This window comes from Ciconia boyciana, chromosome 8 (genome assembly GCF_034638445.1).
Source record: "Ciconia boyciana chromosome 8, ASM3463844v1, whole genome shotgun sequence".
In the NCBI taxonomy this organism is placed as follows: domain Eukaryota; kingdom Metazoa; phylum Chordata; class Aves; order Ciconiiformes; family Ciconiidae; genus Ciconia; species Ciconia boyciana.
The window spans coordinates 38,242,313-38,314,401 of record NC_132941.1 but is presented as its reverse complement, the minus strand read 5'-3'; positions in this window follow the sequence as shown (position 1 = coordinate 38,314,401).

The window sequence follows — 72,089 nt, the reverse complement described above, 5'->3', positions numbered from 1 at the left end:
CGTCTGTTGTCTCCAGGAATGTTGTCTCATCTGTTGCCATATCAGAAATCAAAGCTCATGTTTAAAAAGAATAATAATCTTCACTTTCTGATTGGTATCTCTTTTCTTTTCTTTTTTTTTTTAGTATTCTTCCCTGGTCTTTAAAGTACCAAATTGAATAAATATGTGGTGTATATAAGAAAGCCTGGCAAGAGATTTGTCTCATTGCAAAATTAAGGCTAGAAGTCAGCTTATTTAAAGGGGTCTACTTATTTAAAAGGAAATAGGAGGCTTCATCTTTTCTCCTCCTGTTGAAGAATTCTCCTAAGTTCTTCACTCTCAGAAAACTATAAAGTTGTCCTTAGACATGTTTTGGAGAATTGCAGTACTCCTCAGTGCTATTCCTGTACAGTTCGAGTAATTTGGCTAGATTTCCCTGGCTGTTCTCCCAGGTGTCATGGGAAAATAAAATAGAAAATGAGAGATTGTGAGACTTCTCAGCTTGGTGCTCTGAGTGAGAGTACAGCACGTGGTGGGTGAAAATCAGCTGACTTGATCAGCAGTTGTGTTCACAAATCTAGCAGGATGGCTGTGTCTGCTGTTGTGATCTGTAATTTACTGCAAAGATACTATTTGGATGTCTTAGGTGTCCCTGCTGATGAGACCCTCTAGCTGTCACAAACAGAAGCTGGTTCCTGGCTCTTTGGATGGGGCACTGAATGCTGCTATCTGGAGAGGATTATGGTAATAATGCCAAGGAATAATAGCAAGGAACAAAAGGAGCAGTGGGCAACCTTGCCACCCCACTTGAAATTTCTCTGCCTGTTCCAAGTCAGCACATTTCAGTTCCCCGAGGGCAGTTGCACATACTTTTGTTAGGGAAGCGAGGTACGTCAAAAAGCACCTGGCACTGTAAGATTCTCCCAATGCTAAATCTCTCACCTACATGCCAATTTGCCACACGGCTCAAACGATAACTGGAAAAGGTGAGAGAGAAGCCACAGGCCTGCAGAGCAGCTGCTCTAACATGGACACATGGTAAAACAGTGAGGAAGCTGGCATAATCAAATGAATTACCACAGCCCCCTGCAAGGAATCTGAGATGATAGAAGGGATCCAGACTCAGGGACAGAGGCAGCTGTGAACAAATGCTTCCAATTTTCAGTGCGTCATTAAAGACACAAACTGAGTCCAACAGTAAAAGGATCAGTCTTAGAGGAAATTTCTTTATCACAACAAAAGGCAGCCTAAGTCCTCTAGGTTCCTGCTTACAGCCATGCTTTTCTGCCAGCCTGAGAGGTACATGGATCCACAAAAAACCCAGTGTCTTTTAATACGTAGTACATATCACATATGCACTATTGTCCACTGATATAAGAAATCACAAATTAAGAAACTGATATTCCAGTGTGGAATTTTGTACCCTACAGTAAACTGAAATAAGATCAGATCGAGTGGGAAACTGAAAAAAAAAAAAAAGAGGCACCCTTTCATGAGCCTTCAGGATCCCCTCTCCTAGAACATGATCTTGCTCTTTAATTGTTTCCTTACTATTTTTATTTCTTTGAGTTCTCCTGCTGCCTTCTCTACCTTTGCAAGGTCGTTTCTAACAAAGAGCAAGCACAGAGCCAATGGAACAGCTTGCGCAGTTATTGCTACTGAGGCACTTTAATTCTTGGACTTTCCCCCTTTCCTGGGGCAGCCATTTAAGAGACAGGTCTCCCACCAGGTGCACAAAGTGCTCTTCCAAAGAAATTGGAGCTAATTGCTATCATTCTGCTTCTGAGCCTCAGGGCCTGGGAACCAACAGTGGTCTGTAAGACTGATAACTTGAAAAACCACAGTACTGGAGGCAGTTTGTTCTGATATGTGCAGGAATTAGGAACAAGCTTAATAAAAGTAGAGATGTTTATGAGTCTAATTTCTTTAGTTTTAGTTTAAATATTGCTTAAGGTTATGCCACAAAGGTAGTTAAATAAGGAAGCAGATGTATGAAAATATTCCTACAGTTTGAAACCAGTCTATTGTGGTTTAAGATAGTGGATCTGCTTTTCATAAATGTGCTCCTGGGTCTTAATGAAATGTTTGCTGTACATGGAAGAGAAATTATGTTCTCATTGGTCTCAGTTTTCTAAGTATGGTCTCAGCTTGTTAACTTTTTGGATTTCGTTCACTGCCACAGATTTCTGTTACAGCTTTTTGTCAAAATAGGCTGATGCCTTTGTTAGACCACTGCCATACTGCTTTGGGAAAGAATGGTTGTAGCCTTAAAGAGCCTTAGCACCAAGAGGTCTTATTGTATTTGGAATCTTGGAAGTGTTCTGGATTTTTGTAGGATTGTTATTTGTTAGTTATTGTTAAACAGCCTGAGAGTATATCCATTAAGGATGAGGCTGCAATGGCCAGTCTGAAAGAAATAACAGATATATAACATTAAATTCTCTGTTCATACTTTGGAATAAAAGACAGAGTGAAAAGTTTTACTAAAACTTATGATTTAAGGTAAGAAGATTAGCTCAGACTCCTTCTGAAATTTGCCATGTTTTCGGTGTTACAGTAGGCTGGATGTAACGTACAGGTAAACATGATATATTTCAGTATAGTTTTAAAAAGCTAAACTTACACCCTCCCCCCCCACCCCCCCCTGCTTTTGGTACTCTAAATCTCTGGAGCATTATCTCGGAGAAGGGATCTGATCTTTGTTTAGAATTAAACACAACAGCTTGTACTGTAAAGCACAATGTTGGCTTTTAACTTGGATGTCCAATGAAATGTAATGCAACTACTCACAGAGAGGAGATGACCTACTCTGAGGTATTTATTGATTGGCATGAGCCAATTCTGCTTCCCTCCCATTTTGCTTGGAGGAGTTCTGTCTGTTGATGCATGCAGGAAAAAAAGAAAGACTACACTGTATAAGATTATTCACTAAGTTTCCAGTTCTATGGAGTCGGCAGTAGTATCGGACTAGCAAGTCACCTCCTTTCCAGGTCCTTTTCTAACATCACTTTCAGAGTTACCTTAGTTTGTTCACACAGTCCATGCAGAAAATAAAGACATAAAAACTAAACAGCCCTTGTCTCCTCCCCAGTAGTCTTGGGATTTTTTTGCCATGTCAAAAGTTTTCATAACACGGTCCTGATAGTCTCCTGAGTTCTGCAGAGAGATTTACATAAGATATAAAAAGGTATAACAGGGGAAAAAAAGTTATCATTCCTTTCCTTCTCCCTCCCCCCATTTTCTTTTGTTCTGCTAGCAGTTTCCCCCAAATCTCACCCTTTTAAAGAAGCTAATTACTGCTCTTCCCTGGCATGCATTAGCATTATGCTGTTGTCAGTCTGTCAGGTGCACTTAGTCAGGGTTTAATAGGCTTGCAGTGAGCTACAATTAAACTCTGGAATTAACATTTAAAGAGTGTTTACATGACTTCCTCTTCCCTTTCCTCCCCCGCAGCAGTTTGCTTAAAGACGCAAGCAGTTTTCTGGTTGGTTTTAATTGTTATATAAGGAAAATACTGAAGAAATCAATGAAGTTTATTTCCATTTAAAAATTGAGTTATATTTTTTGCAGCTCTTGGTAAACATTACAGTGCTATTTTTCAAAAGAAAAATCATAGCAATTTAAAACCATATGCTCAAATGCAACCCTTGTTGTAACCATAATAACAAATGTCACCAATTAAAAAGAGGATTTGTTGCTCTCTCTGAAGCAGTTTTGTCTTCCACTAAGTCCTGAGTGGAGTGTGAGACTCCCTGGCCTGTTGTTCTGGTCCGGAGGCAGAGGAGACTTGCATGTGTTGTAATAATCAAATGTAAGTATACAATTCACATAAAGATTGATGCTGCTATAGAAATCCACTGTAGAGCCCTACCCTATCTCCATAGGAACTTATACAATGTACCTTTGTCTAATATGCAAGATGCAGCTGTCGAAAAGCAGAAGTTTAACTGATGTATTACTAGTCTAGTTAGTAAACCATGAAGAGCCTCTTGGATCTGCCAAAAAGGTAGGAAACTAGGGGAAAGGTAATTCTGGCAGGGGAGATTGTGACCACCGACTCATGGACCATGTACGTCAATTATACCACCGACTCAAATGATGAGGTTGAAGAACAACAACTAAGCATGCGTACTAATTTACATGCTGGGTGAAGAGATTTTAGCTAATCATTTAATAGAAGAATACTGCATATGTCTTAGGAAGTTGAATATGTTAATGCTTTGCGTATAAATAACTGTTAGTTTGAAAGCTGTGGTGTGCTGTCTTGGGACAGGCACCCATATCTGTGTAAATATGCAGTAAAATACCTCTGCTCTGTGTGTATATTGGCATTTTGCACACTGGGTAAATGAACCACAATTTTTGGGACAACACATGTGCGTGAACTACTGCTTTCTCTGTAGCCCCCATGATCATCTTCACTTCGCTGTCTGGAGATCTCAGCGCTTTCCTTGGACACTCAGAAACTGGGAAAGTAAAAGACAGAGACATGGGCTCTCAAAAAGTTAAGACAGACCTTGATTTTTTTGTACGGATTTAGAAACTCTTTGTGCAGATGAGGATGTGCTTTCTTCCCAATCAGGGAGGGATCCTTTGTACTGGATCAGTGCAGGCAGGGTCCTCTTGGCATTCACTTAGACCAGTTCTGTTTACTCAGATGACTGACAGCTCTTTCAAAAGTCCTCCAGACTCAAGAAAGCCCTGCACACTCCTGCCTGTGTTGCAGAAGTCACCTGTGGGCTGAAAGAATTTTTGTAATTAAATGATAGATGCATATTTGGTGTTGTGAATGCTGCATAGAGCACCGACGGGAAGCCTCTTAGTAGTGGATAAAGAAGGCTGAGTTCTGAGGATTCAAAATCCTCAATGGGGAAGAATTAAAATTATGTTAGTGTCAGTGCCCTGCTAGCTATATTATTTTACTACAGCTGAGGATATGTCCTAGAGCGTGGGGGTTTTCTTCTCAGCTTAGGCATCAGATGTAAAAGAAGAATCTGTTGCCTTGCTTGTATAGGATGACTTTGCAATTTAGTTCTGAAGTATTTCTCAGATATCCCTGCTTTTCAAACAAAACACACAGGTTTGAGCTTCCACATTTGGCGAGTTTATTGCTACATTGTACGTTGTCATTTATTTGTTAATGATTATTATCTATATCATCTTTATGTAAGCCAGTTGTGACTCCCTAATTTTACTTGTGGAAAGTGAGGGCAGCAGTACCTCAGCTTGAGAATTTTCAGAGAAGTTTTGTATCACAAAAGCCATGCGGATTTACAGTCCTCAGGTGTCATAGGTCCAAACAGTGTCCCTTATTTCCATGTGCAGAGATTATATCTGCTCTGTCCTAAATTCCCATTTAATTAAGAAGCCATTCATCTCTTTATTTTATTACTCGCAAAGCTATAGGTTGGTAGTTGAGGGAAATGTGAAGGTTTTAAATTAAACAGCTGATATTGTTTGTCCTTCAATATAAAATTAAATTTTCTTTTAGGTAGGCATGCAGGAACTTTATGGAAAGAAACCTTGAACTCTCTACATAACTCACAGATCAATACTAATGCAGCCACATTACTGCTAATCGCTGCATAAATCTATCAGCCACAAGTGTTAAGACTAAACTAATGTTCACCTTCGGTTCCTCTTTCTCCATTTCTCCGTAACTTCAAACCTTGTCCCGTTTCTCTCTCAGCACAGCTGTTATCAGAATAGTTTGTAATGGTTTCTGATGATGAATTCTATTAAACTAGCTTTGAAAACCATTTTAAAGGTGCTGCAGAACCAGCGTTTGGACAGATATAGTGAAGCCCAAATTGAAACAGAGGCTTTTAAAATAATGTTCCTGGGGTGTTTTTTTTCTCACCATGGTATGGGGGCAAAACACAAAAGTTTGTAGGTGTCAAAGCCCTTCGTGATCCACCATTAGTGTTAATAACAATAGCTGATTGATAAAAGTTTTTGCTATATAGCTGGTGATTTGTCTCTGTTAGCTAGTTTTTGCCTAGGCTATGTAAATTATGCCATTTATATCAGTATTTGACATTACAAAAATCTTTCCATTCAGATTTTTAATGGCTTAATCTCTCAAATCAGTTCAATTTCCTACACTTATAGTGGAGTCTGAAGGAAACAATTTGTTTTGCAATATTAAAAGCTTGGAGCAGGAAATGCTCAGAATCAAATATTCTGCGTGAGACAGGTAAGGGTTATTTAGTCAATATCTCTCCACCCTGAAGACAGCGATCCTATAACACAGGAACATCTTCATTTCTAATCTACTGTGTTTGGGGAAAAAAAAAAAAAAAAGACATTATCTTTGTGTATAGGGCTCTTTGGGCCATTGACTAATGTGTTACTAGTGTGTAACAGTAGAGAAGAGTTCACTTTCCCATCCTTATCACAGTCCCATCCAAAGGCATTGCAGCTATATAATTGTCTTAGCAGCAACAGTAAAACACCAGCTGCAGAGTGCTGTGTATATGAGTCATGCTAAAGCCAGACATTGTACAATTTGGCCAGAAAAAATGACTGAGAAGAATGCTTTATTTTAGATGAAATACTCTTTCTGATGCCTTAACTTGAGGGCACGTATCAGGTTACAGGGCAAATATGCGTTAGGATGGGTGATGTTCCAAAAAGAAATGGAGAACTTTGAAGACACCGTGCTGTAGGCAAGATGAATTTAAAAAAAAATCTCAGGAGAAAATGATCCTATCATAATACTATGCCAATCTGTGAGTAATTCCACTTTGCTTTGACAGGGGAGATGCATCTTTTTTATTTGTTCTATCTCATAAAAGTTGTAAGGTTTATGGTATTAGAAATCTAATGATATCTCTTTATTCAAGAACAATATGCAATAGCAATGACAGCAGGCTTCCTACACTGTCCTATTTACGTTGCTAAGATTTGAGATGGAAACTAGCAATCTAGCAGGACTGAGCTTTGCAGTTTTCAGTATGGTACACTGCATATCTTTGGGAAGTCACATGTAAAGTATGTAAATTCCTGCCTATAGACAATTGCTTTCATTCTAAATTGGACCAAATTAGCTGCTAAAGTGTTTGCAGAGGACATCTCTCTGTGAGCAGAGTTGTTAACCTAGCTGTACCCAGGCTGGAGGATGAACAAGTGTAGATACGCACTTTTTATTTTAGGAGTCCTTTTGCAGAGTACTCTTATTAGGCCTGAACTCTGATTAAGACCAGTAGGGAAAACTTCAGTGGAGCTAATTCACAAAGATATTAGCTTCATCTCTGTACTGAAGATTCACGAGGCCCTGAACCATTCCTTGTGCTACCAGGAATTTAGTTTGGATTGGTGTTGTAATAATCAAATGTAGATATAGAAATTCACTTAAAAATTGATGCTGTTATAGAAATTCACATAAAGATTGATGCTGCTATAGAAATCCACTGTAGAGCCCTACCCTATCTCCATAGGAACTTATACAATGCACCTTTGTCTAATACACAGGACGCAGCTGTCGAAAAGCAGAAGTTTAACTGAAGTATTACTAGTCTAGTTAGTAAACCATGAAGAGCCTCTTGGATCTGCCAAAAAGGTAGGAAACTAGGGGAAAGGTAATTCTGGCAGGGGAGATTGTGACCACCGACTCATGGACCATGTACGTCAATTATACCACCAACTCAAATGATGAGGTTGAAGAACAACAACTAAGCATGCGTACTAATTTACATGCTGGGCGAAGAGACTTTAACCAATCATTTAATAGAAGAATACTGCATATGTATTAGGAAGTTGAATATGTTAATGCTTTGCATATAAATAACTGTTAGTTTGAAAGCTGTGGTGTGCTGTCTTGGGACAGGCACCCATATCTGTGTAAATATGCAATAAAATACCTCTGCTCTGTGTGTATATTGGCATTTTGCTCACCAGGTAAATGAACCCTGACTTTTGGGAGAACATTTTGGCGACCCAGATGGGACAGCGCTGACAGCCGTGCCCGGTTCATCTTGCCATACCCGACGTGGGGAAGAGAACTGAGTGGACTCCAGCACGCATGAACCTGTTGATCGGGGACTCCAATGGCTCCTCTCCTGCAGTCGGGCAGTAAGCGACACAACGGTGCAACGCTATTGGAAAATAGATATTTTCTGATCAAGGGAAAAAGGAAAAGTTCTTTTGGGAAGTAGCCTGCATCTGTGGAAATTTTGTCCCATCCGCGCTCTGCTTAAGGCGTATCAGAGAGAGATACGCAGCAGGAGCATACTGCTTCTACACTCTGTTTTGGTGGTGGGAGATGTCCCCCACTCTGTTCTGGGTCTGTGAATAGTGTAGGAAACGTTGGATTATCGGTACCAATATGGGCAGTGCTACTTTTCAGGAGACTCCCCTTTGTTATCCCTTAGGATGCGTCCTGAAAAATTGGAATAAGTTTGGAGAGGACTCTATGACAAAAGATAAATTAAAATGATATTGTAATCAATGGTGGCCACAATGTCAATTGGATGATGGTGAAAAATGGCCTGAAAATGGATCTATTTAGTACATTATAATTAATATATAATTATATTACAATTAATGTTATGCTGTCGAAGGACTGAAAAATGGGATGAAATCTATTTGGTCAAGAAAAAGAATAGCAATTCTTGTTGTACAAGCTGTAAAACAAAAAGGAATGGTACAAATGAAAATGATGAGGATGTTTGGTTGTTAGTTGCACCTCATAAAACTGAATCTGAAAGCTCTGATGAGGACAAAGTTGGTAGTCCAGTAGCCGGAAGAATAAGGGGTCAAAAATCAAGGATACAAACCCCTTTTAGACACGCTGTTGGCCCATAGGGAGGTCCCACATGCGTGCATGTTCCATTCACTACTTCAGATTTGTTAAATTGGAAACAATAGGAGGCTCGTAGTGGGACAACCCGGAGGGGATGTAAAGTACTATTAAAACAGAAATGATGATTCATAATCTTAATTGGGGTGACATTCAGGCTCTTTTGGAATATTTGTTTGCTTCAGAGGAAAGAACAGTTGTAGGCTAAAGGCTAAAAAGGAGTAACCCAGGAACATGGAGGAGTGCCTAACATAGATACCTATCTCCCAAGGGGGGATCCCAGGTGGGATCCAAACACTGGTGGAGGGTTACAGAGAATAAAAGAATATAAAAAATTATCCTATATGGAATCCAGCATGGAATCCAGAGACTGCAGAATTGAGCAAAACTGTATGACATACGACAGGAAGATAAAGAACCCCCATCTGTCTTTTATGAAAGATTATGCAAAGCAGCTCGGAAGTGGACTAATTTGGACCTCGAAGAAGAGACTAATTCTAGACTTCTTAATGGTCTTCTTCATTGGTCAGGCAGCACCTGACATTAGAAAGAAATTACAGAAAGTGGATGGTGCTGATGGTATGACAATATCCCAATTGTTATCAATTGCTTATAAAGTTTATAATAATCGGGATGAGATAGAGGAAAAGGAAAAACAAAAGAAATCAAAATTACAAGCTTCCTTGTTGGCCACCTTGTTAGGAGGACAAGGAAGAAGCAGAGGAAATTGTAGAGGAGGAAATTGTGGAAATACTGGGGAAAGTCATAGTAATACTTCTTTAGGAGCAAATCAGTGTGCATCATGTAGACAAGAAGGGCACTGGAAAAAAAATTGTCCACAGAAAAGAGGAACAGAGGCAGCTGCCGAGGTATTGGCAGAGATAGGATTAGATTGAAGGGGACCAGAGGAATTTATTAAAGTTTCCCCATCTGATCCTCTGCTTCCAGTAAAGCTGGGGAATGAAACAATAGATTTTTTTAATAGAAAGTGGAGCAACTCACTCGGTACTTACTGATTGTAAAGGACCTTTAAGTAAAATTAAGACTAGTGTAATTGGTGCCACCAGGAAAAAGACTCTAAGGTCATTCTTACAACCAATGGAGTGTACAACTGGAAATACTACAGTAACTCATTCATTTCTTTATATGCCAGAGTGCCCCTTGCCACTGCTGGGGCAAGATTTGCTATGTAAGTTAAATGCACAAATAACCTTTTCTGAAAATTTGGTACCGCTGCACATTCCCCCAGAAAATGTCTGGAAAGCACAAATGTGTCTGCTGACTCAAGGTGAAAAGGATGAAGATACAGACGTTCCTGAAGAAGTACTGAATGCAGTGATACCACTGGTATGGGCATCGGGGAAACCGGGATGAGCAAAAGGTGTTACCCCAGTAAAAACTGAGTTGAAATCTGGAGCTCAACCAGTACGAAAGAAACAATACCCTATCAGATTAGAGGTGCGGAAAGGACTGGAACCATTAATTAACTCCTTTTAGAACATGGGCTATTATGTGAGTGTCAATCAGAATTTAATGCTCCCATTTTACCAGTAAGAAAGCCTAATTCTCAAGAATATAGGTTGGTTCAGGATTTGCGGGAAATTAACGCTCCAACAGTTGATGTCCGCCCTGTGGTGCCAAATCCGTATACTTTACTAGCTTCCAACCCTGAAAATAACATGTATTTTACAGTTTTAGATTTAAAAGATGCTTTCTTTTGCATTCCGGTGGATGAACAGAGTCAGCTCATCTTTGCTTTCGAATGGGAAAGCCTAACCACAGGGCAAAAGACTCAACTATGTTGGACTGTACTACCACAAGACTTCAAGAATAGCCCAACATTATTTGGTAACGTAATGGCAAAAGAATTAGAATAATGGCAAGGTAATAATAGACATATAATTGTGTTGCAATATGTTGATGATTTATTAATTGGCTCAAGCAATTACAGTGAATGTTTTGAAGCTACAATTTGTTGAACTTTTTAGGACTTGCAGGATATTGCATCTCTGGAAAAAAGGCACAAATAGCAAAAGAGAGAGTTCGATACCTGGGATTTGAAATCACGCAGGGACAGAGGAAATTGAGTGGAGAGCAGAAGGAGGTGATTTGTAGAATTGCTGTACCTACATGGAAAAAAAACAATTGAGAGGATTCTTGGGTATGGCTGGATGGTGTCGGTCATGGATTCCTAATTTTGGACTGATCGCTAAACCACTATATTGCTGTCATCAAGGGTCCAGAGGGACTATTTGAATGAACTGCTGAGTGTCAAAAGGGTTTTCAGGAAATCAAGAAAAGACTTATGGAAGCTCCTGCATTAAGACTTCCAAATTTAGAAAAACCCTTTCAGCTATATGTGCATGAGAGGCAACAGGTGGCTTTAGGAGTCCTAACTCAGATCTTGGGAAGCTGTAAGAGACCTGTGGGGTATTTCTCTAAACAATTAGACAAAGTCAGTAAAATATGTCTGCAAGCTGTTGCTGCAGCAGTGATTTTAATCAAAGAGGCCACAAAACTGACCTCGGGACAACCCATTACCATGTTTGTACCCCATGCTGTGATCTCTCCCCTAGAAAACGAGGGACACCATTGGATTTCTCCTAGCAGACTAGCTAAATACCAGGCTGTTTTGCTGGAGCAGGATGATGTTACCCTTTCAATATCTGCCACTTCAAATCCTGCGACTTTGCTGGCGATCTCAGAACAAGATGAATTACAACGTGATTGTCTGAAAACAATTGAACAAGTTTATTCCAGCCAACCAGATTTACAGGATACTTCTCTTTCTGATTTTGATTTAGAATTATATACAGACAGAATATTTTCACGTCTGGAGGAAAGAGATGTGCTGGATAGGCAATAGTGACCAGAGACCATGTTTTGGAAGCCGAATCTTTGCCTTATAATACTTCAGCCCAGAAGGCAGAATTGATTGCTCTAACTCGAGCTCTAGAAATAAGTACAGCTGCAAAAGAAGCAGTCCTGAAAAGGTCGAATGTGGAAGGAGCTTTAATCCCAGGATGTCATCTAGATCTAACTCCGCCACAATACACTGAAAAGGAAGATCAATTAGCTGAACAATTGGATTGTATTAAAAATGAACAGGGATGGTGAATGACACCTTTGAAACAACTTCTGGACAATGGAATTTGTGATAAAGAAATTACACCAAGAAATGCATATGGGCTCTGATGCATTGATCCTCACTGCAAAAAAGTATGTTATAGGACCAAAAATGCAAGGTATTGCAAACATAGTGTTAAAAAAATGTTTGGTATGTTGTGCTAACAATCCAAAGGTGGAAAAGAAAACAATAGGAGGAAATGTAAAACAAGGAATAACGCCCAGGAAGTACTGGCAAATAGATTTTTCAGAGTTACCTAGATGTAACCAGTATTAATATTTGTTAGTCCTGGTAGATACTTTTTCTGGTTGGCCTGAAGCTTTCCCCTGTTGCACCAATAAGGCAAGAGAGGTAATTAAAGTAATGTTAAAGGAAATAATTCCTAGATTTGGTATTCCAGAAGGAATATCTTCTGACAAAGGACCTCATTTCATAGCAGAAATAGTACAAGGAGTATCAAAAATTTTGAAGATAAAATGGGATCTCCATACTCCATGGAGACCACAATCTAGTGGGAAGATAGAGTAAATGAACCAAACTCTTAAGGGGCAAATTTCAAAATTATGTCAGGAAGCTCACCTCAAATGGGTAGAAGCCCTACCCCTGGCCCTAATGAGAGTTAGGGTAATCCCAAGAATCAGAGAAAGAGTAAGCCCCTTTGAGATAATGTATGGAAAACCATATCCTACCAATGCACTCACAATAAGAGGATCAAATGTACATTAAAGGACAGCAAACAGTTAAAGAGTATTTAAATACTCTTTTGCAGACCTTCATTACATACGTACTTAAATCAGAGAACACTTTTGCCTTTGGATACCCCTGTCCATCCTTTTCAGCCGGGAGACCTTGTCTACATTCGAACTTGGAGAGATGAACCACGAAAGGAAAAGTGGAAACAGGATGGCTTAATAAGATTTTACGTGGTTTCACATTCTCCCTGACAGGATGGTTACAAAGTCTATTACAGAATTTAGTTATCTTTGTAATAATAATAATAATTGTTTGTGTCATGTTTGGATGCTTAAAAAGTCTAATCACTAAGCAAATATCTCAATCTCATATGTTAGCCATACAAAATGGAGGTGAGACTTGTCGACAAACTGGATTTCAATAAGTCTCAAAGGGGGGAATTGTTGTAATAATCAAATGTAGATATAGAAATTCACTTAAAGATTGATGCTGCTATAGAAATCCACTGTAGAGCCCTACCCTATCTCCATAGGAACTTATACAATGTACCTTTGTCTAATAAGTAGGATGTGGCTGTCGAAAAGCAGAAGTTTAACTGAGGTATTACTAGTCTGGTTAGTAAACCATGAAGAGCCTCTTGGATCTGCCAAAAAGGTAGGAAACTAGGGGAAAGGTAATTCCAGCAGGGGGAGATTGTGACCACTGACTCATGGACCACCTACCCCAATTATACCACCGACTCAAATGATGAGGTTGAAGAACAACAACTAAGCATGCGTACTAATTTACATGCTGGGTGAAGAGATTTTAGCTAATCATTTAATAGAAGAATACTGCATATGTCTTAGGAAGTTGAATATGTTAATGCTTTGCATATAAATAACTGTTAGTTTGAAAGCTGTGGTGTGCTGTCTTGGGACAGGCACCCATATCTGTGTAAATATGCAATAAAATACCTCTGCTCTGTGTGTATATTGGCATTTTGCACACTGGGTAAATGAACCCCGATTTTTGGGACAACATTGGGACTGAGGAATAATTTTCATGGTACTGAGTCTTTATAGATCCAAGGGCAAGAATTTCAAAGATGTTTGGTGAACAAGTTTGTTTTCATCTCGTGTGTCCAATAAAAGAGCGTTTTAAAGGAACAGTTTTCAGAAAGTGCTGCATGTTCTTTGCTCCTTGCAGAGACTCAAACTGGTTTCTCAAAATAGATGTGTCCGATACCTTTTTATACTAAATGAGGGAATCTGGGCTGAATTTAGAGTGGTAGTCTGAGAGTATCTTCAGTAGCTGATGTTTTACATCTATAGCTGTTGAAATCACACTGTGAAGGGTCTTTTGATGTTCATGATAATCTGTATTCATTTAAAAAAAAGTCTGTCTTTGCAGTTAACATTTCAAAATGAGAGATGGTCAGTAGTGTTGAAAACTAGTTTTGCTATGAGCATTTTTCTTCAAACACTAGACAGAAAAGGCATAAACCTGTGTGTTTAGCTAATATTCCTAGTATGTCATGGTTTTGTTACTCAAATGATCTAAAACATTAGATCAATGAGATACTGCAATATTTTAATAGGAGGAGCCTACAGCCCTTTTTGAGCATGTTTAGACACATTTGTAGCAGGAGGAAAGATATCTGGGATGACTGTAAATGCTAGTTGCCTGCAGCCGATCTCACTGCACTACTGAGCTACCAGTGTGAAAATGGGTAAGACATTAAAATGTTGGATGATTAACAGCAAGAAGGATTTGTGTTTGTATACTGGACTTAAATCATCTTACATCTTGGCACACTTTTACCAAGTGAAATATCAGTGTTTGTCACTACAGAGTTACATTAATGTAAAGAATAGCCTGCATATTAAGGAGAAGTCATTGACCACCCAGGTTTCTCTATGTTCATTGCATTATCTCTTCTGCAATGCAAATCTTAACCTACGCTAATGTGACAATGGAGAAATTGAGCCCAAGCAAAAGCAAAAATAAACAGGCAAAAGCAAATAATTATGGAGTAAACCCCTTTCTTATCAGTAGACCAGGACTGTGATCACTTAGGGAGCAGAAAAGAATTGGACTAATGAAGTCAGACATGGAATAATAGTGGTTTACCTTTCCTTTTTGATTTTGCAAGGAAGAAGTCGTGCATCCTCTTGTGGAGGATTTCCATCCACCCCCCCATCCCCCCCGTCCCCTTTAAGAATACTACACATTTTTAATTTTTTAAGGAACTTTATGAAAAAAATTTTAGAGAGGAGTTTGTTGCTGACTGAAACATGTTGAAACAGAACTATTGTGTATGTTGATAGGATATAAAAGAAGATTCTGTTTTTTCATCAGTATAATCTCTTTTCTCTATGTGCAGTTCTCTGATAATTTTTTTTAGTAGGGGAATGAATTAATTAAGTTTCAGAAATCAAAATCAGATTTATAGTATTCACACACTTTCACCTTTAATAAAAATTCTACATTGATGTACCAGCAATAACTCTTGGAGCTATGAGATATATAGGAGTTAATAAAAAGTCTATCAATTTTAATTCAAAATGACAGAATAGATCCTGATTTATTGTGATGTAAAAACATGATCTCCTCTGTGATGTGATATTCCCACCCTGAAGAATGTCCTAATTTAATTGCAATTCCCTTATATATCTAGTAATTAAATAACATCCCTTCAGTTACGAATAGAACATTTTATGTACCAGATTTTCATTGCTTTATGTCTCTTTCTCAGCAGTTACAAACAGTTATACTGCAATAGGATGAGGCCTGGTAGTTCACTAAAGCTGGACTATTGTAACAGGAAGCAAACATATTTTCAAGAATAGAGTGTGCTAAAATAGTATACAGTGTATACCATAAATCAAATGACTTGTATTAGGCAGAGAAAGATGCTTTTCTGTTATGTTTAAAGACCCTGGGAGGCCTTCATTTGAAAAATTGGCATTCTACCCCAAAGATGATGCAATTCTTGTTATTAGCATTGAAAAGAGACTATGATAACAAGCCTAAGAACTGGTGACGCTGTTGGTACACAAAAGTTTTTAAGATTTTTATAGGTTTTTATAATTTCCTCTGAGCCCTGTACCATTCAGCTCAGAGGAGTATAGCACCTCTATCTACAGGAGGAAGAACAAAAAAAATATTCCAGTACCTTTAATAAAAAATCTTTTAAATGTTTGTGAATTTCTTTCTGCAAAATATGTAGTACAAACTGAATGCTGGTCATCAACATGGAGCATTATAAAGATTTTGCTGGTGCTTCTCTGAGGGAACCTGAGTAACTCACCTTGGCCTTCATCACTCTTAAATAATGCAACCATGTTGAGCACATACCAATGAAGTCTCTATACTATATGTTTCTGTAGTCTATGCATCGAAGTTATTAAGTATAGGCCAATTAGTCTGTAGGACAAGTGTAATGTTGTTTCTGTATCCTTTTAAACCAGTTTTTCCACACTGTAAGAAATACAGTGTGGAAAAAAATATATTTTCCATTATTATTTCCTCCATGAAATACAGAAATTAATGTATTTATATGTAAAGATCCAGTAAAATACTATGGAATTAAACTGAGAGGACAAAAAAAAAAATTCTAGGGATTTAGGCTCCTCTCTGTGTAAGTCACATCTTATGTTTTGAGATGTACTGTAGAGAAAAGATGGGAAGAGGTCTGATAACTTCAATTTTTGATACTAATGAAAATTGTTGTGGGTCCCATGGCATTTAAAGGAAAAAAAAAAAACAGCCAGGGGTTGGAGCAGCAGCAATCAACGGGTATTTCAGCAGCTGTGTAGATGCAGAAGCCTTACTCTTAAAAGGAGAATAGGATTTTTATGCTTTGCCATAAATACTTCTTGGAGAAGGCTTTTCTCTATGGCCTGATGAAAGATGAAGATTTTTGTTATCATTAGGTGCAAGCATTGTGGTAGAAAAGATGCACCTTGGAAAGAGGAGAATCATTCTAAATACCTGTGAAGTCAGCTAGTGCAGTTGTCCTCTCAGTCTATTATTATACACCCTAATGGTCATTAAAAATAAGTATATCACTGTCAGCTCTGCATAAACAGACCTTGTGTAAGGTGAACTAGAGTGGCCTTGGTGATCATGATTTACCAGTTCAGCTGTTAATAATGTTTCAATACAAAGTCTACTTGATAGAACTGTAATGGCTTCAAAGTATATGCTTAGTAATGCTGTGGCAGTTTACTGCCAGCAAAATAGGCGGCCATGGGAACAGCAAGGTACACACCAAGGACAGCTCTGTTGGAGAGATAAAACTTAGAACAATAATTTGTTTTTCAGAAGTCTTACACCTGCTGTTGATACTGAAGAAAATCAGAATACAATTTGGCTTTCTGCTCCAATATTGAGCTGGTATTTGCAGAGAGAAAAATATACATATATGTATGCATGTGTCTCTGTCTTCTATACTGGTGAGATCAGAAATACAGAGTAAATACAAAACTGCATGAAGCTAGGGTGGTTTTAGTTTTGGAGCTCTAACAGCATTTTAAACTATATTAAATTCCATTCACTAATTCATAGTTATCTGATTAAGCTAAAATATGCTGTCTTCTGCTCCTCTTTAGCTAACGCGATTGTGAAAGAAATATTCTGTTCTGTGTTGGACCGTTCCTTCAGGGCATACAGTCAGATTCCCCCTCCCATGATAAAATCAGTTGCCCTTGGGACTTCTGGGGTGAGAAGAATTGATGCATTGTCTATTTTGATTGTTAGATCTTGCAGTCTTTCCAAATAGTGTAATATTACTGAAATTTTATCAGTAGCTGATACTGAAATCAAGATATTACTGTGGCTTCCAGCTGGTATTTGAATATTTTAACTTTAAACAATCATCTGTGGATTGGTGTAATGTAATGGAGCAGAGAACATATTCTATTCTTGTCTAATCCATTCATCCTTACTTGCCAACTTTTTAAGCCTGTCCAAATCTACATTTTATCTGTCTTCCCTTCTTCATCATACAGGGAAGTAATTTGGGGACTTTGCATTTACTTGCATGACATTACTGCCAGGTCAGTACTGTCACTGGGAAATGCTAAATGCTTCAGCTATTCCCTGTGCATTGCCACCTCTGACATACAGGTGGAAGAGATGGAAAGGGCTGTTTTGCACAAGACATTTTGAAGTGAACCCCTATGCAAGACACCATTCCAGTACCGCCTGCATTCCTATGGATAGAGTAACTTGCCCAGGACCTGATTTTGCAAATGGGGTCCTTTTACATTTTTCCCTGATTGGTTTGTTTCTATTTATATTTGCAGGCTTTTGCTGGAAGTGAGTTCCACCACTAAATCTCCTTCTCCTCAACCTCCGCAACATTTATCTAGATGTTCATATGTCCTTCCATTCCTGTCTGGTTTGCACTTCTCTCTTGTTGCCTAATATACAGCTTACCCTAAAAAAGTGAGGTTTGGGAAGCTATTGCTCTCTTTATTGGCAACAAATTAAGCATGTACTATTTGTGTTAGTGGAGGATTTGCCAGTGTTGCAACATCTCGGTTATTTTTATTTCTTCCCCTTCTCCTCTCGCCAAGAGTTTTGTTTCTTTTACCTAGTAATAAAGTGGATGATCAGCCTTAAAAAATTATTTCTGATCAGACACTATGCTGAAAAAAGTTTCACACAAGTGTCAATAGATGGCTCGAAAATCATTTAAAATTATAAAATTTTAGGATTTTCTTGTAATTCCTTCTTAGCACCTTTTAGCTTTGCTCAGGGCACTATCTCTAGTTTTTGTGGGGAACACATTTCTCCTTCTCCCCACCCCCACTTTTAAATAAAGCTGAGATTGCCTTGCAATTATTTTTATCTGGGATGTACAGCTTTACATAAAGCAACACAGACCAGAAAATATTAAAACAATGATAGTTAACAGTATTACTGAAGTTAGCTAGTGAAATGTCTGCATCTCATCAATTAGTATTTTAAGAGCAGGAACAGCAACTTGGTATTAGTTGTACTGGGTTGGCACTAGTAATCGAACTGGAGTAAAGAATAGTGATGTTTAATACAATGCATTAGAGGGTGTGTATGACGGAAAAGCCTATCCAGTGTGATCTGATTATATCGATAACCACCATCATCCTGCACTGTTGCAAAAGTCTGTTACTGATTATTCATAAACTGAAAAGATCACTCTTTTCAGGTTAGGTGATTTGCAGCTAATAATTGTACCATCTTTGCCATACAGCAACGTTGTCAGTGAAACTAAAGACAACTTAATACAGTGTGCATGTAAAAGACCCAGGACCTTATTACTGAATTCAAAAGTCATTCTCTTCTAACCTGCCTTTATTTGACTCTTTTCTGTCCCATTACCAGGATATATTAGAACAAAGCAAATCTCCTCCAAGTATACATTCAATTACTAGGCTTGCAATTTGGTGATGCACTCTGTGCTTGCTGGACTTATAGGGTAATAAGTTGGTGCATACTGATGAACCTCACTTGGAGATGGAAATGTTTGTAGTGTGTTTGTATTAAGACAGCCAATACTTGCGATAGATATGGAAGGGAAAGCAGACTTGTTTTTATTGTGCTAAATGTTGCAGTAAAGATTGTGCCCAGTTTTTTTCTGCCATCCTGCTGCACATCTTTTTAAGCACTTCATAGTTCCAATTGATCACGTTGCAACAAATTGGATTTTATTTAAAAAATTAATTGGATAGGTCTTATGTGAACAAGTATTAGGAAAAGCCCTTTATCTGGTAAATGTTCAAAATTTTAGGAATGTTGAAATCTAATTCTTTGCAAACTGCTTAACTAGTGAAAATGTAAATTTTGCCCATTGAAGATTATAACCCTTTTTTTGATTCTGTTTGAATAAATGGAATTTCTTCGAGTGAGTGACTATAATGCAGTCATTTCTGTACATTTTACTTTCTGCCTATTATTACGTTAATAACATTTCTAGCTTTGCTGAATATGCAGGTGGATTAAGTTTTATTGCTCTGATCCGTCATTTGAGATCCATGACTAGTTGATCTGAGGGATGGGGAATTTTATTAACCAGTGCAATCCAATGATGCAACAGATTAAAATACAATCAATTAATTGAGTACAAAACAGCTACTTGTAAGTAAATAGCTACACATTATGACAAAAGAATGGAGATTGTCTCTTGCATTAACATTGCAGGAATACAGCCCTTATGAATTTAAAGTTCTTGCTTATGTAATTAAATAATTATCTCAGTGACTGCCTTGAAGAAAAGTACAAAAGAAAACATGCTGTATATGAAAAGAACAATGCATATTTTAATAATTACATTAATACTAAAGGAAACCCTCAGGGATTGTTCCCTTTGGTGGGTAATTGACAGTAATATAGATTTTAATTTATGTCTTGCCGTTCCTTTTTCCTGTTTCAAAACTGAGCTTGCTGTCCTTTTTTTCTTCAGGTTTCTTTATAGCTGATAGAGACACTGATAATTTTCTGAATAAAAAGCCAGAACTATATGTGCTTTTGCTTATGGCTTCCTCATCTGAATAAATTTGCGTGTGTAGCACGGTCCCCGCACACTCTGCTTCTGCAGCCCCATGTGGATTAGCCTCCTTTTTCTCACTGTTTTTGTGACACGTTGCTGTGGCACTGACTGGCTACTCACTGGCTTTGGCCATAACGTGAGATAACTATCCAACAGTATTTGGTTTGGATGGTAGTGAATTCATGCAATGAACTGACAACTTCTACAGATTTTTAAATGTCTGTGCTTAGAGCTCCCTTCTAGATCATTTTTCTTAATGTGGAGCATGAAAAGATATGATTCTGTAAAACACAGCAAAGTAATCTCAGGACTTGCCTCTAAGAGCTGAACAAGCCCAGAAGTAAACTTGATCCTCCTAGAAAAGCATATGTTTGCTACTCTCAGGCAGGGCTAATATATATGGTCTCTTGTACAGGTGCTTATACACATGCACACTGTTGTGGGTCTGATGAGGAAAGTGTCTTCTCTTGAGGACACTGCTTTCATCTATAGGTTTCATAGTTTTCCCAGCTACTGTGGTAATTCATAGGTATGTGCCAGGTAAAACATTAATAGCAGATTCTAGTAAAAGCAGGTTGTCACAATTTTCCGTTAAAGTATCAGATGCAGGAGCAGTTCAGGATGTCTTAAAAACTAAGTTATGTACCACACAAGTTGGTGGGGTTTTTTTGTTTCTTGGTTGGTTGAGAGAGCGGGGAAGAGAGCACACGAGCTGTCTTCTCTGTCACTTGGGCTGCTAACATTCTCGATTACATTAGGAAGCAAAGTCTGGGAAACTTGCATTACATGTAGCACCAAAACAAACAAAGCCACATATGTGGAATGGAAAGCAAAGGAAACCAGAGGGTGTGTATTCCAGCTGAAAAAAAAATTCACATGGCTTTTTATCTCATAAAAGCCCTTCTCGTGAGAATTTGTAATAAGTGAAGCCTGGGCTCTGTTCCTTGAGCCGAGATTCCCTTAAAAGACCTTCAAGTCCAGCAGTACTTTTTATGCCAATACAAAAATACAGAACTTTCAGTAAACAATGCTGACCTTCCCCAGATCAGAAAGGATCTTCAGGGTCTGGTTTTGCAAATCCTTTTAGTACTGAGCAAGGTAAATTGCATCCTTTTGGGCACAGTCATTAAACAACCTTTTTGGTAGATACTTAATTTCTGGATGGAGTATTTTATAACTTTTTCAGCCAGGGTCTTTGTGGTTGTAGCTATTTTGGTGGTGTTCTTGATTTCTTGGTGTTGTGAAACATGAAATAAACTTTTAGAATTGTTCCTACAGATTTGTTTTGCAACTCTTCCATAACACTTGTATTAAGCATGCCAGATCTTGAAGAGCTTATGTGTTTTATTCAGTTCAATATAATTTCATATAAGGGATTTTAAGGCAAATGAGGACTTTGGTATTTCTGATTTTAGACTATGATTAGTCTTACTGAACTAATAGGTTCCATGGTAGAAATAAAACTATTCAAATGGTGTGAGAGCTCACAAAAATAAAATGCTTTCTCAAAATATTCTGAGGTATCGTAAGTGGAACAACATTTCAGAGTCAAAAGAAGATTTTGTATTTCCAGATGCCTTCAGAGTATCAAACAAAATCTGCTGCTTTCCCAGAATAAAGCCTGCAAGTTTCTTAGTGAAGTCTAGGAGTTCCAGCTAGAGAAATAGTTGGAACATGAAAGCAGCTCAGCAAACCACAATGCAAGCTCCCAGGAGCTGGGACCTGAGAATTTTCTCCCATGAACATTTTTTTGTCCAAATCCATGGTTTCTCATACAAAGTTTAAGATTTCAACAAACTGACACTTTCTGATTTAAAAAAAAAAAAAAAAGTAAGTTCAGCTGAAAAACTCCCAGTTAGCTCTTATGTCGGTGTATTTTTCATGTTTCTGGGATATGCATATGTCACTCTCTGGCTCCTTACTTATTTTTCAATTGCTGAAGGAATTGGAAGGCAATGAAGTTACTTGATTTGGTATGAACTCCAAGCTTTCCTTTTAATTTGTAGGACTTTTAAACAGATTTATTTCACTGGAAATAGTTACGCTTCTAGGACATACCTTAGGCCAAGGAAGCTGCTTGCGAGAGCAACGCTATGTGAGTTGACAGAGAGCCCTGATGTATTCCACATGCTCTGCACAGTGGGGTTTCTAAGGGCTCGTCCAGAATGCGGTGACTGAAATGCAGTGAATCCAGCTTGAAACTAGTTTGGCTGGGGAGAGGCAATAGTTCAGGCATGTTGTTGGTGATAAAACCCACTTGAGAAACTGAACAAACTTTCAGAAAATTACTATGAGCTTCAGGCTCTTGTGGGTACACAAAATAAATAGGACTACATGGGTATGTGAGTGTAAGAGCAGTGCTGCAGCAAAGCATTACTTTAAAATACTTAAATGAAGAAAGCTTCCTCCTTGTTCATTCTCAGCTGGCTTTGGCATGGCCCTCGCCCCTTCAGCACCCCGACATGTTCTCCAGCAAGCACACTTCTCAGCTGCTCTCCGGACAGCCGTGCTCTGTCTTCACCTGCATTCGTCTGTTGCTTCAAATATCTGCTGAAAGAAAACATTTTTCCTCCTATATCTTGTTTTCCTTTCATTTCTCTCCTGAAATTCTGATACATGACTAGAATACTTGGAAACAACATCTTGGAAAGCTACCAAGAAATACAGTAACGTTGAAGGAGAAAGTCTAATTGTTTCAAATGAATCTGTGGAACTCTTCTACAAATTGAATCAAATATATATAAAAAATCAAATGCAGAAGAAGGGAGACGGACAAGGGGAGGATCTGTAGAGGTCAGTAAGAAAGGGAGAGGAGCTAATGGTACGTCTGACTTGGATTCCAGAATTTCACACCTGGAATCTAAATTTTGTCATGTACTTTTTTTTGACTTCTAATCACATCTGCAGTGCAGCTCTGGTGATTTGTAGCACACAATATTTCCTTGACAACATATTTCATGCACCTATGTTTCTTAGTCATTAGAAAAAGGATTTTGCTTGTTCTCTACATGATTGTATATTTACGCAAAGCATTATCAGTTCAGTGAAATCCAGATGTTTTCTTTATGACCGTAACTGATAGGAAGTGGTCTGAGAGGCTCAGAAGCCTGCCACAATGAAACATCCCTGGGGTGGTACAGCATCAACAGGAAAACAGCTTTAAAGAAGCCTCTTCATAAAACTGGTAATGGTTTCTTAGGCAACCTTTCCCAAGCGTGGTGAGCCTTGGCTCTGCCTCAAGCTGCTGAACTTCCTGCTTTTCCAGTTAATTCCATAAAAACCTCCCAAATTTAGTAAAACCCTCAGACTCCTATTTTTCCCTCTTTTGTTTTGTCTTTTTTGATGGAAAATCTCTGTGGGCTCTCATGTACCTGCTGTCTATAGCTTTTCTACCCTTAGTAAGATTAAGATGTCTCAGTATAGCTTCTCTATTCTTAATAATGATCACAGATTTGATTAGGACTGGTGTGTAATAACAGGCAGTAGAATACAGATCGGGCAATCTCATGGGATTTCTCTTACGGGTAAGGTGGTTTCTTTAGCCTCAAGTTTTTGTTTGATGAAGAAACCTGTCCTGAGATGAGAGGAATTCCTCATTTCTACAGACACCTGACTCAGCCCTGCTGCTGCATGCTGAAATTCAGGAAACAATAAGGGCTTATACTTGTTGCATGACTGACACTTCTTTATTCCTGTTTCCCAAGAAGTGCAAGCATAATGCTTTTCTTTTTCAGAGGTATTTTTCGGAGTGGGGAGGAAAATGAAAATATTTGCAGTTATGTAAACTTTTTTATTTTTCTACATTTTTGCAATAAATCCTATGAAAAATTGCAACATTTCTCTGTTGCAAGACTGATATATAAAAATTTTTGTCTTATGAAAAGTGAAGTCTGAAAAAGTGAGATTGGAAAATGGAACAGCATTTCTCTGGCAAAGGTTTTGGGAGGATCTATTCTCTTTTTTGTGTGTGCTGTGTATCCAACTCTTTGGTATCAAAGCTTAATGCTCTGTGAAGAACTCTCATTATTATCCATATCACAAGATTGCAATGTGTATCAGTGCCTAAAATTAAAAAGAAGTAGAAATGCATATGTATAGGAACTTGAGTTGATCTGAAAAGATGTATTTGAAGACTGTGAAGAAACGAAGTTTATTAGTAGAGTACATACATATCCTGATCTTTGAAAAATATCTTTCACTCTTACTTGTTTTGTTTACACATTCTAAAGAACCTTGATAAGTCAACAAAAGTAGTTTCAACAACTAAAACTAAAATCTCATGAGGTAAGCCTTCAAAGCTAGCTGTTAGAAAACTAATCTAAACTTAATTTCCTTTTAGCATTTTGGGTTTTGAAACAAGAAGGTTTCACATTTTCAGGATTTTGTCCATAACATTACAATTTTTGTGTGAGGAAAGCTAAGATTCTCACATGAACAAATGATTCTTGTTATTTTAAAGAAAAAACACCAATACAACCTCAAGATTTGATAACAAATAAAACAAAAATACTTTTTGTGATTCTGAACACTAAGTTGAGTGTTTCATAGTCTGTTGCCATTGGTAAAGGTAAAGAAGGCATTGAAAGAAAATTTATTTTGGCATTTCTTTCAAATATTCCTTGGAGGGTAATTATGAAGACTCTTGTTTCTCCTTGTCACCTGTCTTTCTATTTAAAGAATATATAAATGCTAGGCCAATGTGTTATTGTTAAAATTGCTCAGTTGTATTCAGTAAAGGTAGTAAGTGGATTAGTCTGTGAGGCAGAATATCTCTAATACTTTAAATACTGTAAAAAAAGTAATTTAATAATACTATTTTTTTACTTTTATTTTCATGAAGTGGCTCTGGGCTGAGTATCCTTGCATAAGGTTGTATGAAAGCAACACTACGAGTGGCCTAAGACATTCCTACTTCTGTGTTGCTGGTATGAAAGGTTGTAAGAGATAAAGAATAAAATTTGGGCTTTCAATAGTGCTCATGGAGGTTAGGGAAAGAAACTGCAGTGCATTTCATCTGGTGCTCTGTAACTGGCTGTAATCTCTATAGCAAAGGTACTTTAGGAATTCCTGTCCCAGATTCCTGGGACAGGTGGCAAAGAAAGAGGAAATAAGTTTGCATCTGTGTATACCAACAGTAAGGAATTTCTGAAAATACTTGATGTAGTCAAGGGGCACAGGGTCTTGCAGGGGCTGTCTTGCCAGGACTCCCAAAAGGCAGAAATATCTATGAGGGGTATGGATGAAGAACATAGTGCCATTCACATTTATTTTTATGTGGCTTGTCAGGGATTTATGCTGGCTGGCATCTTTTCAAGACAGGATGCTTTCCTGTTGTAAGAGCTGGGTAGTAGTGCAGGACAGTAGTGCTTTCTGGTCTATTTTTAGCTGTATTAAATCTCAAGCAACAACCCAAAATGATGAATTTATGGAAATGGGTTTACTTCCAAAGTTTCTTACTCTTCCTTCCTGCTCCCCCTCCTCCCCCCCCCCCCCAATGCTCTATATCAGCATTTTTAGAGCCCAGTTAATTAGTGTTTGGTGAACGCAGCCAGAGTTCATGTTGCACAATTTTATATGAAGCATTTCCTTGAGATATTTTTCTTGTCTGCTATTGCCAATATACGAAATGGTTCCAAACGTCGCATTCCTTTTGCTCTCCTCTCCAAATTGGTCTGCGTAACATATGCAGAACCAAAGTTTCTTTCATTGTTTTCTAGGTGGATAGTCAGCACTTTTAAGCTTAGTTATCACATCAAAAGCAGGCAAGGCACTAGAGCATGTGAAAATCATTTCAAGGAAGGATGCCATTCTGTTCAGTGGTTTGTTGAAATTATAGATGGAATTTTCCCTTTTAGAGAGAGGTATGTCTCAAAAATTTTAGGCTATAATTTTTTTTCCTCTTTTCCCTCCAACAGTAATGATTTTATATTGATAATTTTCTGCCTGAGGTAAACAGACTCTTTGCTGAAATATATGAAAAGTGTGTTTTGTTCTTGGCAAGCCCTGTAATTTTAGCAGGATAAAAAGTCATCGTATTTATTAATCCCCTAGTATTCAAGGACAGGTAGTACTTGTGCAGCAAAGGGCACTTTGCACAGATTCAAACTGTATACTCTGTGTTATCATGTCCCCTGCGATAAAAGCAAGAGTCCTACAATAGGAAAAAGATCTAAAACTAAAAGGGAAGCAAACAGTGCCAGTCAAATGGACACTGCTACACAGATGCTGTGCTTTCCCTAAGTAGCAGCAGTGATAATATAATAGCAAGTAGTATATGTTAAGCAACATCAAGTGATTTGGGAATTTTACTACATCTTTTTGAAAGGACGGTAATGTTGTGTTGCCACATTGGAAGCAAAGCAACTAGGTTAACCATCTGAAAAGGGAGCATCCCCTTTGACTTAGGTTTTTGCGTGTTAATGTCCTTTCTCAAACTTGGCCCAAAGTAGGTTGAGATGTATGGCTGATTGAATTGTGCATTTTTGATCAGGAAAGATGATATGAGTTCTTAGAAGCGACAATTAAAAGAAGCACCTTTGAGTGACATGAGTAAAGAAGATGAGAATATGGCTGTTTTGTCCTTTCCCTTCATGTTAGGTATCCGTTAGAAAAAACAGAGCAGAGGTACTGAAAAAGATCCCTACAACAGAAGTTTGTATCACAGAAAAACCTCATGCTTCACTTTGAATATTTGCATTCCCAGCAGAAGTTTATGACAGAAAAACTGTGCTTCATTTTAATTAAAGATTGCATTCCCAGCAGAGCAGCAGCTCCCCATCAGTATGTGAATGCTTAGGGGGACAAAAGAATGGGTTTTTAGACCAAAACCTTTACTAATTTTTAATAACAGAAGTAAATTGGCTATTCTGTCCGTATTTTTAACATTCCACAGCACCGTGTTTAACCATGCAAACCAAGGATGTGGATGCATAAGCATCAGCTGCTGCACTGCCTGCAGTCATAGAAACAATTCACTTTCTAACTGCAGCAGCTTTTTCCCTTGTCCTCTCATGTGTCATAACATGAGTAGTTAATACGAACAGTAACAGGGAGTGCTGCGCATAGGAGAGGGATGCTGCATATCCATGCTGCTTCCACAGTACTTGTGTGACTAGGACATAAGAATCTGCTGTGTGAAAACTGAGTAGGTTTTCTGTGTCCCCTGTATGTCCTGTGGTAAATCCGTCCTAGTACAAGCCATCTAAAGGGGACCGTAAGCGGTACCCCATGCCTGGAGTTCACAAAATGTGGTGTCTACTCCTACCCTCCAATCAGTCAAGATATAATTAAGTCTTAATTTATCAGAGGTTCTCACAACATTGAGATAGCAGAGATAGCATGATAGAGAACAGACAGCATCTCATGAGGTAGAAATCTTAATTTACGCTTGTTTTCTCTCTATAAAGCATCAATGTGTGCATAAATGATCAAATAATACCCACCCAACTGGGAAAAGGCAGGAGGAGGGAAGGGAAACAGGCTGAGTATGCACACGGCATCTCTACAATGACAATGGTGGGAGACTGTAACAAATAAACTCTGCGCCTGTGAATTCGTCATTCCTTCTCCAGGCCTGTGGTAGGCTGAGAGGCAGAATGACAGGCAACGTGTCCTGAATCACCTCATAGCATTGCAAAATACTACTTAGGAATGAAGATTTCTTAGCAACTCTGTTTTAGTAAACACCGCAAGCAAAGACGAGCTGAGCTGCTTTACAAGGAAATTGCATGAAATTCTAGTCTAAGCAGCACAGAAATTGTTCATGAAAGTATACTAAATGCTGAGCACTGTAAATCTCTGTCAAAAACAAAATTGCCTGCATTAGGGAGAGAGAAGCATGACACAATTGTTAATAGTGTGGAGAGGCAAGAAAATCGGAAAACTAGGACGCTCTGCTCAAGGTGTGAAAATGACATAGGTATAAATACCATCCACGGCTTGCAAAGTGAATGTAACTACTTTCTTGACACTTTGCTAATTGCTTTAGAGGAGCCTTGATATTGCAGTTGTGGCAGAAAGTAAATACATGCTTGTTAGTACCTTAGAACGAAGCTTAATTCTTTTAACACGAAAGAAAATTAATCAGGCTGTGTTTGCTGTTCGTTTTATATGGTAAATTATATCTTGTATCAACAAGTTACTGTTCTCAGGCTATATATTTATGAAGATGTTTGTGGTTCATTAAATCCAGGAAGGTACAGTCAGAAGCTAAAATAGCCTTGTATTTTACCTGCTTGTGCATTTTCATCCTTTTGTCCCATCCCAGATGAAATGGATTAATAGCAGGCTGTGCCAGCTGAGAAAGTGCCATCTTACCTTTTTAGACAGATTTTCGAGACATGTTTTTCTTCTTGGAGCCCGAAAGTGTTAAATTCAATGCAGGGGGAGAAAATAGACTATATTTTTAATGTTGGTCCCCTGTACTAGTCTAGATCTAAAACTTTATAGTCTTGTTGAGAGAGTGTAACTTCTGCTAATGTCAGTGGGCATTTACATAAATATATTGCAGCAATGTCCTGGGTACATTTATGCAACAATTACTTACATTGCATAAATATATAGTTGTCACTTAGCACTAAGAGTTTTATTTGTCTTCATTATTTGGTTGGTTTCTTCCATCATTGGTGGTATCATATAGTGGCATCCACCGCAACTTCCCTATCATATTCCATCTTTCCTGATCTATTTCTTTTTCATTTTCCTGTCTAAAATATTTCTTCTTCTTTCTGTGTCTCCTGCTATCTCACAGCCTTACCCATCCTTCCCTAACCAGTTAGAAATTAATTAACGCTTATATTAAGTGTTAGTGCTTTTTTAAATGACTATTTACTTTTTTGCTTATTTTGTTACTACTTACTAATGTGTATTAGGACATAGCTGAGGCTGACAGTGAGCAGAGCTTGTTTTTATGTATCAAGAAAATGCTTTTGCTCTGGATTTTACTGATTTCACATTTAAAATCCTCATGGCAAAAGAGTTAGGAACTAATTTCAGACAAAGCAAAACAACTTACTCTCACACGTCTAAATCTATGATGCCTTTTTGGTATCTGCTTGGCAATTAACAGCTGTGAAAATCAGCTTGTGGTAGGCAGGAGTTGATGCACTAGATTAGCCTATTTAAAAATTCTGGCCTCAGCAGACAGGGCCAGGAAGAGTGTAACCCAGCTGCCTTTTTGGCAAGAGGAGCTGCTTCCTCCTGGGCCACAGGTGAGAACTGCAGGTCCTCTGTCCCCAGGAACAGATTAGTAGAGCACAAGTGACACTTAACATTTGTGTTGCGATGAGCTTTTTAAAAAGGATTGTCCACGTATGAAAAGAAAAGCTAAACAGAATTAACAAACAAGGAAGAATTGTCTCGCAAATGCAATCTGGGGATAGTTGTATGGCCTCATATCTGTCTATAAATAAGACCTCGTTTTCCACTTAACCTGGCACATACTGTCAGGTGTTAAATTTTACTGCAGCAAACGATTTTGTGGCTGGCTTTTTTTTCCTCTCCTAGTCATACTGATTAAACTCGGCACTCTAACTATTATATAGTTGTTAAACCTTCAGTAAAGAGCCTTTTAAGAGATTACCGCACAATAATTGTCATACTAAGTTTAAACTAAAATTTGATTTTAGGATTTTTGAAAGCCAGTTCAACAAAGGAATAATTACTGAAATTATTTAAAAAAAAAAAAAAAAGAAAAAAAAAAGTGGAAGAAAGACAGATTTCCTATTTCCCTTGCAAGGCACTGGCAGTCTGTTTTTGCAAGTCACTCGAGCCCTAATACCAGAGATAATTTTGCTTCAGATACAAAGTGTGTAAACCTCCATGAGTTTATGTTATGCCACTTTATCTCCCCTGTATCCCCGTGGAACACGAGTATTTGCTGTAAGGGTAAGAGAGTACTGAGCACTTTCCTGGGACCTCAATATTTAGAAATTGAATGGGATTGGCCACGTTGTCTGTCTGCTCATCTCTTAGTCCTATGCATTTCTGCCAACTTGCCTATTCATACTGAATTATATCTGCTTTCACGTGGAGATTGAGTTAAGCTGATGAGAATCAGTCATCTATAAGTGATGGCTAAGTTTGATTATGCTGTTTCTGACAAAATTATTTCTTTAAAGATGTCAAATTTGTACCATAAGCTTCGAGTGAATTATGGCTGCCTTTGTTTAATTGCAGTTGTTAGCCTGTTTGCTATTCCAGCTGCTGTTTAAGAAACACTTTTGTTGTGAGATTGGAGTCTTGCAGGCAAAAGTGGATTGTTCTAAGAATTTAGGGGATATCAGACAGAGCATTGCATGTCCAGCATTATAAGGAATATATAGCACTTTGAGAACTTAGAGTGCTGTATGTGACCCATAGATGTTCTGGTAAAGTAGCTGCCAAAGTTCATCTGGCAGATTTAGTAAGCAAATATCCCCACTAGTGAAATAGGATCATTTTTCATACCACATTTCTTTCCCCTTTGGGGCTTACTCAGACCTCATGCTGTCTCTAAATTATTAAATTAGGTCTTCCTTGATCATCCAAAGGTCATAGTGCCTAATGTGTGTTAATGTGATGGAAGTGTCAGACACAATTAGTTTCAGTAGTAAAACATGGGTTTATAGCCCTAAATGCAATAAATTAAAGTGTGCTGTAGACTGCTGTAGTCAGGGAAATTTCTGCACCATTAAGGTTTGATGAGGAAGTTCATGTCCTCTTTAGGTAGGAACAGGGAGCACTGGGTAGAAGGTGGTATGATATGCTTCACCTCTGTCATGGTTTAACCCCAGCTGGCAACGAAGCACCACGCAGCCGCTCACTCGCTCCCCCCTGGTGGGATGTGGGAGAGAACCAGAAGGGTAATAGTGAGAAAACTCATGGGTTGAGATAAAGACAGTTTAATAGGGAAAGCAAAAGCCACACATGCAAGCAAAGCAAAACAAGGAATTCATTCACTCCTTCCCATGGGCAGGCAGGTGTTCAGCCATCTCCAGGAAAGCAGGGCTCCATCATGCCTAATGGTTACTTGGGAAGACAAACGCCATCACTCTGAACGTCCCCCCCTTCCTCCTTCTTCCCCCAGCTGTATATGCTGAGCATGATGCCATATGGTATGCAATATCCCTTTGGTCAGCTGGGGTCAGCTGTCCCAGCCGTGTCCCCTCCCAGCTTCTTGTGCAGCCCCAGCGTCCTCGCTGGTGGGGTGGGGTGAGGAGCAGAAAAGGCCTTGACTCTGTGTGAGCGCTGCTCAGCCGTCACTAAAACATCCCTGTGTTATCAACACTGTTCCCAGCACAAATCCAAACCATAGCCACATACTAGCTGCTACAAAGAAAATTTTCTCTATCCCAGCCAAAACCAGCACAACCTCCATGATTGCTATTACCCCTCGTTTGAGACATTATATGTCAAATGGACATATAATCTCAAAATTCCACTTTCCCTCTCAGGGGAAGCCAGGCAGTAGAATTTTACACTGCTTGCATATTCTCTTTGCTGGTGTCTTTATGCTGAGAAAATTCCAAGGCACATTTTACACATCAAAACATCTTTAATCTTGATGCTGAGAAGGGTGCATTCTGTCAGAAACAGATCTGGTTCTATACAGCTTGCTACTGAAACTTCAAACTTCTGCCATGAAAAATTCAGCTATAAATATCTATGGATGATAGAAGTGGGTAACCCAGGAGGGAGTAATAAAACTGACTAAATTGGCATGTTCTGTAATCTGTCTAATGGAGCAAGATTTTACAGTTAACTGTGACTGTATCCGTTTCCTGTCTGTAAGCAGGAGAAAAAAACCCACAACCAGATAGTGGCAGATAAGCACGAGAAAGATGGATCAATTTTAATTGAAACTTCTGGTAGCTTTGCTGTTGAAAGACAAAAAGCAATGCCTAGCTGTGGTAAATATCATTGATAAACCAAAGACTCACCTGTACAAGCCCAGTTACATTTACAGTGTATCCTGAATTATTGCAAACTTAGACAACATATACAGAAACAAATACTTTCAGTAGCAAGGAAGTAAACAATTTTCCCCTATGAAAAGTGATCCTTCTGGGAAAAATATTGCCCTCTTAAGTGGCAATTCAGTGTTTTTAATAGTCGTGTATTATTCATGGGGAATCATCTCTCATGGATTGTGGTTTCAGAATGGAACAAGAGGCTTCCTCTTCTCTGAGTAGAAGGAAGAGACTGTGCGAATCAGTTTGCACATGAGAGAAGTTGGCCAAATTTGGATGTCTGGCTTCCTCTGACAGAGGAATCCTCTTTGACTGATTGAGTGCAAAAATGAAAACCTCAAATCAAAGCCTTCAAGTCTGGCAGAGTTAGTGAGGAGAAGTGAGCAAAGTTCTCATGGCTGTTTAAGGGTGCTTATTTCAGTGTCATGCAGTTTTCAGGGGAAATCTGCTGAAATATACTGATGACAAAAATAATAGGAGGCATATTTAATTCTGAGGCAGACAAAGATGTCTAGAAAAAGTAGAGAGCAGTAGATAAATCAGAAGAGTGAGACTGAAACAGAGTAAATGCCATAGTGGTCCCTTTGGGAGCAGGTAATCAAATGTATAAATATAAGCTCAGACAGTACTGATTAGGAGATGGAAGTGAAGAACTGATGGAAAGGAAGATATAATTTGAGAGTGAGCATCAAATTGAACTCGACTGTATAATTCAATACTGCCATGAACTGCAATGCTCTAGTATATAAACTGAAGAACTTGCTGTAGGAGAGCTGTTCCACAGTGGTTAAAGTACACCTGGAAAGCAACTGTTTTGGTCTCTGCACTTTTAAAAAGAAGGCATGTGACTGCCGCAGCAAGATGGAAAATCAAACCTGAAAGATGTAATCAAAGTAACAAAAGCCCTTTTCCTCTCACTTGTGTAAAGACTGCCTGGCACACTATTGCCACCATATGAAGTTAGAAAACAAGACATGTAAAGTCAACCAGTAGTCCGAGTTCATGCTGTTTAAAAAATACATTGTTGTTTTCTTTTTCATCCAAAAAGGAATGAATCTCCAGAAATGGTGGAGAAACCCAGTGCTTTCCTTAAAGCTTTTAGAATATTCAGTTCTAACTTTTAGCTTGCAGTAACAGTAAAAAAGCAATCTGAATATAGAACAAAGGAAAAGGTCCTGCTACACTGACAACAAAGACGTTAACCAAGCCTTTCAAAAGTGATCAGTAACAGCAGATGTTGGTGGCAAATCTTGCGTAATTTCAACAATGATCCATTTTTTTAACAAAACCAGAATTTGCAAAAATTGAGTGTCTTTCAAGGCATCTCAAACTATTTGTTTATAGATGGAATATTTACTGTGGAAAACCTTGACCCCTTATTTTGACTGAGAAATACAGAATGCTAGTCCTGGTAGGATATTTATCTCCAAACTGTGTGGTAGACCTCACTAGCTTTCTTTTGTTTTGTGGATTTTATTTTTTTTTTCTTGTGAAGGGGGATGTTAAGGACAAATGCTACATATGTAGTGATTTTTTTTTTAACATTGATACTTAATGTGTTTGTAAAAAATAAAAATGAAGAGGCCTATGCAAATCACAATAAAGCCCTTAATCTACCAAAGTGCTTCAGCAAGTAAAGATCTCATTGGCTTTAATATGATAATTCTAGGATTTAAAGCTAAATATATGCACAAGTGATTTGCAAAATCAAGGCCATGTTAGAGATGTTATCTGAACTGATTTGTTGTTAGCTTGATTTCATTTCTGTGCTAGTCAGTTGGTTGGGGGTTTTTTTGCCATAAGGTGTTTTAAGGTTTTTCATTTAAAACTGTGAAATACCTAGTAAAGAAAGGATTACTAGCTATGGAATAGAAAATATATTATGACTGTGATCACCCTTTGTTTATGACAGGAGGAGTTATGGGCAGTCCTTCCTGCACACTTCAGTGGATTTGAGTTTGCTTTCCTACTGAGTCAGCACATATTCTCATCATCCCTGTTTTTCTAGGCAGAGAAATTAAGGCACAGAGTGTGTAAACAACTTATCCATGCCCTGTGCAACGACACTAGTGGGCCCGGGAATGCAGTCCTCTGTCTGAATCTGACCTGCACACAACCAGCCCCGCAGCATCTCCTAAATCTCAGATGAAATATCCTCGCTAAACCTGGATTATTCAGTGCCAAATCAATTATAACGCTGTTATCTGCAGTTCCAGGAATGGCTGTTGTTCTGCTGGGACTCAAAGATTGAGATGGTTACCTAGCAGGGACCAGCTTTGATGATTTGAGAGATTGCCCCAGCTCCAAACAGCTGTATGTGTAGTCCATGAGATCAGAGACCTCACATTCAGAAATGCCCTATGTCATAAGTCTACCTTTTTAAGCTCACTATTATTTTAATCTTTCCTCCCAAATAATTTCCCACATAAAAAGCGTATTGATTAAAAAACATGAACATCTGACAGCATTCTAACATGACTGCAGAAATAGTCCCCTGATAAAAACTTATATCCTATATGTTAATGATATTGTGCATAGGAATCATTAATGCCGTCCTGTTTAGGGGATTGGCACCCATTTGTAAAGTTCTTTACTCGTTAGTGTTTTGCATAATTTTATATGTACAAAATGAAATCTCTGCCCTGTTGAGTCATATTGTAAAGTACCCCAACTGAGTCTCCTTTTCAATTCTAAGACCAAATTCCTGAGGGTTTATGCCTCCTCTTTGCGTTTTTGCTTTGAGCTGCTTCATTACCTTCTCAGGAGACAAGAGTTTGTTAAAATTGCTTTGTGGCATTTTTGATCTTAACTTGGAGTTTCCTTCTAGATCCACAGACTATTTCTAAGAGGCCAATGAAAAGTAAAGGAAAAAGGAAAGCTTACTGTCTGTAGGCTGAAAGGTTATCATGCAGGAGTCCAGCATAACTGGAACATGTTTAGGAATCTATAAATCAAAAGAAGTTGACATCTGTTTGCCTAAAACCCCGTCCTTGTTCTTGCAGCTTCTTACGGGATGGATTCCTTCAGCTCTTTCAATTTAATGTGAACTGCACACAAAAAATTTGCAGTCTGTTGGTGCTTTTACTTACTCAGAGGAACCTTTCCTAGTAAAAGTTTATATCGTTCTAAAACTACTCTGTGTTTCCAATCCCAGGCTGCAGGTTGGCCCCAAGATGCTCAAAACTTGACTAAGGTCTGTTCCAAACTTCAAAAGAAGCTTTCTAGGAAATCTGCACAGATTTGCTGAAAGATGCTCCTGTGTCCATGTTACTATTTTGACTTTCACCTTTTTGTGATGAAAGTTGAATTCAAACAACCTTGCTGATCCAGAGTTCATTAGGTAGGGTTTGTTGGTTTGCCCTCTCTGTGACCAAATGGGATATTATTTTTGGTACTAGGTGTCTTTAAACCTCACCAGCTGTTCATACGGCACAGCAGAATGAGTTCTCTGTTTGTAGCCTTCCCAATTCCCCTCACCCCAGTGCATGCTGCACAGCAACAATACTATTCTTTTTACTTCTTGTAAGAAATCAAGATTGTAAAGGGGAACTTAAAACTGCAAGGGAAAAGCAAACTGGAGGTTTGAATGAGGCACAGCAAGGATTTTTAAGTCTGCTGCTCTTAGGGCTGCGTTTTGGCACTCTGACTCTTGGCCAGCATATGTCCCTGTTCAGCAGAAGGAATCATTCAAGCAATCTGTGCTAAGACTTGTCAAAGTCTAAATTAAAATGCAGCTATCTTATCCTGTTTTTATCCTAGGCTTTTACAGCATGTTTCCTGCTAGTAAACTAGAGAAGAGGGGAGGAAAAAAAAAAAAAAAAACCAAGAAAAAAAGGCATTTATTTTGGTGATAATTGAGATTATTGACATGTATTTGACTTCTTTTACATCTTTTCATCCCTGAAATGAGCATTTTATATCATTTGTGTCTCAAGAGAAAAAGAAGCTGGTGATGACTTCCACAAAAGGGGAATCCCTCTAGCATAATTGTCTTTTGAGACAATGTAAGTGTACTTCTCTTTTTAATTAGTTGCATTTATGATCACGGTTTGGTGTGTGTCTCCCAATCCACAGAATCTCCACAGAATGGTATCAGACTTTTGTCCCATGGCTCCTAGCTGCATTGCATTTTATTACAGTCACCTTCATTATAAGAAAACCTCTTAAATATGCTCAAAATGCTTTGAAGTTGAGAACAGTGCTGTAATGAGTCAAAATGTATATATGGTATTTTCCCAAATGGTACAGAACAGAAAATGTACAAGGTGGTGCAGGCACATACAGTGCTATGTAACTTGAAGAGTTTAGCTGTTTCAGGGAGCAGAACCATTGACTAGCATTCAGATCTCGTAAATTAACCTCCCTGTGCTGCAGCTGACTAGCTGAGTGACCTTAGGGAATACCCTTATTCTTTTTGTACATTTTCCCCTTTGATAAAATAAGAATAATGTGACAGCAGAGAGGCACAGTAAGGCTTAAATGATATTTTTACAAAGTCCTTGGGGATTGTTGCGGCTTAATCCCAGCCATTAATGAAGTCCCACACAGCCGCTCGCTCGCTCCCCCCTGGTGGGATGGGGGAGAGAATCAGAAGGGTAAAAGTGAGAAAACTCATGGGTTGGGATAAAGACAGTTTAGTAGGTAAAACAAAAGCCACACATGCAAGCAAAGCAAAACAAGGAATTCATTCACTCCTTCCCATGGGCAGGCAGGTGTTCAGCCATCTCCAGGAAAGCAGGGCTCCATCACGCCTAACGGTTACTTGGGAAGACAAACGCCATCACACTGAACGTTCCCCCCTTCCTTCTTCTTCCCTCAGCTGTATATGCTGAGCATGATGCCATATGGTATGGAATATCCCTTTGGTCAGCTGGGGTCAGCTGTCCCAGCCGTGTCCCCTCCCAGCTTCTTGTGCAGCCCCAGCCTCCTCGCTGGTGGGGTGGGGTGAGGAGCAGAAAAGGCCTTGACTCTGTGTGAGCGCTGCTCAGCAGTCACTAAAACATCCCTGTGTTATCAACACTGTTTCCAGCACAAATCCAAACCATAGCCCCATATGAGCTACTATGAAGAAAATTAACTCTACCCCAGCCAAAACCAGCACAAGGATCCTCTAAGGAAGGTCATGTATAAATGTGATTATTTATTATTTCATCATTTTAATCTTTTGAAGTGCATGAGTGTTGCTAGATTCTGCCAGCTTGGATGCATACAGATGTACTAAAATTACAGATATATTTTCCTAAATAGCAACAACATTGATGTCGTGAATCTGCAATGCCAAGGGAATTGGGCAAAACTTAGGGTTGCATGTGTAGTGATAGCTATCACAGAAGTGTGAGTCTCAAATATTGTCCCTGAGGAGAGATTCACAGGGTCTTAAAAGAGCTTTAGGAATGGATATAGCAAGCTGGTCTGCTTTGTTCACCTGGTTTCTTATGTTTATTCTTTGATCTTTTAATGTACAAGCACTGGTATTTTACTCTTAAATGCACTTTGGATTATTTTTTTTTTTTAATCTTGAAAAGTAATTATTTGGAAGAAAGCTTGTGTTTTTGTTGGGTTGCAGGGGGGCAGATGAGAGAGGGAAACTGAGTGCTAAGAAATGTTTTCAAGAAATACTTGTGAGGTGTTACAAAGCTGACCATTACAAAAATCCTCATATAAGCTTAGCAAGAAGTGCTCCCTGTTGTTCAGAGGATTGCAACTTTTTAAAATCACTCTGGCCTCAAAAAGCAATCATAATAGCCAATACTGACAGATGGTATTAAAGACACAGGCAGGGAACCAACATGTTTTTGATACTTTACTCCCATTACAAGCTCTCTCAGTGTATGCCTCATGGGTTAATTACTTGAGCTCTCACAGAAGGAATCCTGGCTTCTGGTGCAGCAGCTTGTCGCAAGACGTGGTAAGAAATCGCACACGATTTTGAGCTTGTAGCCTGTGAATGTGTGTCACCCTGGTAACCGTTTGCACCTGCAAGCATGAGTCATAAGAGCTGAGGAATTGTAGGGTGATTTTTGGTAGTCTTCTGAGCGATGGAAATTCTTCACAGACAAAGCCACATAGAATAGGAAAGAGCTTTATTTTGACATTCCAGTTGCTTGGTGGGCACGACCAGGGCACCTACTCCAGTTGTCTCTGTCCCACTGCAGTGCACATGTATACCAGCTAAGGGTCTATCTCCTTTATTTAACTTAAGCTGGTTTAGACGGTGATCATTATATCTATACTTGATATACAGGAAAACAAGACAGAATTTGTCAGTAACTACAGCATTCTATTTTTAGGGTTGTCAGACACTTGTTAAAAAAACATAAAGACAGACCTTTTTCGTAGTTTAAGAAAGCCACTTGTCGGAAGTAAAGCACATCTTAAAATTCAGAGTCAGTACAGGGACCATGCTGATAAGCTGGTGTTCTATTCTGCAGATATCTTTCTAATAAGAATGGTATTTGTCTTCTTACAAAACCCATTTGATTTGAGGAGCAGGTGCTTATAAATTGGATAGCTTCAGTCACTTTAGAGGGGAACTGACAATTAACACTATCTGAGGATCTCTTCTTGAAAGTTTTACCAATGAGATATTGCTGTTTTGTAGCACCTTTCATCCCTGTGTCTCACAGTGATTTGCAAACATTAATTAAGTCTCATAGCACCTCTCTGATGTATGTAAGTGTTGTAGTCTTAGGGATGTGTGAAATATTCATTACAAAATTGGAGGCATTCGAAGTTTACCCCCCTCACAAGCTCAAGGATATTAAGGAAATGCAAAGTTATTTGAGATTATCTGCATCAGAGAATTTGTCTGTCTTTTCCTCTCTTTGCAGATATCTGTTCACAGCCAAAATGTCTATAATGTTTGTGTATAGCCTTCTTGTTATTGTTCCAGTTTTCAACAGGAGTGATTGGAGTTCTTTTACATGATTGTTGTATTTTAATTCTTTGTACTTCCTCATTAGCCAAATCTAAATAGCTGTCCACTATACAAAAGGAGATCAGGTGAGTGACTCCCTGTCTACTCAAGAAAACTGCAACTTTAGGTAGAACTTATCTGGGCAAAGATTTATTATGAAACTGTAATGGGAGAATGAAGCTGTAAAGCAAGAGAACTTGTTATTGTTTGATTCCACCATAACTATAAAGGAATATTTTCCTCTTCCTACCACTGTGGGTGTGTCTACATTAGTAGTTCAGATGAATATTGGGCTTTTGAAGTGAATCTCCACTCCCATACTTCAATTCATGTCAGAGAGGTCTTGCAGCTCATGAACTGTATTTCTTCGGGATGAAACTGAACTAAAAGATGTACCCTAGCCACGAGTGGGCCATCAGCTCATGGGACCAGATTAGACTTCACTGAGACCTAGCAGCAGCTGTTTCATTTCCCAGATCCACTCCTCTTGCTCTGCACTAATGGGAACCTACCCCACGAGTCCCAGATACACCCTTCTTTAACAAACTCTGTAAGTCTGAGCTCCCTGATATTTATGAGGATGACCAGAGTTTAAAGAACCAATACAGCTCTTTTTTTGGGTCTCCTTCACCCCATGTGGTAGGGAGGGGATCTCAGAGTGACTTGAGTGACCCCATTTATTTTCTGCACTATGCTTTTTTGTTAGAGTATGCTTCAGCTTATGTTGTATGTTATGGAGTATGTTTTGTTTACTCTCTGTGCCATTTAAGCTTTGATTTGTTTTTTTTGTTTGCATAAGTAATTAGGTTTAGTTTCCTTAAAACTGGTTTGCATGTTGTTGTGCAGCTCTAAAATAGTTAGTTTCGGTTTGGCTGGTCTAACCTTGCTGTGGTTAAGCTGCACGTATTTTCTAGACTGTTAATAGTCTCTGATTTGATATACTTCTTCAGTATAATTGAGCAAGCAGCAGGAAGGGAAAGCTATGGCTATTGAAAAAAAGGTTTATTGGAATATTAGAACTGTCCATGTGATCCACGGGACTGGGATCTCACAACTATGTAGCAAAGAGGACTACAGTGAAACTAATATACAAGATACTGAATGATTCATTGCTTCCTATGTCTACTATAATCTATATAATTTATCGCAACTTGCTTTGTGAACTTTGTTCACTATATTAGAGTCACAAAACCCTAAACTTTCCATTTCAGAAATTAGGTGAAGTGGTGTGTTGAAGTACTTTGAGGACTTTTCTGTAGGAACAGTTGGCTTTCCTAATGAAAATTGTTTAAGAAAAAAGAAGCCATGACCATTCCTCTTTTTCAGGTCATTTTGCACTAAGTAAGCATTTTAAGCTAGGGAATGTCCCTTTAATATAGAAATCATAGAACAGAATCATAGAATCATTTAGGTTGGAAAAGACCTTTAAGATCATCAAGTTCAACCGTTAACCTAGCACTGCCAAGTCCGCCACTAAACCATGTCCCTAAGCACCACATCTACATGTCTTTTAAATGCCTCCACAGATGCCGACTCAGCCACTTCCCTGGGCAGCCTGTTCAAATGCTTGACAACCCTTTCAGTGAAGAAATTTTTCCTAATATCCAATCTAAACATCCCCTCACGCAACTTAAGGCCATTTCCTCTTGTCCTATGGCTTCTTAGTTGGGAGAAGAGATGGACCCCCACCTTGCTGCAACCTCCTTTCAGGTAGTTGTAGAGAGCAATAAGGCCTCCCCTCAGCCTCTGCTTCTCCAGCCTAAACAACCCCAGTTCCCTCAGCCCCTCCTCATCAGACTTGTGCTCTAGACCCTTCACCAGCTTCGTTGCCCTTCTCTGGACACACTCCAGCACCTCAATGTCTCTCTTGTAGTGAGGGGCCCAAAACTGAACACAGTATTTGAGGTGCAGCCTCACCAGTGCCGAGTACAGGGGGACAATCACTCCCCTAGTCCTGCTGGCCACACTACTTCTGATACAAGCCAGGATGCTGTTGGCCTTCTCGGCCACCTGGGCACACTGCTGGCTCATATTCAGCTGGCTATCGACCAACACCCCCACGTCCTTTTCCACTGGCCAGCTTTCCAGCCACTCTTCCCCAAGTCTGTAGCATTGCATGGGGTTGCTGTGGCCCAAGTGCAGGACCTTGCACTTACCTTTGTTGAACCTCATACAATTGACCTTGGCCCATCAATCCAGCCTGTCCAGATCCCTCTGCAGAGCCTTCCTACCCTCAATCAGATCAACACTCCCGCCCAGTTTGGTTTCATCTGCAAACTTACTGAGGGTGCACTCAATCCCCTTTTCCAGATCATTGATAAAGATATTAAACAGAACTGGTCCCAATACTGAGCCCTGGGGAACACCACTTGTGACCGGCCACCAACTGGATTTAACTCCATTAACCACCACTCTTTGGGCCCAGCCATCCAGCCAGTTTTTTACCCAGCGAAGAATACACCCTTGCAAGCCATGAACATATGCTATCTTATTCAATTGGTTTGACAAAGCTCTAAAGGTGGGAGGTTGGATTAGCATGCAGAACTCTGAAAGAAAACTCCAAAAGACCAGAAGAAAGTACACTATTTTTAATAGTCTATCCTACTGCATAGCTCAGTGTCAAAAGGAACCCCGCCTGCCCACACACACACACATCACAAAGTAAATAGTTTGATGGTTATTTCAATTTGCTTTTGGTTAATGGTTTGTGATAATGAAATTTCATATCATCAGGCAGATTTACCAAAGCTGTGGATGGTGGGGGAGGAAAGGAGGCTCTGTAGCTATGTCGACATATGTGAGTGTGTTACCTTTTAGACCTTTGTTTGTTTAGATGTCCACTGCATGGAATTTGATGGGTTAGCAGAATTTGGGAGACGTTTTTTCTCTTCGGTAATTTAGCAGTAACATTTTCCTGTAATACTAATACTCTATATTTGCCATGAAAATTCAGTGCTTTCCATAATCATTCAATGGTCTGTAGTGGTAAAAATAAAAAAAAAATATCAGTGTTATCCTTTTCTTCTTATTAATAGAGTGATAGTGGTACCAATCTATTACTCCCCCTAAAGACTACAAACAGCCTGCTGGAAATCAATTGCACATTTCCTTGGTCAGAAAATTATACACTAGCAGAAGGTTTATTTGAACTATGAACGCTTATGAGCTACAGTGTCTAGTTCTAGAGATGAGCTCAGAGTGTTATCCACCAGGTACTTTGGGATTCTGGCTTGGGCACGTCTGTCTCTCTAAGGGACTGTATAATGACGATTGAGTGCCACTTTCCCATCTTGCAACTGTCACGTGATTCTACTGAGAAGGATATATTGGAAATTACATCAAAGTTCATATTATAGGCCTAGGGACATGCTGCAAAAATGTTCTGCTGAGTCACCCTGGTAACCAGCCCAAGTGCAAATCATAGTTCTGCAAAAAAAAATAAAAGGCAGGACAGAAGGGCAGGTGGTTCTCTAACAAGAAGGAAAACCAAACTGTCAAGCCCAGCAGGCTACAGTGGCACCTTGAGTGCAGCTTTGTGTGGGAGAGAAGAAGGAGCAAAATGGGGTGTTTTGCCACTGAATTTTTTGGAAGTGAAATACTTGAAACAAGCTTAGAGCACTGCAACCTTTCAGCTCCCTAGTATATTGAAGAGCAATATAATCTTCACCTAAGCAAATATTAGGCAGACAGAGAAGACAGAGAAGAGCAAATCAAATATATTTTGTAGCTGTTGACTTTAAACAGCAAAAAGATGGAAAATTTGAATTTGTATTCAGGTACACATGATCGGCATAATGTTGTGTTGTGCCATAATCATTAATTTGAAAAAGAATTGTGTAGTGTTTGGATCTAATCTAGTTAGGATCAGCTCCCTTTTTAGTTACTACTGTATTTTAAGAAGGCAATTTTTCAACTCTCTGGTAATGTAATTTATCACCTACATTCAAGGCTCTGACAAGATACCGGCTCTTGTGTTATGCATAGTAATTGCTGCTGCCCTCTTTGGATTTACTCTCTGTATTCTTTCTATAGCTGCAGTACTTCTGCTCCCAGATCTGCTTTTCTGGCAAAGATATTATAAAGAAACAAAAGTGTCATAATTTCTCATCACATCCAATATATACAGTCTGTGATTTTCCTTTTTATAAAATGAGGCATGTAGAGATTGGTATAAAGTGTGTTACATCCTCAAAATGAAAAAGGTAAATTTGATGTATTAACTGGCTAGAGGAATGACATGTAACAGAGTAATTCATTAGGGATCAGGTACAAAAAAAGTTGGCAATCAGGTCTCTGATTAAAAGCTACTTACCTACCAGTGCCTGCTCGATGCATAATTAAGGCAGATTCTTTACAGACTTTAGTTTATGCTGAATGATCACAAATACTCAGTAGTTGAGCAGTTCGTTCACATGACACTTCATTACAGGCTTCTTTAGTTCTTTCACGATCTAAAGGATGTAGAAGGCATAGCACTAACATAATTCAGCCACAGTTAGAGTTCTAAGTTCAATTTCTCAACCTGAGAATCTCAGTCTAATAAATTATCAAAATTTCAATATTTACCAATTATAATTTCTAGTTACACTTAACTTTGAGAGATCTGAAAATTAAAACACAGCTCGGTTTTGATACATTTGTAACCTAAAAGCAATCAGCTAGAGTAAATGTAGGATATCAGCTATCCTTTTGGCTCTAGGATTTCCCATTACAATACTTTCAGGGCAGCTTTATCTCATTGCCACCCAGGCAAGTTCCATGTTGCAGAAATTTCATTGGAAAGCAATACTCATGCAAAATATTACATACAAGGAGTTGTATACAGGGAAGTTCTTCACTTGAATATTTCTATTAATTGTAAAAAAACTGAGAAATCCTGTGTGGATTCTTACAATACATCTTTTAGAAGTGAACACAGAGTTCTTCTGGATCCTATGGATGATCGATAATTAAAATTCTTTTGGATTCTTACTGTCTCAGATGCTCACACAGAGAGAATTTACAACCTCTCTGCTTATTGCTGAAAGTGAAGTTCTTATGTTAGTACAACATAGGTCCAGAAATAATCGCAGTCTCATAATGAATATGAACATCCAGCTGGGATTTAAATCCCAGCAACGGAGCGCAAAGGGTAATGCATTAAAGCTGAATTCTCATTAATGAGTTAAACCTCCACATCGTGGTAGGTACAAAATGTCTATGCTATCTGGAAATTAAAGGAGCAAGAGAAGAAGGAAATAAGCAAAGCTTCTGAGAACGTGGCCTGGAAAATTATAAACGTGTTTGTTCAGGGAGATATTTTTAATGAAGTGCCTAATACCCTAGTCATACCAAATCATTTTCCTGCAGGTTGGAAAATCAAGGTTAGAACTACTCTAATCTCATCTTCTCCTCTTGAATTTGGTGGCATAGATATGTATGTTGGCTTGAAGACAGTTCTGTTCCATAGCACCTTTTAGTCTTCTGACATTTATCAGCTCTGTGCTGCAACAGAAACAAAATTTCACACAGGTTTTGCATAATTTTTCTAAAACAAAATTTTGTCTAAACAAGTGTTTAGTTTGAATTTCTTCTACCAGATGAGTCTACAGATCTGTGGCCACAAATATCTTCCTAATTAAAATGTTGTACAAATGGATATATTTCCATGAAATAGGTGTATGTGCATATGCCAACCCACACTGTATATTGTGAATGCGGAAGGTTTTGAAGACCACCTTCTTTATCAGTGCATTTGCTTCATCTATCTGTGTTGTCAGCTAGGATCTCTGACTTCTGTGAACTTGCTTCAAAGTAATTGCTCTCTTGATCACTACAGCCATTCCTCATCGTCTCACAAGACAGTCAAAACTGACAGCTTGGCCATCTAAAGGAAGAAGAAGCAAAAAAGAAAAGTGTCAGGCTCTGGGAAGTATGTCCTGTATGCAGATGAGTTCAGGAAATATGTAGTTCCACAGGTAGAAAGAAAGTATTTGGTCCTTGGAGCATATTAAACACATTTGAGATTTCACAGGTAGAAAGAACATTCAATCCAAATAAGTAGCTTTAGGAAAACTTTATATTTGATACAATTCTGCCCTAGTAAGATTAGTTTTCTGGTTTTTTTGAAGCAACAAACCCCCCCCCCACTAATAACAGGATATTGACAAAACTGCTACTACTTCATCTCTTGGTACCTATGAATTTCATTGAGGATGTATGTTTTAACCAGCCCTTCCTCTTGCATGCTTGTTGCATTTGATTTTTCGATTTACTTCTGCAACCTCGATTTCTGCAGAGTCAAACTCATCTGGAGTTGACACGAAGACATTTGACTCCTAAGATCTTCTATTCAGCACCTTCTAACCCTAGATCAAGTATCATTTTAAATTAATGATATTTAAAATACTAAAGCCACAAGCTGAGGGAGGAAATGACCTTGTGGAGGTTCTTACATTAATTTTCCTGTGTTATCTTCGACAGTAACCATGAATGCAAATGATCTCCCAGCATATAGAGAGAATATGGATTTAATTTTGGAAGTCAGTAGCTACTAATCCAAATGAGGATGGTTTATTATCTTGATACCTCCACTGGGAAAAAGAAGGAATCCACACAGCTGTGCTTGAAATAGCAGATCTAGAAATACAGGTGAGAGTTGATACCTATGCATTGATCACAATGTATGGTCTAGTGCTGGTCTGTTTTGATGTGTGTCTAATAGTGGCTTTTAGGAACAAGTGGAAAAAACCTAACCTCATATGTATCCCAACTCTCACGATGTTAATTAGTGTGTAGTTCATCTACTACATGCAACTCTTCAAAGTGGGAAGCCTTTCCTCAAAACCTCTTCTGATGCAGAGGGCAGTGTTGTCCATAGACATGGTGCAAGCAAAGTACTAATAAAATTCAACCCTTTTCATCTTTGAAGACCTCTGTCATGAAGCTCTTTGATAAGCTAAAAAGATTCTGTTATCAGGTCGCCTTTCTACACATTAAGACAGTGGAGTTTTTAAGGATTTATGCTAATGTAAAATAAAACAAAACTTATATCAGTGTTAATTTCCTTATGGCTAGGACTACGAAGTAGCATTTGGATTCCCATCTCCATCCTACAGGAAGGAAGGTGAGTAATTCAGATGGATGTACTTTTTTGTTCAATGAATAATCAATTAGTGATCCATAAACCAGGTTATGACCACTTGTACCATTGTCTTTCACATGTAGTGCCAAACGAAGAAACTGACGGGTAACTGAGGACTGTAGAGCACACTTTGCAAAAGTAGTCTTGGATTAATAACGGTGGCACCGTTATTTTCACCATCTTGTAAAATTACTGTTGAAGTTATAATTGATGTTGCATGGTGCTATTGAAAACTGTTGATAACTAATTTTTAAAATACTATGTATTTTATTTAATTGCACCTCATTCTAGTGTATCAGAAAAATTTTAGGAAGAGGAAGAGAGTATCATCTTCATTTAAGAAGGAACTTAAATTGGATGCCTGTTTGGTTATATAGCTAAGAATGGTACTGGGCTTTACAACTATATCTAGTGGCATCTTTGGTAGATCACATCACAGGGGAAAGAAGTCGATATATTTTAATGGGGAACTAGTACCTCTGAACAAGATTTTGATTGTGGGTAAGGTGGCACAAAATTAGTTAAATGGAGTTGCTCTGGATTTCATCAGAGTGAATGAGATAAAATCCGGCTGGAGCCTGACAAATGTCCCAGAACTGCTTGCTTCCTATTAGATGTGATACTGTTTTCACTATGTTTTTGATGAATGTATTCTACGGTAAACTTCCTCTTTCAGAAACATCTTTTTTGAGCTCTCCTTTATGAAGTGCAAAGGCATTCTCCCTGCCTTGTTATCTAGGTCCCATTCACAGTGCATAAAATTATGACATTTTATTCTTTATGTAAATGTATTGTAGGGAAGTAAAGCAAATAAAAAGTAATGAGAAGATGAGCCTTGATGGTACTGTAGAAGGAATGTAGTATTTTAGTGAAACAAGTGACAGCCAATAACACTGCCCTGTTTTATCTTTTTGAACACATTTTACATTTCATTCTAGTGCTCTGCATTAATTCACGTAATATGCCTGTTGATAACAGGTTTATTTAAAACTCATTAAAAGTTATAGAAAAATGAGATTTGCATAGAAAAAGATGTCTTTGGAACTTTCTGCCTTTTCCCCCTTCCTCCTTTTTCCATCCCTAAATGTACACAGCAAAAGGCTAATATGGCAGACGTCAATCAAACTTCTGTTGGCATTACTTGTCAGTATTTCTCAAAAACCTTCACATAAAGGAAGCAGGCATAGGATACAGGCCTGCCAAACTCATGAAGGCTGTGAGCCTAAGGCAGTCCTAGCTGCCATTATTGGGAATTGGGAACCACTTAAAAGCGCTCCAACACAGAAGAGAGGCCTCGTGGTCCAGTGATTCTTATTTCTGAGCATTTGAGTCCTTGGCGTTTGTTGGAGGTGCCAAGCTGAGAGCCCTGGAGGGAGTGACTGTCAGCTGGTGTGCAGAGCAGCACCTGCTCTGCTCCTCTGCCATTGCTCACCCAAGTTCCCAAATGCCCTTGTGCATTTGTGGATCCCCTCCAGCAGCAGAAAAGTAGCTTTTTTTCTCCTCCTCATTTAGTTCTTGGCTGTATTCCTAATTCTGCCCACGAGGAGGCATATGAGTAGGAATTGTTAAAAATTGGGGATGTGGATACCTGCCCATTTGAAAGTAGGGGCAAAAAGCATGTACAAACATCAAGTATTTTAGTTATGACTAAGTATCTAATAGGGTTTTCCTTGTAGCTGCCCTACAGTAAATCTTCCATTATTCATCTTGTTATTTACACTCCAGTATACGTATTTATGCTAAGCAGATGTCACTCTAACCTCTGTAACTCTGAATGCACTGTAACCTCTTTAACCTGTTTGCCTTATCCTATCTATATCATTTATTTATGGTTATCCTGTGACGCAATATGAAGTAATGGTTGCCACAGGAGCTGCTGTAGCTGTGAACAAGCAACCATGTAGCTGCCACTAAACGATGCAAGGGCAGAGGGAAAGCACAGGCAGCTCTGCGAGGGACGAGAGTCATGCTGTCCCTGCAGTAGAGACATCAGCTTTCTAGCTACACCTTTCCAGCTACACCAATGCTTTTGGGGTAATCTTTGCAGCATGCTTTCTGGACGTCAGAGCATTAGATGCTGTCAGCTGGCTGCAAGTAATAAATATGTTTTGCTTTTGAAATTACTAGATAGAAAGTTGTTAGCTCTCTACTGGTGGCAGAGGTGTTTTGAGTACATTGTTTGCAGACTAATCGGCACAGCACTCCGGGACCTTTCAGTAGGTCAGCTGTAAAAAGTCAGGCTTATTAAGGAGCACGGAGAAGTACATTTCTCTCACACTTGGAATCCAGCTATTGACATCAGTGTTTCATTGAATCATGAAGCAAGCTGACCCAGGCTGTTGGCATTTAACTACGTAAACGTCTTTCGTGGGCTGAAGGAGGAGAGGTCAGTGTGAGGCAGTCATGTGTTGTGAATGTTCCCTCCTCTTCCTGGGAAACCATTTTCTGTATTACCTGTGGAATTCTCTTCCCTTTCTTCTCCACTTCCATAATTTGGGGTGATCACAGCTCCCTCAGTGCTCCTGCCTCTACCGTTTGTTGTTAGAGACAAGGCGGGGGCTTTGCTGCGACAGCATGGGCTGGAAGTACAGACGGGGAGTCCACTTCCTAAATCCATCTGTGCCATCTTGACTTGCTGCCAGAAAGAAATAATTCCTCACCATTTTGAAAGAGGGGGCCCCCTTTTTCATTTAATTTTCCTCAGTAGCCCACTGATCTCAATGAAGCAATAAAGCAATCCTCAGCACTTTGCTCCCCTCTAGCAGTCTATAGTGGCCAGAGTGAAGGATGAAATTATTTTAGGAGAGAACAAAGCTGAGAAGGACACAAATGAGTTGGGGGGGTGTGGAAAAAAGAGAGTTTTTTTTCTGTTAGTAGTGAGTCAACCCATGCAAGGGTTTCAAGGCAACTCTTTAGCACATGCCTGCACTACTTGATATGTTGAAGTTTTTATCAGGATTTCCACACTTTTGTATTTTTTTAACAATTTAGTTACAACCAGTTATAACAGCTACTTCTTTTCATTGTTTGGCTTGCAATGGAGAGACTGTCAAATTAAAATAAATCCTTGGTTGTTGATTTTTTAAAAATTATTTTTAGGAAAAAAGTTCTCTTTCAGAAGTATAATAAAAAAGGCAAACTAGTAGTGGGGGAAAAAATAAAATAAAGATATTACACAGGTAGGACTGAAACAACGACTGCAGTACAAGTATCAGTCCTAGAAAGTAGGGGTAGTGAACCAAAGTTAATGAAAGGCCAAGACCAGTGGTATTTTATAGAACTCCTTCAAGTGTGATAGTACTTAAGAACAAACATTGAACCTCTAAGGGAAGGACTAGGATAGCTTAATAAATTAAAGTATATTATTGGATAAAATAAGTTAGCTGAAGAACTGGGTGGATCTGTCAGCCAGTTGTTCCTATGCCATTGCTTTGGTATATTTCCATACTACTCGTGGCTTTATAATGTGTTAGGAGGTAACAATGGTGATTTATCTTTTGTTGTGCAAGCTGACTGCCATTTTATTGCATGAAGCTGTTTTAATTATCTGCCCAGAAGAATAAAAGATAAATTAAAAATCATAAGGGAGTAGCAGATACTTTTGAAATTAGGTTGCTTTCACTTCCACAATCTCTGACCACTGTCTGTCTTGTGAAATTAAGCAATTGGGTAGATGCTAATGTAAAAATGAGGGAATGGAAAAGAGTGATATTATACATACCTATTAAATTATTGAAGATTCTGAATTACTTTCTCAATGGAATCTTCTCATGTTAATAGCATGTTTCAGCTCTTGAGCTCAACACTGTGCAATAAGTTTTACAATCACCAGTATTTTAAAATTAATATATTAAACTTAGAAGATGTGTATGATCTTTTTAATACAACATAAGATAGCTCTTCTTTTTGATACTGTTCACTAGTGAATGTCTTTCTTAAGTTATGCATTTCGCTTTCAGCTCTGAGGAACCCCATTATAAGTGAATTAATACATAGTACAGCTGCCATTCATATCTTCTAGTGTACTTCACATTTTTCCTTTCTGATAATTCAGGTTGTATGGCTTGAGGAAAATTACTCTACAGGTGCATATACAGAGATTGGCTAGGCAAAGAGCCCTTTGAACTAAAAGGAAGGAATAGAGACAATATGTCAAGGAGTGACTGTACGAGGTGGCTGAGGAAAGAAACTAAAGGAAGAGGGGGCTGCTGAGGTTTGGTAAGAAGCCCAGGACCCAGCCTTGGGAACCAGTGATAATACAGGAGATGAGTTGGAGTGAGTCAAAGTGATGATGATGTGGGGACTGAGAGAAATGCTTCAAAGAACTTCTGTCCTAGGACATAGATGAAATTGGTTTCCTTTTTCCAAAGAAATATGCAAGGCTGAGATGGTTGAGTCTGGGATACACATCCCAGAAGAATTGTAGTCTTGATGTCTGTTCTTCAGAAGGAAAAGATGGCAAGGCACCAGGAAGTAATGCCATCACAGAAAATTTACCGGAAGACATAGCTTATCAGGCTCATTCTCTGAATGACCACGCACACACAGAAAATATTCACTAAATAACCCAAACCTGCCAGTCCTAGAATCAGTGTTTCTTGCAGTTCTTCAGAGAAATTAGGTGGCTTGTACACATGCCTCAGGCAGCCCCGCAAAGCCATAAGTGCTGGGTAGCAGTGATGTATTTTTTATGAGCGTTAAAAAATTCATAGATAGCAGCTGAGCTAGCCGGAGACAGAAAACTGCTTTCAACTAGAAAACCTGCTAGATAGGCAGGTTAAAAGCCCAGGCCACCATATTGTGTCAGCATGCGTGCCATTCACACATGCTAGTGTCATCACATGCATGCAGGTGGCTTCAACCAAGCTTCTAATTTGCTGACGGACCTTTCTGTCTGATGTTAGAGTCCTTCAGCTGTTTTCTGTGTTGAATTGATTTATAACTTCTTGACGTCAAGCCTAGCAGTATGTGTGCTTTATGAGCTTTCAGTGGATGTGCCAGCAAATTTGCTAACCACATTTGTGTTGAACTTTTCATTCTTAGCTTAGTGCTATCGTGTGGAGGAAGTGAAATCTAGATGGTGGGATATGACAAGAATTTTTTTTTTCACTTCAATTTTAAGCAAGATAAATATTTTAGTTTTTAAACAGACTACTTGGGATTTTTACCTTTTGTACATGTCATTCACCATAAAAGTTTTCATTGCTTTGAAAGTAATTCAGTTTTTGAGCTTGAAAATTCACACAATTCTGGTGTGGGTTTTCATGTCATTGTACTATCTTGCTAACAAACATTTTAACTCAAGTGCTTATTCTAAATATGAAGTTATTTTTCTAAGCATCAGTTTCTGATGGGTGATTATATTGTTGTTGGTTAATTGGATAACGTTAGAAGGATTCTGGGACGGAAATGGATCTCAATGATGCAGGTATTTTAGAAAGAAAACACAGATGTAAACCTAGTTCCCTGCTGTGGCATAGATTCAAATAGCTGGTTTTGTCTGTTCTTTGGCAGTACAAATAAGGAAGAATTCAGGAAGCAGCACCTGTGCATTTAAGGGCATTCATTCCTTTTGGTATGATGATACATAAATAAATCAATGTCGGCTACTGATTAACATTTTTATTCTTCTCTTGCCATGCTCTGACGAAGATGTAGCTCCCTAGATGCTAGTAGCAGTTTTTTGGGGAGTTGCCTTGGGTTTTTTTTTTAAGTGAATTTAAAAAAAAATGTAGAACTCTGTCAAAAAGCCTAATTTTATAGATTGGTGGATAAGAGATGAAGTATTTTTGTTACCTTTTTCTGTAAAAGGTAAGAAACGGGGCTTTGCTAAGACCAAGCCATTTCTCAGTGTCACACAGTATCAAGGAACTGAAATGTGCTCTCTAATTTAGTTCTATGGGTTAAACCACCTTTCTGTCATGGGGCACCAGCCAGTCCTTTCCTACATCCTTGTTTGCCTAAAAACCTTTCTGTATACCTGTGTACCTATATTCAGGTACATTCCTGAATGATGTCTAAGGAGACTAATGGTATTTACATAAGCAAAGAGCTGTACTGATAATATTGCCCTGCATTATGAGGTTAAAGTGCTTCTAAATTAAACCATGCAAGGAGAGTTTAAAATTCTCTTTTGCCATGATTTTAATTAATTGGGTTGCTCTCAATGTTGTGATATTGTCTCCAGAATAAATGGTATTAACCCAGTGTAAATAAAATAAGATAATTACTAAGAGGGGTTTGTAATTGAATAGACAATTCATGTATGATTAAACTCCAACTTTCTGCTATATTTATTTGTTAGACATTAGTTTTAAACTGATTTTTTACAAATTTATTTTTGCTTTAATTAGCATGACCTAATCTATCATTCGTGTATAGAGAGTCAAGCATTTAGGGATGTATTTGAAAACTGTAAAAATGGTGTATAAGTATCTTTAGTCTTTATGTTTCTGAATTCCAAGTGAAATGTATCTTTAAATAAGTAGTAGGAGAGGGAAGCTGCTTCCGGAAATTTCAGCACAGAAACATGCAAATCTGACCAAACAGCAGCTGGTTTGAATGGTTTTAGTGTTTAGAATAACCAATGTCTTCTGAAATAAAAGCAAAAGTATCGATTTTGCATCAATAGTAATTACGATAATCCACCATTTGACATTTTTTTAAAAACCTAAAATTGTAGCCTGGCTTTATCATATCACAACAGAAAGTAGGACTGTCCCTATGATTGACTGAAAAACTATTAGTGGATAGCCCCATGTCAAATGAATTGTCCCCTACTTTAAAACCAGGTATTCTTCAGGGGAGTGGTTTCTAGTTACTTTTTTGAATACAAATTGCAAAAAAAAGCTACAAGCTACAGATACTTATCTCAGCTTTCAAAGCATGTCTTCAGTGTTCAAGAAAGCCACTGGAATAGCAACTGTATAGGCTCTGTTGCAAAACCTGATTTAAAACAGGAACCAACCTTTCAAGTTCTTCCTCTTTGTTCTGCCTTTGTTCTTTGCAAATAAAGTTGAAAGAAAGGCTCAAAGATGAGAATAGCTGTTTCTCATTCCTATGCAATTATTGGCCTTTCTGCCAACTGCAAACACATTGACCAGTTGCAGGTACAAATAGGTGCAGTATGCAGGTATGTAGGTATGTATGTAACTGACCCAACAAACAACTTCATTAAACTCCTGGTGACCAAATTTCCGTTAGTCACTGTCATCTCTATTTGTACTAGTTCCTGGAAGAAAATCTTGCTTGAAAACAGAAGTATTTCCCACTCAAAAGCACACTCCTTGGAGATGTTTTACTCAGAGACAGACATAAGGTTATTATGGAAAACGTAGGAAGTTGCAGCAGAGCAAACATTAAGCCCATGGTGCAGAATGTAAGATACAACAAATTATATACATATATGTCTTTTAAAGTCTGTTTCTGATGTATCTCTGGTATCTGCAAAGCTGCTATTGCAATTACATGTCTTAATTAAGATAATTAAGATAATAATTTAAGAACAGTACTCTATTGGAGACAGCATTGTATCTATGCTGATTTGGTTTGGTTTGTTTACTAAGGGCAATTCACTGACTTGGACCCATCTTTTAAGTTTAGCTATCAATGAATGGCTCAAAAGCCACTGCTGTAGCATAAGAGGCATCTTGTACCTGCAACACCAGTTTCATTTAAAAGAGTAGGAGGCTTTCTTGGAGATTACCTTCTTTTTCCATAATTTCTGCCTTGCTCTATGTTAACGTTCCTGTGGCTGAGTTGTTTATTGAGAGAAAGGGCACACGCATCACACATGCTGGTTTATGGGGCAGCTGCCATGTTCTCTGTCTGTTTCTCTTTGAATTTCCATAGTGTTTAGTGTGTGTAAACTGACAGCAAATGCTATTTCTGGAAGAAATCATAGTCAAATTGTGTAATACTTACTTTGATGTATAGTGCTCTTTAAAAAGAATGTGTGAACTTTAGCTTCAAAACAAGAAAGAAATGCAAATGCTTAACCCTTCCACCCATGTGCACATGCAGATAGATGTATGGTGTGTTTCTTATGAAGGTGGAGAGATGGTTTTCGAAAGAAAAGAAGAAGGAGAGGCCATTTAAAAAATCAAGGAGAGGAATAAATGTCTTCATCAACTTTATTCCCCAGAATGTTACTTTGATTCACTTCTCTGTAGTGATGGTGTTCATGCCACTGCACATCTACTGCTATTGCTGTTCTGATCAGTCTTATTGTGTGTTAATTTTTCTTAAAAATTTCTTTCTGGGTGTATAAATGGACATCTTTCAAAGCCCGAAATAGTTAGTCAGTATCTAGTCAATGGGTTAAATGAGAATGCTTCAGACAGTGAAGGGAAGATTATCCAGAAAAGCTACAGATGTCACTGTAAGAGACCCTCTATTTATTTGTATTTATTTGTATCTTTGCATGTATGTAACTGTTTTTAGTGTGTGTGTATTTATATATACTTTAGAGAAGGGCAACTAGCATATATCAATGTATCAACACATATCAGTGTATATTTCGTAGAAATACATAAGTTTTTACTACAGGAGGGGAGCTCCTCGTTAGTTTCAGAGTATGTGCTAACCTGCTTATTAGTCACAGAACTTACACCTCCAGTAGTTTAAGCAGGTATGGGGTCAAAGATTTTCCTGTAGGATTCACAATCTTTGTCTCCTGACAATTTGCTTATAAATACTGGCATTCTGATGTAATCAGTCCATTAAAAAAACCAAAGAGTAAGGGATTCAGATATACTTTTATATCCCTGGGACTTACAAGTGCTTTGTACTGAAAAGATTCAGGAGTGTCCAAAGCAATTGATTCAACCTAAGACAAGGAGACCATCCATTCTTCTCTCAGTCTGATGGATAAGTTTTCATAAGGGGCCTCTGGGAGCTCCTCTAGATCCCCCTCCAGCGTATCAATTACATTAAGTAACTGATCTTGCTTAATGTAATGGTATCAGTGCTTTTTCATGTGATCTGTCACGATGAAGTTCACAGCTGCTAAGGATATATCTTGCAAGATCAGGCCTTCTACTAGTGCTAGATGAGCCACGGAAATCAGGAAAAATTAATTTGCTACTTAGGCTAGTTCTGCCTGCAATGGAGTGGAGGCAGTCTCTAATTTTTACAGGACTAGGAAGCACAGTTGTGCCTGATACTTGTCTCAGAAGTTCCATTTATGAGTAATTCCTTTTTTCTGATTAGGCAGTCTGGCATGTACAAGCACTTTGTGTCTATCCACCCACACTTTGTCCTTTCCGTCTTCATCTGAAATACTCCACTCTGGGGCTCAGTAATACAAAATTGATGAATATATAATATGCTACAAGTGGGAAAATATACTGCTGAGTAAATGAGTTGGTTGCTGCTGCTTTCCAGATGCCTGAGCTTTAGCTAGAACAACTCATAAAACCAGAGATTTTCAGTATTGTTTTAACATTTCCCAGCTCTTTATGTTAAACTATATGTACTCCCATTCAAGATAAAGTATTGGTGTGGTAAAATAGTTTTAGTCCATTGGAGGAGAAAAATGGGAAAGCTATTACTGGTATATTATTAAAAATAAAACACACACCTGGCTTTTTCTGTAACTGTTCAGTTTTCACCATGTACACAGTAATCCTAATCATAAAATATATTTGTACATTTTTGAAGGTTTAAAATATACTTTTTCTTTTCCTGGCAATTACAAAAGATTGAAAGATCCTATGGCATTAGATAGATTTATCTGGGATTATATAAACTGAGATTTATATAATCTCAGTTATATTATATAAACTGAAATTTATCTCTGCCTAAGGCGCATGCCACTTGCCTTTAGGCAGGATGCAATGACCTACAGTATCAAGCAGGAAAAATGTGGCTGTTATTGTTAATAGTGGTTATTACAGCACGGTTATACTACCTAGCATGGGTGTACAAAGTTATCTTTTGCTATCATCAGTGACATTAAAAACATATTTGCTACCCTATGATCTTTATTCAGTCAGTTTCCTGGTGCTGTAGGTACAGAAGATTGTGTTTTTACTGCAGAAGAAGAAGGAGGTCCTTGTCGTTCAGTTCAGGATAGGTTTCGCTATGTGTTAGGTTCACGTGGTGAAAACCACAGCCCTTCTTGAGCTCAGTAGTTTAACTGGAGTCTCTAGTGTGATTAGAAATGGAAACAGGAGGCAGAAGGGAGGTCAGGGCTCTGAGGTGACTAAGGGAGGCATGTTTTGGTGTAATGAAAAAAGTGACAATAAGACAGTTCCAAGACTAAGTAAGAAAGAGACAAGTGTTAAGGAAGTCAGTGAGGAACAGGTTACTTCAATCAAAATCGAAAACGGGCCTGGATGAGAGGAGATGTCAGAGAGAGATATGAGATAATTTATAACCTGGGTGATATAGAGCATCCTGCATATTGCATTATTGAAAACAGCTGCCCAAATTACTCTGGAGAGTTCCTGACCTCCCATCTCCTTCCTCTCCCTACTCATTATCTTTTCTCAAGTAACGCTGCTTGCTTAGCTGTTTTATTAGACCTCTTTCTTTCAGAATATTCCAGCATTCCCTAACTTCGTTAGTGCCTTTTTAAAGAAGAAAGCTCTCATGCAAATACCCCACAGCACCTGGACCAGTTGTCCTAAGGCACTGTGAAGACCCAGTAAAAAAAGCTTGATTTCTTGTTTGTAGAATACTTCTTCCTGGGCTATAAAGGAGGTCAAAGGAAATTCTCCACGGGAGGTTAAAATTCTGCTGTCAGTTTACCTGTACAGTCCCGGTGATTACAGCTGCTTTTCACATGGTGCTCTGAAAGGAAAATTTGTCCCTGTAATTCTGAGGCTGAGAAAAGAGTAGAATTAAGACTTTGCCTAATTAGTGCTACCTTTTAAAGGTCTATTTTAAGCTGTCTTCCTTCAACCTGAACCATTTGATAGTTTCCAAAAATGTAATTTAATCATATGTGATTGCTTGCTGTAATCTGCAGTTAACTTAGGTGCAAGGGAATTGACAGTATTTGCCAGGTGCTGCATAATTTACCAGGAGCTGCTTGTGCCACATATATGTAAAGTGTGTTGGCTGTTTAAATTCATTGGCCAGAATATTTTAAGCTTATGGTTGACTAATATTTATTGCTTCCTTTCATTTCTGTCCCCAGGATGACTCAGATATGAAATACCATGTAATTATATTCTCTATACTACCAAACTATCCCTTGCAATTATGCTACATTGTAGTTGTTATTTCAAAAGATTCAAAACTACCTATCTCGAAAGTTATTTTTGGGATGCAATTGGTTGCTAGGATGAAGCTAAATTTTCAAGTAATTCTAGACATGATATTGAATAAAAAGCTTAAATGAACTCATTGAAAAAATAATTCTGATCTCAGAAGACCTCCGAAATCCCTTTCCGTCAAAAAGGGTAGAAGTAGCTTTAGAAAATATCTTATTCTGTTAGGACTAGCATTTTTGTCTATTTGGGAGTCAGTTCTTGCATCAGTTGCATAATTAAAGATAGCAAGAGAATGGAAAAATTGGCCAACTCCCTGCAGGAAAAGTTTTGGACTGTTTGGAGTGCCTTTCTGAGATCGAGATTTGTACCCTAATCCTACTCTCAAGCCTTCTTGCATTATAAATTTCTGAATACTGGAAAATCTCAGGAGACTTTCACATAGTCTTTTTACTTCATTTTTTCTACAGTTTCATGAAGGTAAAACTTTAGATGCAAGTAAGCCTCAGCTTAGGTCTTGGTTCAGGAATGACAATTGTTACAAGTTTTCATACCTCACGATCTGGCAGAAAGGTTTCTACCGTCTGACATCTCTTCTCTGTCAAACTTGGAAATTTGCATGGTCATTAGTACCTGAAATTCCCTGGAAAATTATTGTGAAAATAAATTGGGCAGGCAAATATTTTAACTGGAATACTTGCCTAATCTAAAAATCAGCAGCAACTCTGAAATTTGAAAGGTCATATGTACTCTGTGGTGGCCAGGAGGTTATCAGAAACTATGGTCTTAGACCACCATTTAGTTGGATGGTATAGCAATAAACCCGGGCACAAATGGTAAAATGACTTTTGCCTCATGATTTTGTCAGTCAGACACACAAGATTATGCAACTTTCATTTCCCGAGTACAAAGCAGCAAGTGTATGCCAACAGCATAACACCGTGGGGATCTGCAGTCAGTTCTGGATGTCTCATATTACATGTTATTTACATTGAAACCAGGAAGCAAATCGCTCAGTTTCATGCTTCTAAATCCATTTACAGCCTTTTTTTTTTGTTCATAAAACTGGTGAATACTGTCTTTCATTGAAAAGACTGTGCAGATCTTAAATTTCCCCAGGAATAATGCATTCTCATAAAGCTGTCGCAGACTCCAAAAAGTGAAAGATAAGGGGAAAATAGCACAAACTCAACAGGCTTGACAGTTCATCACTGTGTGAACCAATTGCAATTGATGTAACCATATCAGAGACTTGCAGGTGTTTAGATTTTAAGATGACATTTGAGACTGTAAAAGTAGTATTTGCAGCAACAGCCTTGATAAATATAATCCTGTCTGAAGCTCTGTGTGCCCCCCGTGCAACTGGTACTTTAGAAAAGGAGAAAAAGTTAATTTATAATCACACACAGAGAAGTTAACAAAAGTTACTAAAAGCTTTTTTTGAGACTGTGACCTGCCAAAACCTGCCAACTCCTCTAGCCAAAATAGATTGCCAAGTGATTTGCACAAAGTGTGTGTGGAGATCCAGAAAGGCCAATCTAGAGAGTCAGATTTAAGTATTTTGGGTTCTTTTCTGGTAAAATCTACACACTTCAGGGAGCAAATGTCCATGGAAACTAGTCTCAGTTTGCAGCCTTTCTGGAAGAGCCTGAGCCTGACTTCTGATGTGACCCCCGAAGACTAGAGAACAAGATACTGTACAGCAAATTGACATTTCTCTGTGTATATATGTAGATTTAGATACTTGACATACTGCTTCTCTGCTTATGGAGAAGCAAGAGTAGTCATTCCTACATTCGTCCCTGAGCTTTCTTCCCATTCTGCTGCCTTCTACCTGGTTTTGCCTTCCCACTTTATCTTTTTCTGTTCTCTTCTATTTTCCTTCCTTCAAATCTTTATATCATTGCATGTTGTTCTCTTTCTTCTTTTTAATTTCATCACTTTGTATATTTCTCATTATTATTCCTAAGTCACTAAAATGGGCTTCTTTCCTGTCATGCAGAGTCAGCCTGTTTGGAGGCATCACCTGTGATGAGTGATTTCCAGAAACACTGACTCAGTAGAGTCATGGAACAATAACGAAGGTTAACTGTCCAAAAGTAATTAGAAATCTCTCTACTATTTTATCACCATGGAAGGCTTGTTCCTGCCAAGGATGGTCTTGTTAAGAAGATGCCAAGTCTCAAGGAGACAATTCAGTAGCACAACAAGTCATGCATTAGTAGACTCCTAAGCAGAATATAATGGATCACAAAACCAGACAACACTTAATGCCCTTCTTGAAATAGAATTGGAAAGCAGTGATCCTTCATTGCATGTAAAATATTAGAGAAATTATCTTGCAATGATGATTCAATAAATCTTAAGTTAAATCTCTTTTTAGATTTGAAGATCCCAGACTGATGTTTATACATATATAGGAAAAACTTACTTGAGGCAACAGATGTGGTAAAGTTTGAAGGAGCTCCTGTGAGCCAATAAAAAAAAAAAAGTGCAGTTGATTTACCAAGAGAAGAAAACACCACTCAGTATATTAAAAAAAAAAAAAAAAAAAGCTATGCACAGTGAAAACCTAGAAAGTTTAAGGTTTTTTTTAAATGCTTTTATTAAGAATTTGAATTCAACTGGGTTTGCAGAAGTGTTGATACAAAACTCTGCCTGACTTTTTGCTTAGCCAGTGCAACAAAGGATGAGAGCCGGCCTTGTTAGAACACTGCAGGTGGCTGAATATACTGGGAAAGATATATTTCACTGGGAACTTTGAATTCAAGTTTTCCTGTGAATTGTCACGAATATGGTTCAACTGCCTTTGTGTGCTGATGCAGGTTTTTCAGTGTGTTTCAGAAAATTCATTGCCATTTATTGCTTCAGCTGAGTATGAGGAGACTTACCACCATTCTTTAATCTCTTTGCAGGTTTTCAAAAAAACTCTTAATATGTTACTTCATGTTAAAAGTTGTCAGCACCATTGGCAAGCACTAAAGATGAACATGAAGGAGCTGTACTTTTCTGGATGTGATTAATTTTGGCACAGTGCTTGTTCCCATGGTTAAGCCCTGTGTGCACTGCTGTTCTTGTCAGGTTCGTTATGTGTGGTTTCTCTTTCCAAGGTATTATGTCTTCACTGTGAAACATTCATCCAGACTCAGATTTGGCAAACAGAGTCTGAATCTAGCAGCATGCTGGTTTCCAGGAAAAAAATAATTTGTTCCCTTGGAGGGAGGGAAGGGATTTGGATTTTTAAATGCTTCATTGTATTTTATAACACAAAACTCGCTTTACATTTCTGTATGTAACGTTTCACAAGTGGTTGCTTAGAAGTGACCTTGATGATCACTGAGTAAACTGTAACATATTATGTGAAATTTCAAGTTCTCTCTTTAAATGTTAAATTCTTAGAGAATAATAATAGCTTCTGAAGTTCAATGCTCTTAACTTGACTGTTGACAATACGTTTTCCTTTCCAGCTAAGAGCAGTATATAATAAGTGACATTTTTAAGCATGTTTTCCCCTCTAGGAAATTAGCCTTGAAATTATAACATGGCTAAGGAAACTGAGTAAAGACACAGATATTGTACATAATCTCCCAAGTTGTCTGTGAGAGACTTAAGAGGAAACAGAAGTGGTTTAAAGCTTTTCTAGACTGGATTGTGTTTATACAGACAGAAATTTCTATATGGGATTAAACTGAAGGTTCATCTGGTTCACTCTTCTGTTTCTAACAGAGACTACATAGAAAAATCAAAGAATCCCATATTAAACAGAGGTAGGATTTAATCGCCTCCATATTTATTTTTTCTCATCTCAATTTGCTAATAAGGCATAGAGCTCATCATGAATATGACACAAATATGAAGAGGTATTGGTGTTTAATACTGTGCTAACAGTCAAATCTCCAGTCAAATCTTCTCATGGTACATGGAGTGAACAACATAAATAGCTTGTAAATATCAATAGATTTTTCTTGCTGGGGCAAAAAAATATATAATCCTAAAAAAATAGAATGATCAGTGCTAACTCTAGAGGGAAGTGTTTATATCTGCATTGCAATATAAGCAATTAATTTATTGCCCATTGTCTTTCAACTTCTGTAATACTTTAAGATAAATGGATGTTTATCTGCAAAAGCAAAATCCATCATGGCCAGGGCAGATTTGTGGTAAAATGGGACTAGTTCAGTAGTGAACTTGGAGGCTATAGGGATGTGTTTTCCAGGAACGGCTACCCACGGCTTCAGTATACCAATCCACACTTCTTTTTATCTTGGGCATAATTTATTTTACTGTACATAATACTGACATTCTGGGAAATTGTGCCTTCATGAAGGGCCTTTTAATGATAATAATGAATAGTTGGTTGTGGTTTTGTGGCAGTTTAAGAAACAAAAAATTCCTCCTCAAAAATACATATTTAAAGGAGGACTTCGTATTTCGTTGACTCCAGCAAACTTTTGATTTAACACAGATGAAGGATACCAAGTACACTGTCCAGGAGTCTGAAATTCTGCTTACTCCCAGATTCGTTCAGGGAGAGATTGCAGCAGTGATGCCCTCCCAGTTTCATTCTCATCATAAGTATTAGGACTTGGGAACAGCTGTCTATTTTTGCCCACAATATTTGCTGCTCTGAAGCTGCCAGCTTAGATGCCTGTGTAGGGTGAATGATTATCACTATCTGTTAAGCCTGAGGTGAAACCAATTTCATAGAAGATAGAAAGCTAAGTATATTTTTATAATAGAATAATTTTGAAATGAAAGTAATTCTTCTGTTTCTTGAACTATTATTTCATCTGCTGACAAATAAGGAATTGCATATTGCAGTAGTTCTTATTTCAGTCAAATCTGCATAAGTTATGGTACAGACTTCAAGCCAAACAGGATTTGTGTTTTAACAAGTCAGAGTTGTTATTATTAGATGATTATATTAATCAGTGTGGTGAGTTTCTGAACTTTATTATTCCAGTTAAATACAACCTTCTAAAAGTTAAGGGTTCGAGTCTGCGTTGCTCAGTTATTCAAAGCCGCTGGGATGCAGCTTTCAGCCAATGTATTTATAATACAGTTATTGGTTTAAAAAAAAAAAAAGAAGACAATTGTACATTTTAATCTTCTATATTGTCAATATTGAAGGAAGTCTTCCTCATCTTTTTTGCTCAGTGACATAACTTGGCTGATAACCTTTATATAGTTCAGGGACTTACTTCATTGCTTTCTAATAGAGTTTCTGGAGAGTATAGATTTAGATTACAATGTCGAATGGTCATAGTGCCTCAGGGAAAAATGTTCTCATTAATGGACTTGTTAATGATTATCATTGAAGAGACTCTAATAGTATCAGATGTAAATGTTGTCACAGCCCTCTATCTTTATCACGCGGATATGGAGATGCATCATTAATTCACACAGACTGATTCTCAGAGCTGTGCAAATTGATGCAGTATGATAATGTCTGAAGGAAATTAAAAGCTATGTGTTATCAATTTAATATTTCAGATTTCTATTTCCAATTAATATGGTCTAAGAGATAAGAGGAATTGAACCATGACGGTAGTATGGGTCATTCAAAAGAGATCAAATTCAGACTATGCCTCTATCAGTTCCAGCTTCACTATGCTCCTTTGTGTCCTCTTTGAGAGGGATGTGACAAATACAAATTTATATCAGTGAAGTCTCTCAGCTGCAAAGCTAAAAACATATATGCTATACAAGCTGCAAAGTTAAAAATATATAGGCTATACAAACACAAAAAACATATGGCAATATGAAATAGTTTACAGAATCTAGAATAATTTTTAAGCAATTTCTTTATCAGGAGGGAGTTACCTTTATTCAACTATAGTAGTACCTTATTCCTTTATCTTGACTTTGATGGATTTATTCATAATGCGTTGAGTGCAATAAATCAGAATCTGTCTCAAATTTGTAGCTTTAGACACTACACATTAATAGCATATTTGTTAATTATTTGCTCAAATGTTATAAGAATTTGATTATGAATATTTGGTTTGGGTTTTGGTAGAGGTTTTTTTTTGGTAGGAAACACCCTGGATTATTTCTTTGTTGTAACCATCTGAAATATCAGTATTTTCAGAACAAATAAGAAATGTGATGTTTTTTGTATGCAAACATGAAGATAAGCTTTTAGAAATAATAGTGCAGTTATAACTATGTTGTCACTTGCATTGGAAATGGTAAATAGGTGAGTGCTAAGATAGAATCAAAAAATAGCTTTTCAATTACCTGTTTTGATATTAGACTGTCCTATTGGATGGATCTCACTAAAAGGGGGGGGAGTGGAAGAGCAGATTTTACAAATGGTGGTGGTGTTAAGTTGTCCAAAAAGGAGAACAAACAAGAGCAGCTAATAGTGTCACTTGTGCTGAATTGTAACCGGTTGTGAAGTCATGAACGAGACAATTCAACTCTGAACTCGCCAAGGGCAAATGTATGGGGTGTAAAAGAAGTTGCCTTTCAAAAGGCAAGTGGGATATCCCTAATGAAATATAAACAAAGTTAACAAGATATGGAGATATTATTTTAGATCAGCGAAGAATCAACAAGACCCTGAACTAAGCATGTATGTCAAACTAGGGAGTAATTGATCTCATACAGGAGAAAAATTACAGGAGCATGTAGAATAATGAAAAGATGAAAAGCAAACTACTAGAACGCTACATGTGATTGGGAGATACATAGATTCTCTTGAGTCTACTCAATTATATTCCTATTTGGGGGAAAATGCTGTAAGAACATTTTTGTGTCTGTGTCTGAAGCATAAAGCAGCTACAGCATTGATCTGTTACAAACTATGAAACTTTGAGAGAATATTAGCAAAAAGCATTTGAGGAATTGATGAAAGGAGTCAATTATGGTCCAAGTCAGCAGGAATGCTATCTCAATCCATATGCCCCATACCTTTATGGGTACAGATGGTAAGTAAGGTCTTGCAGAACTGGAAAAGATGTAAAAATGAGTATTGACATAGGAAATTTCCATCAGAGACTCTTCTTTTGTGCAGGACAGCAGTAAGGGAAGTCACCTGTGAAATCAGATTTTAACACAGCTATGGTAGAAAATGAATGCTTAGTGCTATGCTACCAGCAGTCAACGTTGAGACACCACTAGCTGTGACTGTCCTGGCTGGGGTCAGTCAGGATAAGTGTAACGTGCCACAGTTATGCTACTTACTGCTGATGCAGTGAGTAAGCAGAAGCTAAAACATGAAAAAGTTCTTAAGTAAGGCTTCAGTACTTTTAGCTTCACAAGAGGAAGAAATCCTGAAGAAAAGCTTTATTTCTAGTATTTCCTGCCCACGCTGATGTACACTTGAGTCTCACATTGCTTTTTAAGTTATTGATAAATCTATGAAATGAAATATTCTAATTACTTATCTCTAATGAAAACATGCAAACATCTGAGATTGGCCCAGTGCTGCTATAAAATGTCATTTTATTATATTTCTTCTATGAGGCAAGAGAGGAATCAGTGCTCTTTTTCTGAAATCTTACGTATTCCTCTGGCATTATTCTTGCTGCAATACACTGTGCTCTTTTCTGAATTCCCAAGACTGAAGAATAATGCTCTCTTGCTTCCTCTCAGTTGTTTGGACATTGTCTTTTGTAGAGGACTGCCAAGCCTTGCAGATTTTTGACAATGTGGAGAGTGTATAGCAAGGTCTGTAATGATTACCTGACTTGCTGTGAAAATTTGGAGAAGTGAAACATTAGCATTTTTTGTGCCATGTTAACTCTACTTTTCACAAAGGTAGTGCTCTCTCTCTCTCTCTCTTCATCCGTACTGATTTGATGTGGTTTTTATGTTGCAGTCTGTGCAAAGTATAAAATTTGCCACCTATTCATCTCAGTCGCTCTGTCACACTTCCCACCTGCTTTTAATTTCCCCTTAGAAAGTCACTTTCTATCCCCACTGCAAGGTCCTAATTTTAATAATCCCAGTCCATCCAGAGCTGTTTCCTCAAAGAAATATTTCACTGCACACATCACTTAGTGTGTTGATATTTGTTGTTAGTATGCAGCATCAGGTTAGCACCTCTAGATAACCTTGATAAATTAAAAATTGGCTTATCAATATTCAATCAACCTAGCTCATTTATCCAAATGTCTGACTTCCTTTCTGTCAGAGCTGAGCTAAAAAAGCACTGCAAAAGTAAATGGAATTAAAATTGTATATTTTCCTTTTAAACAGAAATTAAATCAGTCTGCTGATAATGCCACCTTAAACACCATGGTTTAGCAACAGTGAAATAATAGACAGTGGCAGATATGTTGTCACAAAATGTTAGTTTTCATTAGACAGTTATTCTTTGAATACATTGAACATCTAATCAACACTTTATTAGGAAAATTTGGGAAAGGTGTGTTTGGTCTGCCCAGTTCTCTGTATTACTGTTGAGTCTTGCTGGTTCTTCTATGTCATTTTTTAAATTTATAGAGTTTTATGTCTTCCAAAGGGCTGGGGGGCAGGTGGGGTGAGCACCTCCTGAACTCATCTTCTTTTTACACACCGACAGCTGCATAATTTTCCCAATCAGATCTCCCTTCATCTTGTGCTTCATTGCCTTTGCAGTTTAGAAATCCTCAAGCATCCCTTTGTGTTTGCACAACAACTATTATACAGTAGTTTTCAGTAACTGTCCCACTCAGTTAATCAGCTGCTTTTACTGCCTTGGACCAGTCTTTGTGTCTGTTGCCCATCATCTTGGTTTTGCAAATTACAGTAGAAGTTATTCAAGGGAAATGACCGTGTTGTTTTAACATTATAACAAAAAATCTAACAGGATATCATGAAAAGACAGGCTTAGAGAAATTCACCAGGCCAAGGTTTTCAAAAGCCGTGGTGATTGTGGGGGCCTGTACTGTGATGCTATAAATAGATCCGATTGTCAGTAGGCAGATGGGCAGCAGCATTGTCACTGAAGAGGCTTCTCATGTCTTTCTGCTTGGGAAGGGATTTCTTTGATGTTCTGGGTATTAGGCAGGGACTCTGAAGCTCCAGGATGTTCTGTGATATGTTTCTAAAAACGTTCACGTGCTCTTTTCTCAATGGCTTTCTGTTGATGAAAACTGTCTGCATTGTCTGTCAGTCAACAGAAGGCAAAAAGAGGCCAATCTTCTATCACAATACATAGACCTCAGAAATTTATATATAGCATGAACTCTGAAGGCCCTAACTCATAAAATCAAAGTTTCCTGGGAGTTTATCACCTAGGTTCATTTTGTATTGTAACAGCTGTCCTGGAAACAGAGGACTTCAGCAATTCCCTGATTTACTTCTGTTTTCAGTGATCTCTAATTTTGTGGTGAGAATTAATTCCTTATGAAGCTCCAAAATTATTGGGGTTTATGTTTTTTGTTATCCCTGTTGCCAACTCAGAAATGCACTTTGCTGAGCACTGCTTATTCTACTAAAGTTAATCTACATAGGTTTTTGCATTAAGATAGTTAAAATTATTCAGCCCTGCCAAATTAAAAAACCTAAGGTCAAGCAATTTCCCTTTGAATTAATTTAAGCAAAACATTTAAACAAAATCTTGTGCATTTAAAACCTTAAATTTAAAAGTAAAAATATTCCTTTAAAAGGAAAAAATAAAAAAAAATTAAAATTACATAAAATATTTTTATATGTTTGTTTTACAAGGTATTTTATTCTCTAAATTTTGCATCCCTGTGAAAAAATGAATTATTTGCACAGTTCTAATGGCTTAATTAACTGATAAACTGATTCAAGTATTCAAGTACATTTGGTATCCCTAGACTGCTTCCATGACACTCCCCTTATCTGAACTTGACACAGCCTTATAACAGAAGCCCGATAAAACATGGAAGACAGAGTCAATGAAAAGTAGTTTTCAGGAAAGTCCCTCCCAGTATGTGAAAGTTTTCCTGGAAAATATGCAAAAGGATCAACATTTTATTCTTGAAAATGTCCTAGTAATTTAAAAAGGTGTGCCTAATAAATTAGTTTCTGAATTTTGCAGTTGCCCAAGGATACAAATATTAGAAAAATTTAAGGCTATTTTCTTAACTTCATTCTTACATTGGAACTTGCAAATTGATGTTTAGTAACTCCTCAGAGAGTCTTTACGTCCCCCCCAGTTTGAGTTTGATTAATGCCCTAGGTCATTCATTGATTCTTCAGCTATTCTTGCCTTTCCCCACCCCCTACCCTGCCCCAAGGGCACTTCTTTTAAAATTAAATAAGTATAAGATGGATTTAATTAAATCCAGTCAAGATTCAAAGGTTTGTTTCACTTTAAAAGCTCAATACAATTGTTGCTATTTTTAAAGGTAGCAAAGAAAATGCTTCAGACAGTGTATATGCACCATGGAGAAAAAAGACAAGGGGAAATGCAGGCAAGGAACTGCTGTTTGAACTTTTTTAACTTAGTAAGTTGTTGCACTTTTATATTACATAAATATTTGTGTGCGTTTCCTAGTGGGATTGGCAGTGCATTTTTAAAAAGTGAGCAATTGCAAAGCATATACAATATCAAAGGTGCCATTTGATATCATCAAAATCTTGCTCTACTAGTTTCACTATAATCAAGGTAGAAATGTAACATAGGAATGACCTTATTATATGGTTTTGCCTCAATAACTTCTTTGTAGTTTGGTCCAACCACACATTTACCCTGGATTAAAGCTGTCAATTTTAATTCTATAAAACAATGGCCTGTTTTATTATCGAAAGAGTGCAGAGAAGCAGCACTGTCCTCCTGCTGATGTTATTGTTCACCAGCTTTCTAGAAGCAGCAAAAAAAATGTGCCCATTTCAGAGTTGATTATCTGTGTTTAGGATGTCTGGTGCTTCTTTAAATCACTAGCCCTACAAACCCGTAGGTTTTGTACGGTTAATCTGTACTTGTTCAGTGTATCAGACTGCTCTGTTATGTAGTTCCTGCAGGGTAGGCAAGCGCCCTTGGGCATGTATGGCTGGAAAATATCCTCTGCTTGGTAACTCGTTTCCTTCCACTGCAAGAACCAGTTTTTCTGTAGGGTTTGGAATTATGGAGTAGGACGGAGTAAATGAAAGCACCTGAAATGAATAGCAGGCGAGGAGAGGGTGCATCCTGGGACACTGGCCAGAGGATGGAAGTCAAAGACTGTTCTAAAGGTACCAAATACTTCTGTGTTTGAATAACAGCAAAAAGGAAAGAAAACACAACTACCAGTAACAGAAGCTTGAAATACCCAGACTGGAACACGATTCAGTGGGTAGGAAACTTTGGTAACCACAGTAACAGTAGGCGGCTTCAGCCTTCGAGTTATTCATCCTTGCAGTAGGAATTTAATAGAACAGTGGTGGAATTTGTGCTTGTCCCTTGGAAAAGATAAAACAGACCCTAAAGATGATAATGCGGAGGAGAAAGCTCTTTCCGAGTTTGAATTTTAATAGAAAACCTAAAGTTTCCACACAGCTTACTGTTTTGTATGTAACTAGTCAAAAGTCTGTCCAAGGAAGAACTAAGAGAAGAACCTCTTTGCTTTCATTTTTCAGTTTGCTGTTAGCTTAGTTCTGTGAAATGCAGATTTGCATGATACTATACTGGAAGCTGTGCTTAGTTGGCTATCTGTATACTATGTATTTCCTTTTAAACAATGTTTAGATTTCATAGTAATTCACATTTTGAAGTTAACCTTAAAATCTGCGGTTACTAACTGTTCTTGCTACTTAAACAGTATTAACAACAGATTTGAGTAAATCTCTGCCTGTATCGCTTTGACTTTTGCAATACCTGTGATGTGCATTATGGTTTTAAATCAGGTCAAAGAACGAAATTTTGTGGTTAGTTGAGGGCTAGGCATCTAAAGCAAAGAGGAGACTATTGTCCTACAAAAGTCATGGTAGTTACGTCGTACAGGGAGGGCTATCTAATGTCCTTATGACCCACTATCTTCTTACCTAACAGATTATCACATTCTTCCTAGGAGTCACTGAAGGTCTGGCCAAAACCCATGTGCCCTATCTTTACCTGTCTGTTTCTTCTTTGAACATCCTTTAGCAGAAGGCCCTAAGGACTTTGCAGATATTGAATGCTGTTGTATAAGGAATGGTGTTCTGAGGTATGGAGTAGTGACATAGCCTGTCAAATCAAAGAGGCAAATCAGTGGCAAAATCCACAATGTCTTGTCTCTTCTTTCTTCTGCCCTTCGCACAGAAAATATTAAGAATTCCTTTGGGGAACTTCGGGGGGGAGGGGAGAGAAAAAGTATGACAAATAAAACTAATTTTTAGTTTTATTAATTTAGTTTTTAATAAAACTAATAAAACAACTAAAACCAATACAGTTTTTTTCTCATACACACAATGAAGATCAGTTACCTCAAAATATTGAAACTTTAAATCTGAATTCAAAGCAGCTTGTTTAATTTTTAAAAAGAGCTGGTCAGCTTGTTTCCCACAAAATATACAATTGCAGAGCACTGGTTTTGTCTCTAATAATGGAAAGAAGGAATCAGATCTTTTGATGGGAATGTGGAGGTGGAAAACCAGTATGCTTAGTGTCTTTCATAGGACCATGGGTTCTGTAAGGTTAACATAAACGTTAAAATACAGAGCATCTGTAGCCATATGGGAGGGGGTGAAGACGGTGGCTGGACGGACTTTTTTCCAAAACTGAATTTCACAGGAAAATTACAGTGGTACATAAGTCTGTGGGAGATGCTGGTGGGAGATGTCTGTCAGCCTAACCTCAGGCAAGGAAAAACAAGCCAGGGTTTGATAGGAAGATGAATCATATTATTTTGTGAATTTCTTTAAATGTCCCACTAAATCTGACAGTGAGCAATTTGGCCCAGATGTTAGCCCTAAACCATTTACTTTCAAATGCCCTTTCCATTAGATAATGCTGATCAAAGAAATGAACTCACTTAATGGATGCAAATTGAGCTTTTTCTTAATCTCTGATTATTAATGACTTTGTTCTATATTGACTACCATACGCATTTGCAAGACTCCACAGATGAATATTTACTGCTGTTGGAGAAGGAGGTTTCAATTTCTCTAATAGCTGGCTTGCTTGATAAGGCCATGTTAAGATATATATTCCATAGTGGACTTTCACGGGATTTTCAGGATTTCTTTTAAACCTTCAAAGATGCCAGGCAAATTGTAAGTTGGGAGCATTCTTGGTTTTTGTGAGACCCAAATATGTTCATGCTAGAGAAATAACTGGAGTGTTTGGATATTATTAGTAATACAGACTTAGAAAAAAGTATTTAAGAATTTACAGTCTCCTTCTGCTGTAATTAGTGCATATTTGTTTTAAATATTTCTTAAAGTATTCTCTTATTCTGTCTACAAATTTTCTTATGTGAACTAGAGCTCCTTCAATATAAGTGATGATAAGGGTGCCCTATTTTTCATCTTAACCAATTACAGATCTAATATGTGAATCTTCACATATTCTTTGTATAATTGCCATTTCTGTCCTATACTTCGTGTTTAGATGAAGTAAAATTGCTCTTATTTTTTCTTTTTTGTGATCTGACCTCATTGGAGAAGCAGAGAAAGAGCAAAATAATTTACTTCATTTTAGCAACTAATAAAAATTCTAGACTTTATTTCAGCCAGGGTAAAACTTATGAAAATATTTCAGTGTAGCTTTTGAAGAAAAGAAAATGGCTTGAACTGAAGAGGTATTAATTTCTACTGTACTTTCAATTTCCTCTGGCATTTATGGAAGCTGATAATTCTTAGAATTAATGTCCAAAAAGGGAATTACTAACACAAGGATAAAACATATCTTGTATCCCTTCTCATGGACGTATATACATTCACCATTGGGTAGGCAGATGTCCTTTACCTTGACAGGCACGTTATGTATGTAAATTATATCCTGGTTTACTTCTGTTTGTAAGTTGACAAACATTTGGTCATCTTTGTGCTTTGTGATGGGTCTTTGACTTTTTCACTTATGAAAATCAATATGCTTGGCAGCCAACCATTTTGGTGGGTGGCCACATCTGTAAATGATACTAATTAATGAAGTTTCCTTGCCTTCTGCAAGGAAAGCCTAATTTACAGTTGCATTAAGATTCTAACCCTCACTGAAGAAAGTGGGATAATTGGCATGGATTTCTTTCTCTAAGGAATACTGAAAAACCAAAACAAGGTAAAGTTTTTAATTTTTTCTAGTGTAACTAAATTCATACCTAAATGGACACATTTCTGGAGAAAGGTATGCAAGTAAGAATGGTCTATACACTGGGCTTCACTCCTGCAACTTAATTAGACTACAGTATGTCAAGCTTGACCATGAGGATGCCTACTAATTAATATGAAGTCAAGCACAACTTTGGAATAAACAAGAAAAACGTAAGCTTTGTTTTAACACCTTTGTTCTCATTAGTTTTCTTTTTATGATCATGAAGATATTCACGCATTAAAAAAATAATTTCTGGCTAATGATCCAAAATGCAGTCCCAGGCATATATGGGAAAGCACTAAGACTGCTGGGGAATGACCTGGTCACCTCCAGAGTGGGATGGCAGCAGTCTTCCTGGCCTTCTCCTTCATCTCAGATCTCATGTTGTGTCTCTCCTTGCAAAGCAGAGGCCTCAGCAGAGGCCTGCCCAGCAGGAGTGTATTTCTTTGGGCAGTTCGGCGGGGGATCTCTGCAGACCTGCCAACTGGGCTGGGTGCTGATGTGCTGAGGTTGGAGAGCCCCAGTGTGCATCTTGGGTCCCCTGAGCTCCCTGGGGCATCCTCCAGTCTGTCTCTGTGTGTAGAGTGCAAGTAAACCCTCAACA